The 72,089-nt window shown below is 41.4% G+C and overlaps 2 protein-coding genes across 2 annotated transcripts; both read left to right on the forward strand.

The window, feature by feature from the left end:
• Positions 1 to 22,990: 22,990 nt before the first annotated feature.
• CHRNB4 (cholinergic receptor nicotinic beta 4 subunit) lies at positions 22,991 to 47,661 on the forward strand. The gene is made up of 6 exons (XM_065411519.1): positions 22,991 to 23,045; positions 31,678 to 31,823; positions 40,569 to 40,613; positions 40,714 to 40,823; positions 43,431 to 44,403; positions 47,521 to 47,661. The coding sequence occupies exons 1-6, from the start codon at positions 22,991 to 22,993 to the stop codon at positions 47,659 to 47,661; spliced, it is 1,470 nt and encodes a 489-aa protein (XP_065267591.1).
• Positions 47,662 to 59,076: 11,415 nt separating this feature from the next.
• CHRNA3 (cholinergic receptor nicotinic alpha 3 subunit) lies at positions 59,077 to 67,544 on the forward strand. Its single transcript, XM_065411546.1, has 6 exons — positions 59,077 to 59,131; positions 61,113 to 61,252; positions 61,346 to 61,390; positions 63,837 to 63,946; positions 65,315 to 66,326; positions 67,416 to 67,544. The coding sequence occupies exons 1-6, from the start codon at positions 59,077 to 59,079 to the stop codon at positions 67,542 to 67,544; spliced, it is 1,491 nt and encodes a 496-aa protein (XP_065267618.1).
• The last annotated feature ends 4,545 nt before the right edge of the window (positions 67,545 to 72,089 follow it).

The raw sequence follows: 72,089 nt of genomic DNA on the forward strand, positions 1-72,089 counted from the left end.
ATGCACATACGGTACAGTCTGCAGTACATATTGGATGGGGAGCACATACTACTACTCTCTGGAGCAGCACTAAGATAGGTGCTCACTCTACAGAGTATAGTCCCTCCTGCAAACCTCCCCTGGGCCTTCTTGTGCTGTGTCAGGATGGCAGCTCAGGGACCCCTGGATAGCTGACCCTTTGGGTTTTTGTGCAGCTACTAACATCAAGGACAGGCTTTTTGCCCTGTGTGCATGTGCATATTAGAAATAGCCTCACTGCAGTATGTAGTTTCTTTTAGAAAGCAAAATGGAAAACATAAGGATTCCCTGCTCCCCGATTTAATCAGGGCAAATACCCTCCTGTGTCTAAGCCATGGGTCTGACTTTGTTCTTACTTAAACTGGTGTAAGTCAGGAGTAACTCAGTGAAGTCTGTGGAGTTACACTAGTTTAAAATTGGCATGACAGGAGAGTAAGGGCCAGTATTTATCAGAAGGATGACCCCAACAGACAATCACACTATTGCCTCTGATTTTTCAAGTGTCAATAATTTGTGAGCTCCTTTTTCACTTAAAAAAAAAAATTACTCCTGAGTTCTAATAAGCACAACTGGCATGAAGGAAAATAAAGGGGTTACAGAGCTGAAGTCCTCATAATGATTTCCTTTCAGTCATAACTTATTACATCCACATAATAGAATCCTGAGAAAACTCTAATGATAGCAGATTCTGTCGGCATTCAAGACGCTGTGAAACTTCAGGAATTACACCCCATTATTGTCCTAAATTATAGATAACTTTCTCCCTTTAGTTGCTGATATGGAACATATTTTTTCTGCAAGGCAGTTAGATAATGTCAGCACAAATTACTGCTTTCCACACAGCATAGATGATAGGACCAGAGGCATTAAAGAAGCTTAAGAAAACCAAATCAGAATAGACAGAAGGAACCGCTCTCCTTAACTTGGAAATAACAAATGTTTGTAATAGCATGCTGGATAAGCCAAGACAGAAAAATATCTGGGTCACTCAAGAAACTTTATAAGCTCCATGTAATCAAAAATCAAAACTGAAGTTTAGATACTTGTGCAGGATGAAAGAAGAGCAATTGAAGTCTCTATCTTTATAGATCTCCTCTCTTCAGCTCTACACTGGATATTATACCACTACTATATATCAGTATATAAGCATTTTTATTGGCTAAACACGAAAACTTTATTTCTGGCTTTGTAAATAGATTGTCAAAATAACCAGAATACGAATGCAGGGTTATTTAACGTGCTTGTCTACCTGTCTTCCATTTGTGGGGCCTTTCCCAGTGGGACACAATTGAAGAAAAAGTAGAAGGAATGATAGGGAAGTTACATATCAGTGAAAGACTCACAAATTCCATAGCATTCTTTGTCACTTGATTTACTGATAATTAGTTTGAGTGTCAGAAATTACTCCCTTATCTTTCACAGTTTTCCTTCATTGCCATTTGATTCCTGTACTGTGTTGCATTAAAAGTCAAGCTCTAGGTTGCCACCTGCTGTTTCATTGTTTACATTTCAATCTTTATGATTGAGAGAATGGGCCATAACAAGAAATCTTACAGGGGATTGTTAACTATAGGCACAAATATCCGCTTTGCAGGAAATTCTGCCAGAGAGAGCTATATAGGAGGAAGCCTCTGAGAGATTCTCTTTGTGAAACACTCCCCAATCATTCTCGCCCCAGCCCAACTGCAGAACAAGCCCTGATGTCCACCCACAAACCCTGCAGATCCCCTAGGTTCTCCATGGATCATCTTGTGACTAGGGCACTGGGATGGGATTCAAGAGAGCTGGGTTCAGCTGCTGTGGCTGGTATGGACATTCCTGCACTATCGCAACCTTCTCGTACCTTAAGCCACTGCACCTGGAGTCAGAAGATTAAAAACATGAGCGCTGAGATTTTCATGTAATTAAGATTCTAGGCTTCACAGCTGTGGGGGGGAAAAGTGAAAATGTGACCCAGCGGTACCCTAAAACTCAGAAACCAGAAGACAGATAATAGGAACCTGATGTTTAGTTGTATGTGATTCCACTCACTAACATAGCACCCCCTGGTGTTGGACCATGGCATTGCAGGTATTTTCATCCCTAGCTGCTCCTTGTTTACCACTTCTTTAGTCCTGCAATCTTCCATGGCCCAGCCCGCAAGACAAGTCACCTGTTTCCAGTTCTGTCCCCTTCCAAGGTAGCAACAGTCCAACAAAAGATTCCACAGAAAGATCCAAACAGAAGATGCTTCCACCCCCTCAGGCTGTATTGAAGTCCCCTGCTTTTCATCCCTATTCCCAGGGACTACACAGTTCCATCTTTGCTCCGTTGACTAAGCACTGACTTCCAGAGTTTTTTCCATGGAGACCTGTCTTCTTAGTAGGTTTCCCGACCATCTCCTCTCTACAGGGACCCTGGCAGTGTCTTCCAGGAACCTCCCTGCTTTTTACAGGTCTTATCTCAGGACCTTCCCACCAAAGCCCAACCTGCTCCCTGTGGTTCTCTCCAGCCAGTCTTCATCAGGTCTTTCCCAGAGAGAGGGAACTCCCCTTACTCCTCTCCCTGGGATCTACTCCTTACTGAGTGCTCTTTCCTCTCTATCTACTCCTCCATGAGCTTTTCACCGCTGGGAATACTAATTGTAATTGAGTCACCAGATCAAGATCAGCTGGGGGGGGTTAACTGCTAAACCACAGACAAGGCTGAACCCAACTCCCCTTAAAGGGCCAGCCCGCCTGTCACATTAGTATTTAAAAATCTCAGGATTTTTAAGCAAGTCTCAATGTGGCAGGCATGACTCATGATATTTGGGGTTAGTGATACTGCTGTGTGCAGATGCAATCAGCCCCAAACTTCCAAAAGTACCATTGATTATGAGTGCTCAACCTGAGACCTGGTAAGGTGGCCTCTCTAGTGCAGGGGTTCTCAAACTTCATTTTACCGCGACCCCTTCTGACAACAACTTCAGGACTCTAGGAGGGGAACCGAAGCCTGAGCCTGCCCGAGCCCCACTGCCCCAGGTGGGGGGCCAAAGCTGAAGCTCAAGGGCTTCAGCCCCAGGCAGGGGGCCTGCAACCTGAGTCCTGCCGCCCAGGGCTGAAGCCCTCGGGCTTTGGCTTCAGCCCTGGGCAGTGGGGCTCGGGCTTCAGCCCTGGGTCCCAACAAGTCTAAGCCAGCCCTAGCAACCCCATTCAAAGGGGGTTGCAACCCACTTTGGGGTCCCAACCCACAGTTTGAGAACCACTGCTCTAGTGTGTGCTACAGGCCACAGAATGTGTGCATGGGAGAGGGGGTGTGTGAAGAGGTCAAGGGTCTGACTGCACCTCCAGAATAGCAAATCATGTCCTCTTGAGTCATGGAGCATCAGTGGGCATATTAGCCAGGATTCCATCCTAGGTGTACAGAGTACTAACAGGGTATCCTGTCCTGCTGCTGTTTGAATGTGCTGTGGGGAAAAGCTCCCTGTTCTGTCTGACTCTGCAATGCATCCACACAGCACAGGGCAAGATCTGGCACAGTCCATCAAAGCACAACCATTTCCGTTCTTAGATTTTATCTACACTAGTCACTTCCAGCTCAGGTAGACATACACGTGCTAGCTGTGATAGTACGCTAAAAACAGCAGTGTGGCCGCAGCTACGTGGGTAGCAGGATGGGCTAGGTATGCTGAATACGACCCCATCTGAAACCCTAAGTACATACTCAGGGTGGCTAGTTTGTCCTGCTGTGACTATGCTATTATTTTTTAGTGTGCTAGCTCAGTGAGAGCTAGCGCGGGTGCCTCTACCCAAGGCGGAAATGACCCCCTCCCCCAGCCCCAGTGTAGACATGGCCTTATTATCTTTTTGTTGGCCAAATGTCTGAGTAAAATCAGAGAGTGCAGAGCAGTGTGACTAGAGAATATTTGAAAGAGACAAAAAAGAAGAACACACAAAACTCCTCTTCCTTGCTCTAAATCAGAGGAAAACACAATCCAAAATTGTGATCATTGCTACACATGCCTCACCCTCCTCCTGAGTGTAGTGCATTTCCAGGGAATCTCCATGGGGCTGGGAGAGTCGTCGATTCCAAGACCAAAAGTGATAATCTAGTCTGACCTCCTATATACCACAGGACACAAAACTTCCCCAGGTGGAGGAAATCCATACACACAGTCCCCTCTCTAGGTGGATCTTGGAGTCACAGCCAATGGTAGCTGGGTTCCCAATTCCTTTAGGTCTCTGGAACTCCCATCCCACATCTCCAGGAAGGAAAGAAGAGGCAAAGTGCGTATGTTTGTGGGTGAGGTGGTTGAACTAATTATTCCAGGCACTCCCTTGCTCACTCTTGTAAGCTGTTTACAATAAGATAATTTTCTTCTTTTGGTTACTAGAGGTGGATCTCGATGCTACAACACCCACTCAAAAAATGCTTACATCCCCCTGATGCTGCCCTCACAATGTCTCCGCCATTGTTTTAGAATGAACTTCTAAATGTAACATTTCCTCAGAACTTTTCCAAGGGAAATTTCCTCAGGAACCTTTCCCAATGGTGCATTAAGAGACAGCGACAATACCTTTAACTTGAGTTGTACATGAAACGAGCACCTATGGTGGAATAGTTTGGGAGCACAAAGCACACCATAGAAGATGAGTGTTTCCACCCCACACTGGGTTTTATGACGTGAACCCCTCACTGGTAGCCCCTATTGAATGGCAGGTGGTTTATGGTGCTTGTGAGAAATTAACATGTATTGTAGAAAACCACTACTTTTCTGCGTATGGAAAACTGATTTTATTTGTGCATATAGCAAAGAAAAGGTAACTTGTTCTCCTTCAAGAATTGATCATAAAGGCTTACATTATTGGGACAAATGATCCCCTAGCAAGAGAGCTTGGAATTTTCTAGAAAGGATGGGCAAGGTGACTTTCCCCCACTCGCCCACCACTCAGGGTTCTGAGAGTATAAAAGAGCATCCTCCCCCCCCCCCAAAAATTGCTTTCTGGTTCCTTTTAACTGCTGAAAGTGCAGGGAGCTCAGAGATCACTCATTGTGTTTTAAGAGCCAATGTAGAGAGCTTAACAAAAGGTAGCCATTTGCAGGGCACAACAAGTTTTATACACCCAGGAACTATGCTACGCATTATTGAGAGCCATCTACTCACTCTTCATCGGTCAACAATTTACATATCTATGGCTACAGAGACCTTTCATAACTTCTCTCTTCTTATAATGGAAACCTAGTAATTTTAATTATGTGCATACTCTTTGAAATCACTGGGCAACTTCCATTTTGTGTGGTTCCACTCTGAGTACCTTCCTTCTCCTGTGGTTTCCGCTTGGGAGATTTCTTTGCCGCTAGATTTTCTGGTATCACCTTTGACAACTCCTGAGGGTTACCTATAAATGACCTCCTTTCACAGACCCTGCATCTGCATTAGTGTGAGGGGGACTCACCCCAGGGATGATGAAAGCTGCTCCTTGGTTGCTGTTTTTCCCACTGCATTCTACACATTTACATTTCTACTAACTGCCTGTGTGCAGAAACGGCAGCCATTACGGCTCTCTCCAATACACTTCACTTTTGTACATATTTTTTTTCTCAGTCTAAAATAAATCACTTTAATCTGAAGCACTCTGGTTGCTCTTTGTGTACAGAAAAGCATAACGGAAAATTGTGATATTGAGCTTAATCCTGCTCCTATTAAAATAACTGGCACAAATCTCTTAATTTCAGTGGGAGCAACATCTATCTTCATGATCCCATTTTGTCCTTTTACTGTTAAAGCAAAATAAGAAATTGGATTTTAAAAAAATCCTCCCCAAACACAATAAAAATACAAAGGAAATTCAATAAAAACCTTTTGTGATGCACTTTACAAGACCATTGAGGATCAGCAGCACTCAACACGCAGAAACATGGAAAATGGAAGTTAGAAGCCCTGTGGTCCCTGACTTCATGGGTTTGGGCCAAACCCTTAATGTAATTTTAATGTTGTTCACACTGAATCATTGATGATGCTGGCTATTTCTCAGGGTGTATTTTATCAGGAATTTAGCAGGTTTTAAAACCACATTTTTTTCTCTTAGCCACCAATTAAAAAATAAAAAAATAAAAATGTGAAAAGCACATTTCTGACAATTAGCTCTTATCTAGGACTGATGTCAAACTAGAGTTATGAACTATTATACTGCTTTACATTTTAGAGTGTCTACTGCTCTTACACGGCTGGTTGAATCCCCACAGAGAACTGGAAATCAGGCAGGAAACAATCTGCAAATATCTGAAAGATGTAAACAGAGGGCTAGATTGCGACTGTGCTAATGCCTCCCCCCAACTCCTGTGTGCAAGGAACTGGGCACAGTTTGGCTGGAGAGCAGGGACCTATGAAGACCCACAAGGAAGGAGAGCTCACACCCCTCACTTTCAAACACTGCCAGTCTGGCATGTGAAGTGCCAGGAGGAATTGTGTCCAAGTCAGTCAGAATTCCTCCAAAGGGTCACACTGCAGCACAGCCTTTCCCCTCCACTGAGATCCAAAGGAGATGGAGTAATTCTTTCGGACTCTGTTGTGCCTGTTAGATGCTGTGCTATGCTGTGCTGCAGGATGCATGGAGCTGCACTGGCCAAGGGTGGCCCACTGTGCTATTGGGAGGCATTTGCCTTAGGAAAGCAGAATGGCCCCTGGAGTTCCAAGCCTCTCAGAGGCTGCGTGCCCCCAGTTTGCAGGGTGCATCTTACTTAATCCTGCTCTCTCCTGCAGATGTATGCACTGGGGGGGACTGGAGCCATGTCTGCTCTTCCTCCAGCCAGTGCTCTGAGGGCGTAGTAGACAGGATGCAGCCCCGGCACTTCCCAGAGCACAGGGCTACAATTCTTTCTGGCACTTACATGAGTCTCACATGAGTTGGGAGAAGGGTTGTGCACACCCATCTCTATTTCACATCTACGGGAAGGCTGGGCAAAATCTGTGGTGCATTAGAATTTAACTAAGAGAAATGGGATGAAAATAAGCCAGCAAAATAGAGGTTGAATCTTAGGAAATCTTCCAGGTGCGAGACACTTTGGACAGTGGACCACTCTCCTGTGGTGGGTATTCAGCATTGGCCTAACACTACTCCAGTTACAGTCAATGGGAGTTTTGCCATGGAATTCAATGGGAGCAGAGTTAGACCAGTGCAAAGTGCTTTTGAAAAGCCCATCATGCTGGAAGCACGAGGAGCCTCAATAAAACTAGAATGGACAAAGCCTTTAAGAATGATCTGGCCATGACTGGAGGACCTAACAGGATTTTTCCATTTCCAACTGCTATAATTCTAACATTGCCCAGTAGGTAGAAATACAGTTGTCTATGTATTTATTTCTACATTTCTCTTTCCTCGGTCTAGAAGTATTGGCCTGATATTAAGCAGGATGGGTGTCTACTTCCAGTAGGCCCATTGTACCCTGAGGGTCTTCATTAAAGTTACGAGAGTTAAGTTACGGGACTGAGGAGGAAGAAGCTTTTTACTCCCTCCTCAACACTGTGCAGCCATATAAGGGCCAGGCAGAATTTAGTCTGTAATAATTACTGGAGCAGCTAACTGCAATATCAAAAATGATTCAGTCATGTGAGCTGCTAGAAAGTTTTTATGAATTGCTTTTAGGAAAATCTGCTGTTTGGGCCTGATCTGTTTGACTACAGTGGGTCTTGAGGGCACTCATCACCTTACAGGATCATGCTCAAAACAGCAGACATTTCAGTGAATGCCTCTTTTTCTGTACATATATTAAAAACAGACAACCCCCTTCCCTCTGCTAATAGAAGCAGTGGTATGAATCCCATCATAATATAATTACACTTCATAGTTTGGTAACGGTTTCCATCTCTGGATCCCTAAGCATTTAGAAACATTGGATAAGCCTTTCAAGGTAGGTAAGTCATTATCCTCATTATACAACTGGGGAAACTGAGGCACAGAGCTGGTAAAGGACATGCCCAAAGAGACATATGAAGCCCATGGCAGAGCCGGAAATAGGCCCAAATCTCCTGCCTCCCTGTTTTGTATCCTAACTACAAAACCATCCTTCTCCTCTAGCACTCTGTGCTAGCTGCAATTTTAAAATCTACCACTACATGTGATACTGGAGCTCCAAATGCAAAGGCCAAATGCTCATTTAAAGTAGCACAATTTCTCTGCATTGTCAGCCCAGCACTGTTCTGGTGTGTGTTGAGGAGACTGTAGTAAATATAGTGTTCTCAGTTTCTTCTTTGAGTTGTCAGTGTGGGAGATGAAAACCTTTGAACCTGACTGCAGACAGATTCCATGTTCCAGGCACACTGGTCTTATAAATGATAGAAAAAGAACTAATATATTGCAAGATCTCATTCGACAAGCCTTCTGTGGGCAAAACTGCGGGACTGGGCCCCAAGCAGTGAGACAATTTGTAATGTGCAATCCTGCTTCATTGAAGAACTCTGGTGTGCAAGAACTCAACACAGCTTCTTACAGAACTGCAGGATTTGGCCCTGTATAATTAAAATCCACATACATATTCAGAATTTTCTGTGTGTTTGAATCACAACACATGCTTCTGATGGTCAGTGTAGCTTTTTTCAGAAGATTACTGGTTACAGAATAAATACAGCAGAACATAAATGAAAGTGTATCACCATTTAACTCTGAATTTAAATATCTTATGATGTTTTTGTTTCAGCACAGAGTACTACAACTTTTTTTGTCTATAATATTGACTCATAGACTCATAGACTTTAAGGTCAGAAGGGACCATTATGATCATCTAGTCTGACCTCCCGCATGATGCAGGCCACAAAAGCTGACCCACCCACTCCTGGAATAATTCTCTCCCTTGACTCAGCTGTTGAAGTCCCCAAATCATGATTTAAAGACTTCAAGTCGCAGAGAATCCTCCAGCAAGTGACCCCTGCCCCATGCTGCGGAGGAAGGCGAAAAACCTCCAGGGCCTCTGCCAATCTACCCTGGAGGAAAATTCCTTCCCGACCCCAAATATGGCGATCAGCTGAACCCCGAGCATGCGGGCAAGATTCTTCAGCCAGACCCTCCGGAAAAAGTTCTCTGTAGTAAATTTTAATATCCCATCATTGACCATTGTTACTAATTACCAGCGATGGCACGTTATTGACCTATTGACTAAAATCACCTTATCCCATCAAACCATCCCCTCCATAAACTTATCAAGCTTAATCTTAAAGCCAGAGAGGTCTTTCGCCCCCACTGTTTCCCTCGGAAGGCTGTTCCAGAACTTCACCCCTCTGATGGTTAGAAACCTTGGGATAGGTGTGTTTTATCTCAAGAGGAACTGTAGTACATTTTACTAAAGAGTGCGTAACACATGTATTAAGCAGTGTTCTCTGCAGGATTTCACTCTAGGATACCATGCACATTTTAGTATGCATGGAAAGGGATGAAAATGAAATCTCAGGAGGAAGGGGCTAATTGTTAAAGTGGAATAAAATGGCTATTTTTGGTGAAGCTGGAATGTCTGATATCAGTGCTGAGTATTATCATCAGAGATATATCAAGGCAGATAAGAGGCTATCAGTTGCTCATGAGGTGTTATACAAAAGATGGATACAGGCAGGGCCGATGAGAGGGGGGGGGAAGCCGGTACAAATTACTGGGGCCCAGCGGTCCAGAAGGGGGTCCGGGGCCCGACTATGTTGCATATGTTTTTGTCTTTCTCAGTAGAAAGAATTGAAAAAAGAGAAAATGATGAAGTGAATAAAAACAGCTCTAATAATGAAAGTGGTTCTAGTAATATAACAACTTGTTATTCGAGCACTATACTATCTTCGGAACCACAATACACTTCTGCAGTTAAAACTGATGTTACCATCACCGAGGCTTGTTCCACTTCTTGCTCGACAAAAATAATATTGCCAACTTCTGAAATTGCGCTAAATAACAATGAGAAGCTATTAAATTTTGATATTGGCCTTCTAGAATCAAATTTCACAGTCAATGAAATAGAAGATGCCATTCGACAAGGGCCGGAACCATATCCTAAAATTTTACCACCTGATAAAGATGGCAACCAATTTCCTGTTTATGTATTGAATTTTTGCTTAAGGAATAATGAAGTAGTTCCTCGACACTGGTTGGTGTGGAGTAAAACTAAACAAGCCTTGTTCTGTTTTCCCTATCGTTTATTCTGTAAATATCCAGAAGCTCATCATTCAATTTTCACCACTGAAATTGGCTGGAGACCTTCTAAAGGTTATAAAAAACTTTACAACAGAATACCTGAACATGAAAATAGTAATAATCACCGAGCATGTTATGTAGAGTGGCGAAATTTACAAAATAATCTTAATAAGAATACTACAGTTAATTGTTTATTATTGCAAAAATACAAAGTGAAACACAAGTATGGAAAGACTTATTACGATGATTTCTGGATGTAGTTTTGTTTCTTGCAGAACGTGGATTGGCTTTTAGGGGAAGTAGCCACTTAATTGGAGATTCAAAAAATGGCAATTTCTTAGGAATGTTAGAAATCATAAGCCATTACGACCCTTTACTAGCAGAGCATTTGAAAAGAGTAAAACAGTCGCAATTTGAGAAAAAAAGATTGCCAGTACATTATTTGTCAGCCGAAATCCAAAATGAATTTATTTCATGCTGTGCCGAATATGTATTTAGCTGCATTTTAAAAGAAAGAGAAATTGCAAAGTATTTTTCCATCATTGTAGATGCGGCACCAAACTCGGCACATATGGAGCAAAGTACATTCATTTTGCGTTATGTTCTTGTAAACAAACAAACAAATGAATATGAAGTTTTAGAAAGATTTATAGAATTTGTAAACTGTAATAAAAAAACAGGGGAAGCCATCGCAGATTTAATTCTACAGACGCTTCAAAAACGCAATATTCCAATAAGTGAGTGTCGTGGACAGGGCTACAACAATGGCTCTAATATGAGTGGATCGTACAAGGGTGCTCAAGCTCGAATTTTACAAATCAATCCGCTAGCTATTTTTTCTCCTTGTGCCTGTCACAGTTTGAATCTATGCAGTGTTCATGCGGCAGAATGTTGTCCTGAGGTAATAAAAATTTTTGGAGTCATACAAAAGCTATATAATATATTTAGTGGCAGTCCTCAGAGGTGGGAAATTTTGAAAGAAAACATTGGTAGTTCGCTCCACTCCATGTCAAACACACGCTGGTCTGCTAGAGTTGAGAGTGTTAAACCCTTTGCAAAAAATCTTCCTGCGATTAAGAAGGCAATCGAGTCTGTGTTGGAATTAATACAAATCCCGTGTAAAGATTTTTAGCCGGTCCGCCCTTGCTGGGGGGCCTGAAAATTGTTTTCCACCGGGGCCCGAACCCGCTCTTGGTGGCCCTGGATACAGGGCTCCGTTAGGAGGATTTAGAAGATAAGGGAATGCAGTTCCTCTTGTCAAAAATAAAGTACTTAGGCGTCTAAAGGTAAGAAATGGAGGTCCTTTTTTTAGCATTTATCTTTCATATTCTTGAGGCAAAGAGTAAGCCCCTATAGTACGCTTAAGCCACAAATGAGAAGGCACCTTTACCTGCTAAAATCTAATCCCAACTGTACACATTCATTATTTAGCCCTTCCTTATTAGCAATTGGCCCAAACCATTCTCTGGAATCTCTCTTGAATTGTTCCATTCTGTTGTTGTTGTCTTGTCCCATTATAAAATCACATCAGACCATGATGTTCAAGAATGAATTCAGTGACTCTTATAGGGTCCTTTGAAAGGGCTTGATCCCAGTTGTCAGACCTAAAGAGTGTCATTTTCCCTACAATATTACATTCAAAAGCACAGGCAGGTGTTAAATCCTGCTTCCGACACAATTTGCAGAGTGGATACATCTTGGTCCCATCTCTAATGATTTTCATTCCTGCAGTGCGCCCTGTCCGTAGTCTCACAATAGCGGATATTATTTTCTGAGATGCTTTGATATCAATCAGAGGATACTTTATCTTTTGATCATTTATTTCAGCTAATGCTTTTCTTGACAGGGTGCCAATATTCTCAACTGTCATCATTCCTACTTGAATTTCTGATCTTCCAACTTTGGCCCGATCATCATCTACCTCACTTCCATATATACCAACCTGTGATGGAATCCATAGAAAAGTCAATTTTATTGCCTTGCTCCCTGATTCTCCAAGCCTTCTTATGAATTGCATATATGATAGCATTCTAGTTTCTTCAAAAAGGAACTGAGGATCACCACTTGCAAGTCCTGTGGTTCCATTATTTCCTTTTGGAGAGATATAATCCAATCCAGACAGGGTCTGCAGGTGGGCCAACAAAAACTTGTGGCCGACACTAGTAAAGGCTGTTGACAGATCTGCATGAATGAGCATAGACACTACCTTTATCTATTCCTAGGAAGAGATAATGTATCTGAGGTTTTTCTATAGCACTTAACTTCATAGAAGCGAATATCAGTAAGAAGACTAATGTTTCTGTGCTATATGCAAGCAAAAAGCCAGACTGATGAGAATGTGAAGACTCCATATGATGACAACTTTCACCACATCCTTCTTGATAACAATCCCTAAGAAGAGAAAGTCAGAGACAGAATAATTGGTGAGATCACTAATGTTACAAGAGAAGTGTTAATAAAACTTCACCTTGTTCAGATGAAGCAGCTTGGCTACATAGTTACACAAGCTGCTGAGAACTTTGGTAGCAGCTCCCACTGAATACTAAGGCATGTTCAGGTTTTTAGTCCTTCAGAATGCCCCCAAGGGCACTCTTGGATCATGAAATTCCACTACAGTTATACTTCTCTGGAACACTGGACATATCAACTTCAAGAATAATACACATGGGTAAAGGGAACAGAGCCTTCTCAGCAACAGGCCCACATCTGAGGACCTCACGGCCTAAGGAAATCAGACTGATCATTAATCTCACTACCTTCAGAATAAAATGTAAAACTTATACCCACAGTGTAGCATTCTCACAATAAATGAACTACTAATGGGGGGAGGAAGGGCAGTAGGGAGATAGACTCACTGATCCGTACTCCATAGGTGAATATTTGACAGGTGAATTTGTAAAATACACAAATACTATAGTGATAGGTGTGAGACCATTCTAATCTGCAATCTTATTGTGCCTGTCATTGTAGGATAAAAGTGCCACATCAATGGGCCTTGCATTGATTCCACCTATAAAGGACCCAAACTCTCCACTCTTCTTGATTTATAGTGGTCATGTTTAAAAACCTTACAGTTTTCCATTTGCAACTAAGCAACATTGCCACAGCATTTGTGGCATCCCCTATACTTAGTATGGGGGATACTGTGATGTCATCATTTAATTACAAAGATAATTGAATAACATCTGCTATAAAGACTGGCCTCATCCCTGGTGGTTTTCTTCCAGAAAGGTATTACGAAGTCATTCAGGGCAGTCCTCTGCAATGAGATAAGTGTTGCATTGTGTCCTAAAAGTAGCAAGACTTAGGCTCATCCTTGAACTGTAGTGCTAAGGAACTCCTCTGCCTACAGCCCTCCACCTAGAATAGCCCTCGTCCTGGACCCCAAGAGATGTAGCCTGGGGCTCTCAGATTGTCCAGGTAGCTGCAGCCATTGTGGTGGGGTGCAGAGGGAGAAGTGGTCACTGAGGTAGCTTGATCCAAGCCCAGTAAGGACTTTGAAGATCAGGATCAGCATCTTGAAGTGTATCTGGAGTTGGACACGGAATCTGTACAGAATATGGATCCTTGTTGAGATGTGGTCTTCTGAGTTTATCTTGCTTAGGATAATCTCCTACTGTATATTTTCCATTGCTGAGAATACATTCACCTTTTAAGGCTTTAAAAGTTTTTGCCCAGCAGGGAATTTTAGTTAATCTCCTTGTCACGGGACACACCACTCACTGCTGGACTGGCGCCTCCTCTTCTGGTCACTCTGCGGATTAGCTCAAGGACGACACTCCCACATCCATGGTTTGCACCCCGTCATTCTGCCTCCGTGTCTGCCAGCAGCCTCTCCAGGAACTGCCGTGCCCTCTTCATCACTGGGTCCTCCAGCCATGTCACCAGCTCTGTTCGTCACCCTTACTTCGGGGCCTCAGCATGCCAGTCCTAGCAGCCAGCCAGGAGCTTCCTCTTGCTCCCTGCCAGCAACTTCTCTGTCCATGGTGCTAGATTCCATCCACCTGCTAGGAACCCAGTCCTCCCTTCTTGAGCTCCAGGCAGTGACTAAACTCTGGTCCAGCAGCTTCTTTTATGTAAGCCTGCTTGGCCCTGATTGATTGCTCCCTACAGCCTTTCCCTGATTGGCTGCGCCCAATGCAGCCTCTCTAGGCTACTTGGAGGACTCCCCTCCACTGCTCACTCCCGGGGTTAACCCCTTCTACATCTGTGTGGGGTGGACACCCCTTCACACTCCTCCTTGTGCATCTTGGCTCCACATTTTTAAAGAAATCAATAAGGTCTCCTTGTGAAAACACCAAAGCTTTATCAAGCTGGAGTGCACCACCTAGTTTTTCCTTTTATGCCATGTTGTTCTGGAGTGGCAATTTCATAGTTCACCTCTCCTGGCCTTCTACCGATGTTATAGGAACTTGGCCACACTAGTACAACAGAAGTTTATTTTCACAACTAAGAAAATAGCCTCTGTGTTTTAAAACCTCTTGCAAAAGTTTTGTACTTTTCTGACAGCCCTCTGGATGAAATTCACCTCAGGAACAACCCATTGAAATTCTACATATAATTTTGGGGAACAATAATTTCTTCCCAAGACATCAATACTAAGTTCTCAAGAAATTGACTCTTGTTATTCAGTGAACTTTAGTGTTCAGGAACCCAGCACAGAATTTAGGGCCAAATCCTGAGTTCCTCACTCAGTTTTTATTCAGTCCTAAACAGTGGCAGCATTGCCTGAGTAAAGACTGAGTTACAAGTCAGTAAGAACCTTCAGGGTTGGCTGTTAGGCACAATGTTGTGAGATTCCACAAAGACCCTCTCTCTGGTGAGTGCTACGAGCCATCTCTGTTTGTTTTCTCATATCACATTAGATTTTCTGTTTGTGATTAGAAAACCAAATATCAAATTGGCAAAAAGAGTAAATGGCCCATCAGTGTTTATGCCTGCAATCCTCAGAAATCAGCCTGTATCCTAGCTTTAGATTCCTCAAATCCAGCTAGCAAATGGCTCCACTGGATATTTGCATCTTCAAACATTTCTTAAAGTGTTCACCACATCTTGTTCTTGCTGATGTTGTCAATTTGATCCATAGTTAAATGTTTGCGTAAAGAAATTCTGCCTGAATTATTTACTAGCCATTCGTCTTTTTAACTTTGATGCATGACCTCTTCATTTTAAATTAAATATTCTTTCAAACAATTTCTTGGCATCAACTCAGTCCTGTCCTTTAAAGGTTGTACACAGAGTTTTAATAGAATTGTCCCTTTGAGCTCTAATTCACCAGTTGGGCTGGATTCTTCACTCAGTGTGGGGTAAATAAGGAGTAATTTCAAGGAGGTCATTGGTGCTGCACCAATGTAAAACTGATGCAAATGAGAGCAGAATCAGGTCCAGTGTCCTCATACATGGATTGCTTCTTCAGGATATAAAGATTGCTTTTGTGGTACTTAAAACTGCCAAAACAGCACTGCCTGCTACTGGGATGAAGCATTGTGGATGAAATTGGTCCCCATCCAGACAGCTAACACAATGCCTATGCACCACTTAACTCCCTACGAAGCCTTATTTTGAAGGCTTAAGTGGTGCATAGGCCTCGTGTTAGCTGTCTGGATGGGGACCAATTTTATCCACAATGCTTCATTTGAGAGAGCAGCATTCTAGTTAAGTCTGTTGCTGTGAAATAAAAAGATGGGTCTTGCTGCTGGTGCATCTGCTTTGGATATACAAGTGCTAGCTTTAGGGTCCAACAGATGAAAGACAGTTATTCTGCCATAGGAACATAATGGCATGAAATATTAGCGTGTTCTCTACCGATCTGGATTATTAAAAGGGGATCGTTCACAAGGTGATATATTGGTATGAAACATCATCCTGAAAACTCTAAACTCACTTAATTCACTATATGGGATGATCACTCAAACTTATCTGGACAGACCCTCAAATGCTAGTGAAGAGAAAGAAGGATACAGATGTGCAGTACAGGCAGTAGGAGGAAAAGCAACCTGTCTGACAGTTTTCATTCTTATCAAGGACAATATGCTAGGGACAAAACTCTGTGCCTGATCCTGAGATGTGGTAAATTCCCTCAAATCCCATTGTTGAAGGTAAATCAGTATCTCGCAGGGTCAGTCCATTTATTAGGACATCTCTAGGTCTTTTACTGTTTCTAGCTTCACAACACGTTTTCTTTGAAAAAACCTCAAGGACTTTAATTAGACTGGGTCACATGACAGAACTCTGAACAAGGAGCTCTAATCTAGTGCTAGAGTCATTGTAACAGATCTTTATAGTGGAGGAACTTTTAGCTCTGACTTGCATAAGGACCATTAACTAAAGACTCTCAAATGATATAGGATTCAGCTATCTTGCACCCAGACAAGAAACCTAACTTGACTAAATCATCAGGTCCCTTTTCAACCATTTTCCCAAACAAAGCTCCTCCAGTTGCAAAGCCCTTTCAGGCATCATATAAACCGATATGCCTAGTTGCATATTCAAGAAATGCTGCATATCCTGAGCCATCCTTTTGACTCAATCTGTGGTTCATCTCAGCCTTCAACACTCTGGAATCCCAACAAATGTGTATCTCAAACATAGTTCTGTACACAGATCTTTTTTGCTTGATTACGTGCATTTTTGAGGGCATGTTGGAAGCCAGTTTCATGCATTCTTTAGCTCCACGCTGGTGATGTTCAGCCAGTGACTGCAACTACTGGCTGTATTTGAGGGCTGTGCTACAGGTTACTTCATCTCATTGACCCGAATCAAAAACCTTGAACCATACAACTGAATCTAGCAAGAACTGATCTTAATAAAATCTTCAGCCTCCATACAGTACATCTGCTTCTTCTCTAGTATTTGAGAGCTGTCAGTGCCTGTTACACTTCTATAATTTGAAGGCTCAAAGCTTTGACAGTGGAAAATATCAAGTGTCAGAGACTTCACAATCATATTTTCACAACCATATTTTCACATACCATGGAAACATATAAACCTGATATTCATTTTTGACTAGCAGGTGGGATGACATTCCAAAAATCTAACCAGCAAAAGAATTTGTTGTTCCAGAAGAGTGGGCTGCTTTGTATACTCCCAGATTCAAACTGTGACTGCTTCCTAATAGACAGAATGCTTTCTGATTTAGCACATCCATTCATATTTCGATAGCTGGGACAAATTCAGACCAGGTGCAACTCTACTTGTCTGTGGTCTTTCACATGGCTGTCATATTCCTGTCTGTGGCGGTTCTTTAGATCATTTTGTGGGTTTGGAGCATATCCATGATGTGATATGTCAGGTTTCTACTCATAGGCATCACCATAATTCAGACCCACAAAAAAGTGTTATCTATCTAAACATTTGGCAGCATCAAGAAATCTACTTGCCACTGCCATTTGCAGAAGTGTGATATCATAATACCTTGCCTGAATCATAGAACTGGAATGGACCTCGAGAGATCATCTAGTCCAGTCCCCTGCACTCAAGGCACGACTAAGTATTATCTAGACAATCCCTGACAGATGTTTGTCCAACCTGTTCTTAAAAATCCCCAATGATGGAGATTCCACAACCTCCCTAGGCAATTTATTCCAGTGCTTAACCACCCTGACAGTTAGGAAGTTTTTCCTAATGTCCAACCTAGACCGCCCTTGAGGCAATTTAAGCCCATTGCTTCTTGTCCTATCCTCAGAGGTTAAGAAGAACAATTTTTCTCCCTCCTCCTTGTAACAACCTTTTATGTACTTGAAAACTGTTATGTCCCCTCTCATGTCCCCTTCTCTTCTCCAGACTAAACAAACCCAATTTTTTCAATCTTCCCTCATAGATCATGTTTTCTAGACCTTTAATCATTTTTGTTGCTCTTCTTTGGACATTCTCCAATTTGTCCACATCTTTCCTGAAATGTGGCACCCAGAAGTGGACACAATACTCCAGTTGAGGCCTAATCAGTGTGGAGTAGAGCAGAAGAATTACTTCTCGTGTCTTGCTTATAATACTCCTGCTAATACATCCCAGAATGATGTTTGCTTTTTTTTGCAACAGTGTTACATGACTTATATTTAGCTTGTGATCCACTATGACCCCCAGATCCCTTTCTGCAGTACTCCTTCCTAGGCAGTCATTTCCTATTTTGTATGTGTGCAACTGATTGTTCCTTCCTAAGTGGAGTACTTTGCATTTGTCCTTATTGAATTTCATCCTATTTACTTCAGACCATTTCTCCAGTTTGCCCATATCATTTTGAATTTTAATCCTATTCTCCAAAGCACTTGCAACCCCTCCCAGCTTGGTATCATCTGCAAACTTTATAAGTATACTCTCTATGCCATTATCTAAATCACTGATGCAGATATCGAACAGAACTGGACCCAGAACCGATCCCTGCGGGACCCCACTCGTTATGCCCTTCCAGCATGACTGTGAACCACTGATAACTACTCTCTGGGAACAATTTTCCAACCAGTTATGCACCCACCTTATAGTAGCTCCATCTAGGTTGTATTTCCCTAATTCGTTATGAGAAGGTCAGGCAAGACAGTATCAAAAACCTTAGTAAAGTCAAAATATACCACATCCATCGCTTCCCCCCATCCACAAGGCTTGTTACCCTGTCAAAGAAAGCTATCAGGTTGGTTTGACATGATCTGTTCTTGACAAATCCATGCTGACTGTTACTTATCACCTCATTATCTTCTAGGTGTTTGCAAATTGGTTTCTTAATTATTTGCTCCATTATCTTTCCGGGTACAGAAGTTAAGCTGACTGGTCTGTAATTCCCCGGGTTGTCCTTATTTCCCTTTTTATAGATGGGCACTATATTTGCCTTTTTCCAGTCTTCTGGAGTGTCTGAAGAAAGCTTATTGTAATTATCTAAACATTTTAGTCAGACACCATTTGGATTAATAATGTGATCCAAACACATTTACAGAGATGTCACAAGAGGTAGATTCACGGTGTCTGATTTTACACACAGACAAGGTCCAGCATTACAGATGAAAAACGTTAGCATCAGGTTAGTCTGTCAATACAAATTGCTACTGCTAATCAGAAAAAGTGTTTTCAGTTCCACACCATGCCAGATTACTCTGCACCAGATTCCAGAAGACTATACCAATCCTATTATTTCCTGTTAATGACCTGTATTGTATGAGGGCTTCTCTAGACTAGGGAAACTTCACCAATGAAGTTCCACCCAGGCAAACCCCACATGTAGACACATTGCACCAATGCAAAATGCAGCTTACACCAGTGCAATTTACTCCAGTAATTTACAAAATGAGTTGCTCAAGTGCAAGGCCTGCCTTATACTAGTACAGCACATCTTTAATAGGGATTTGCACCAGAGTAGCTACATTTGTGCAAAAAAAACCTTCCAGACTCGAAGAGCCTTTGTCTCAATGGTCTTTTTATAATAAGCTCATTTATATCATTTTATCCAGTCATCATCATGCTTATTGCATGTTTGCAGAAGATGAGTCACTTGTGAGTGATTCCATTCTCCACTGGAACACAGAGCTGAGGAAAACATCCCTTGACTTTGATTAGATGAGCCATGACCCCGGTTTAATTAATTAATTAATGTTCACTCAGATGGAAGGTGCTACAGAAATGCAAATATTGATATATTTACTTTCCCATTAGACATTTTTCTGTAGCAATTTTCAGCAGTAAAGTGATAGCCATTTTGCTAGTTCAATATTTACCAAGCCGATCTGAAGTTTCTCTTCAATTCACTTTAACCACACACTAAAACCTAAATTTCAGTTCAACATTATGACTACTTGAGGGAAATGGCGGTTTTTTTCACTTGGAAGCAATTTCTTTTTGCAGTGTTCTTCTTGTACCTGTACCCAGGGCTTTGGAGTGGAGCCCGGAGCTGGAGCGCGGAGCAGCTCCAGAGCAGTGGAGCTGCAGATTTTTTTTGGAGCCAGAGCACAGCTCCAAAGCCCTGCCTGTACCAGTGTCATTAGTCTAGCTTCAGTATCTGTGGCTGGTTCTTAAGTAATGCAAGTGGCAGCCTGAAAACACAGTGCTAAATCTGCCAAGGTCACCTGCTCATTTCTTGGGCACATTGTGATCCTGAATTCCTTATGTACTCAAACTGCCCACTGAAATCAAAAGAAGTTTTGGGGGTGGAAAGAATGCAGGTCCGATCTCTGGAGTTAGGCCAATTAAATGGATAGATTTGTTCCCTCACATCTTCACTGCTTGTGCAGAACATTAGTATGTGACTCCACAATACTGGATACTAAAATGTCTGGTAGAAAAGCCTTTCATCTCAGGATCTCAAGGCTCAATACACACTACTAAAGCCCCACAACATCCCGGTGGGGAATCAACGTACATGTGGCTAAAATGATGCACAGAGAGTTTAAATGACTTGTCCTCAGGGTCACACAAGATGTTAATGGCAAAGTAAGGAACAAAACACAACAGAAGAGAATCTGTCTGCCTGTTCTCTGCTTTCCTTATCTGATTCCAGCTCCGCCAGCTATGGAGCAGTAGCACAGTCAGTGAGAGACTAGGAATCCTTCGGCTACTCTGGACCACTCACATTCACCCTATTCTGGCCCACCCACTCTGAAGTATTCGAGCTAGCATGGCCATATCTACTCTCTGTTTGTTCTGATATGTCCTCTGCCTTCTCATGGCTTTAGACTGTAAGCTCTTCACAACATGGACCTGTTAATTGTTCAGCACAGATTGCCCATTCTGTGGTACCACATAAACCAATGAAGTAATATAATATTCTGAGTGAACTGTCTGCAGGAAGGATATAGGTGCAGAGATTGTGCAAGATGACTCCAGGCTCCATAAATCCATTACTAATACGACTGCTGCCAAAGCCCAGAGCTATATTCAGTTGGCAGATGGAGGTCTTTCCTTTAGGGAGAAGAGGGCCAGAAGCAGAGAGGATAAAAATAAAACAAACATTTGCGTTTTTCTCCCAGCAGAGTGACACTTTGCTCCACTACAACCTCAAAAGCTGAAGAGAATGGCAAGGGTGACAGCTGTCCTGAGCACAGTTTCCTAAATATTACTAAAGCCATGATTGCCAGATAAGATCAGAGATGTAGAAACCTCTGTGGCCATATGATTCACAGGCCTCTAACACAGAACAATAAAATATACCAGTCTGAATGCATGTTTTGATAGGTAGTGTGAAGTGGAGGGGTACAGTATGAGAAATCCATTTGGGACACATGGTATGGGATACAACTTGCACAAAGGGCTGGTCTTCTGGTGGAAATAACATCTAGAACTGTAAGGAAGAGCTTAATTGAAGGCTGCAGGAAAGGGGCAAGGACAGTGTTATATTTTGATTGCAATAAGTAGGATTAAAATGCAATCACTTGGCTTGCAGTGGCTTTTTTATCCACTCAGACATAGATAAATTCACAGATCCTCCATCCTGTCTCTCTCTTCTCAGTCTCCTTCTCTAAAATTCCTACACTGTTTTTGAAGCACAAATTGCATTTAGTAACTCCTGCTCAAATCAGTTAAACTTAGATACAACGTACAGGGAACAAAAAGGAGAGAGAAAGTAACGAGAGTGATATAATAACTTATTACAGTGCACAGCACATAGCGTAATGTGATCCCTGATTTGGCCTCTTGACATTACCGTAATATAAATAACAACAGATTACCAAGGCATAGGTGAGGATCTAGATAAGAGGAAACACACATTACAAGTGACTACTTTTGGAGGATATGGACATTAACACAACAGTAATTCTTGGTACATACATAGAGCTTTTTATCCTCAAAGCTCCTTATACAAACTTTAAGATATCAATAAAGAAGACAGTAAAAATCAGACTGTGCACAGAGTTACCTTCTATACATGTAAGAAGTTTAGCAATTAAAATAGATTAAGAGGCACAGTGATTGGGCAATACATTTGGCCTTCTGGGCAGTAATTAGAGAGCAATAATCTATCATTCATTCTCTCTGTCCTTAAAGGGTAGGCGAGCTCTCCTTCCCCCACTCCCTGATTCATGACTCTTCACTGTATATCCCACAATACATAACATTTTCTACCCTTCATATACTGTTACCGGATGTGAACTCTCCAAACAGTAACAATGACAGGCACAGAGTTCTCTGACTTCCCCTACTACCTCTCAACAGTGTCTTTATTATTGGTACTATTATTTCTCACTGGGCTGATTTAGCCTCCCTTTTAAAATCCTATTAATGTTAATCACAATGAATTCACCATGCTCCTCCTGCAACTTCCTTGGGCTTTCAGAGATCTACCTGAAAACAGACCACATACAGTCTGGGTTTTGGAGAGGAAATAGTGGAAAATTTGTTCATCCACCACCAACCTTTCCACTAATACAAAAAGTGATCCTAATATTTGGACCATAATTTACTTATGTGAGTTTCATTAGCTGGGCTTCTGGAACACAAACAGTTATCGCTAGCTCTTTCCCAGCCAGCCATCCCTGCCAGCTCCAATGCATCCACTAATGAGAAAGCCATTTAAATGTTAGACAAATGCATAATTCTTGCTCTTATATATTACAGACCTTGTTTATTTACTGGCTTTTATACTCCCCTCTTGCGTATTTCATATTAGCACATTATGTTTCTTTTCACATGCTTTTACTCTTGCTCTGGTTCTTTAAACAACTGCAAAGGGGGAGGGATCCCCATGCTCATGAAAACTCCACTTTGCAGGTCAGATCTGCTGGGTCCTACTGTCTGTCTCTTTCCAGCAATTTAATATCTCCAAGGCTCAGGTTTGCTTTTATCTCTCATGCCTGTGCAACACGGACAGCTGCGCCTATCCTCAGCAGTCTCGACTGAAGAATAGTAATTCACATCCTCTTGTTATTGCCATGAGGAATACACACAGGTTCTTTCTCTTTGTAGTGGTTTCTTTTTCTTTTAACGGTGAGTGTCTTTTTGGATAGAGTTTGTAGAACAATTGTGACATTCAGGGAAGAGGAGGGAGCAATGGGGTTATTGATTTCAGAATGTCTCTAACTTCCAGGGGGATAGTTTACAGTCTTTAGAAAGATGCATTAAATCTGTTATTTTAGTGCTGTTTTTATCTTGTGTGGTATTAATGAAACCAGGATGTAGCAATGGTAACCTGGATTTAACATAACTCAATAAAAGCCAAAGTCAGTAGGAAACTATGATCACGGAAGAATATTCCTGTAGATGCTGCCTGGATCATCTGTGATAGTGATGGGGATGTGTTTAGAGTGACTGCGAATAGCAAGGAGAGAAGCGTGGCTTAAAATAATGTATCCCACACCTGATTCTACAATTACAAGGCAAATATTTCCTTATGCTTTCTGATTAGTTTTTTCCCCAAAGTACTTGATTAATAGTATTTAAATACTGTTTCAATTAAGTTTATGTAAATATATGTTAACACGTTCAATCTTATATTAAGAACATTTACTATAGCCTACCAATATTTTTATATACAGCATTTAGCCAACACACAGACATACACAAAAATCAGGCAAGAGCATTAGTTTAGTGGTGGTGGTAGATATGAAAGTCTGCTTCCCAAATGACTAACCTTCCCTTATGATCATTGTTATTTCTGCACCCAGCATTTTCTTACTTTATTCATAAAATGTAGTTTTAAAAAAAAATCTGTTTTGAAACATAATATTTGAAGAGGCCTAGTTTAGATTTAACAAAAAAAGAAATTAAGACAAGCTTTGATCCCTGTAAATGTTTGCTATTGCTTTGCATTAATTTTTTATTGGAAATTAAAACAAACTTTAAAATGAGGCTCCATTAGATGCTACTCTGTATTGGAACAACCAGCATTAATACTATACCACACTATAATTCAGCATATTGCAACAGCAATGGCTTTTACATAAATAAATAATTTTACATAGAATATTTTGAGAAGTAATAACAATGTCAGTAAATAATGTACGAGGAGACAATGGAAAATTCTTATTTCTCTTCCCTGACAGTAGGAGAGAATCTGGCAAGTTACCATGGTCCATTTAGTCATTTTGCAGGGGGAAGGCAAGAAAAACAAAAGAAGTTACTCTACACGTGGAACAACATGCCATTTCTAAACACGACTCAACATTTGTTAAAAGGTCTTAAAAGTCAGGAAAACAAAGGAAATGTGATTTATGTTTAGTTTTGAAGTTTAGAAGGTGTTCACAGAGCACTCAACTGTAGCTGCCAACTTTACTCCTTACTTCATTCTGTGGAAATCGATCTGACATGTTTGTTGTCATGTTCTCAAAGTGACCAGCTGTTGAAGGTGGTGAGTAGCTATTTCAATCTAATTTTGCATTATTAATTACTAGATTGTGTAAAAGAGAAACTTTACACTGATGCTTTAATAAAACGTATGATTTTGTTTCTTTTAGTATGAAATGCAAAATATCATGGAAGGAATTTGTCGTAGCAAATGAGCTGTGGGAAAAAACGTTGCAGCTGAAAGGTATATTGTAAATTACATACCAGTTTGGGTTTTCTTTCATTGTACTGTTGCGTGTCCACTGCTGTTATGACAATTTACACCAGCTGAGGATCTGGTCCTAGCTGTTTTTCCCATTTCTGTTTTCAGTATGTGAAAAAAATATGTCCACCTCCTAATTAAAGCTACTTGATTATTCTTGTTACAGTCGTTTGTCCAAAAGCATCTGTCTACTCAAATGCAACATTTTTGTTGGTTACTGCCATTTGGAAAACATTTTGTCAAGGAAAGAAGCACTTAAAAAAAACAAGGTTTGAAATACATTGTCACGGACATTGTGAAATATATAGGACCTTGTCCACTTGGCTACTTTGTTTTCATTAGGCGCCATCTAATTAATATGTAGTTTGGCAAACAGAAAGTAGATTATAAAAACAGCTCAGGAACAAAAATAATTTTTAGACACTATTTGCAGACAGTTTGATCCTGGAATCTTTAAGTCAATGCACTGGTGACATCTAGTGGCATCCTATCTGTGCATCTGAATGATGATGAATTGTCATTTAAAGCTAGACGTGAACGGATAATTCATAAGAATCATTTATTCAAAAAGTTCCTTCTTGTTACTTGCTTGTGACTTGCCCAGGAGCAGCTGATAGTTTCTTAAACATACTCATTATTTGAAAATATTTGCATAAGAATTTCTCAAAATAATTCTTAGCCTGTAACTTATTTGTGAACAATTCATTGCAAATATTTGATATTCCAAATATGAGCTGTTCTGATTGGACTCAAGTCCCATGGGATGTTTTGATTTCCTACTTGGAAGCAGATGAGGTTTAGAATCAGATTTCCAATGGAGAATACTCATGAACACAAATTCAAAATTCACCTTCTGCAAATATTCTGCAGTATTCATTTACCATTGGCCATTCGAGCAGATATTGCAGGGAGTAAACTCATTTGCTAGAATAATCTCAGACGGGTGTAAACACTAATATCGTGAATTAACAAAGATATAAGCACTGAAATTTGTTAGCAGAGGTCACTCAGCTCCATTTAATTCATACCAAACTGCACTCCATTTCTATCTGGCTTTCTTATGCAAAGAAGCTAGAGCACTGGGTTTGTTGCTGAGACTATTTATACATCGAAGTTACCTCACTGATTTTAAAACATTATCTTTGTGTTTAAACAAAGATACTCTTTTCAACCACCTCAAGACATCACCTCTAATAAACACACAATTAAAATTAATCACTGGGTCTGTAGTATTTCTCAGTTTCTTCACTATGTAGATATTTTTACTCTACATTAGTGAGAAGATATAATAGAAAAGAAAAGAAAGCAAGCCCAGAGTTCAGCATGGATCAGCACAATTCTATCTTGTTAGGCCTTTGATGAGACAGATTTGGATTTAGAAATGCCACAGCTAGTATGAATATGCTATTAAAATCTCATATGGTACTATGGTTTTTGACTGAAAACAGAACAAAAACAGCCACCCAGAAGCATTGGTCTGAAAAACTTTTCAAATAGTTTGGAACATTTTTGTGGAGTCTGTTCTGATGTGCAGAGCTACAGTTACTTATTTTTTCTGGTGGTTCATCACATAAGAACCATTATTAAGTAGATCCCCCACATGGGAGAAAGAAAACACAGGTTTCAAGATATTCTAACTGAAGATTGTCTAAAATCAATGCTCACAGAAAGGCTTGTGAGAAGGAAGTGATCAGGAGTGTTATATCTGAATAGTGATTTCAAATGTGGACATTACAATTCTCTTTCTGGAGCATATGAGGAAATAACAAAAGTTGCAACATAAAACATCCACTTTGTACAGTATTCTGGTGCAATCCTGCACCACTGACGTCAACGGGAGAAGGTCATCTGGCACAAAGAGACAGCCTCCACTGTAACATATTAGAGTTGCTTGGATTCATAGGAAATAGAACAGCCTCATTATAATCTATCCATGCTGCCCTGCTGCTTCTGATGGACCAAAAGCCCACAGTCTTTATGGCTGATGCCAATACACGTTAGCATCGGTAGGTTAGTGTATTTCAGGAATAGAGCCCTGTATTCAAGCCATGACTGTTCAAAATAAATGTGGCAGTCTTCTCCTACCATGTATCCACCACACAATTGACAGTCTTTGATTAAGAGAGGCCCTGGACAGAGGCAGCAAGGGTGCTGTAGGTCAGGATTGAGATGCTGATTCAGCAAAACACTCAAATGCATGCTTAGTTTAAATATGCACTTAACTCCCACTGATGTATTTGAACTGATTTTCACCAACTTCATAGAATATAAAAAAAGAAAAGCTACCTAAATGCTTTGTGACTCTCAAATGAGTCTCAGGGTGGAGAAATCTGAATGGTGTCACTGAAAGAGCTTCCCTTTCTGAACTTGTAGTAACACAGTTGGTTTTCTGTCTCATTACAAAACCTCACTGAGTGGCAATTCTAGGCATAAGGTAGTAGAGAATGCTATATTCTTTGGGTTAGATCCTCAGCAGCTCCAGAGCAGAGGATGAGGAGAGGGAGCAAGGTGGCTTAAAGCCACTTTTGTGCTTACCAATTGCTAGGACAGCTAGGGACCAGTCTGGCCCTGGTGTAGCTTAGAGCAGTCTAAATTACACTGGCTGGGGATCACTGGAGAATCGGCACTCTAGCCACATATTCTCAGCCCACCCCATACACCAGCTGACAGTCTGGGGGGGCGGGGCAGATGCAAAGGCAGTTACACCAGCTGAGGACTCTTCTATTTCAGAGAAATTTCAGCTGCCAGTTTAGTGCAGCTTTACAGCTCTGTTGTAGTGTCAGAGAAGATCAGGGGCCTTACTGAAGGGCACAATCTGGCCTTTCATGTCCATAACATATTAGAAAAAACACCAAACACAACATTTGCATAACAGAAAAATTACCCTAAAAGCATCCCAGCAGTGAAATTAATCACAGTACAATAAACTTGGTGGAATTTTTCACTGCAGGGCTTTGTGAATATCAGCAGCTAGGAACAGGCAGCTATTAATAATGAGGAAAGGAGGCAAACTGAACAAACTTTTTGACATTCAAAAGAAGAAAATGATACTTTTCTGTACCATTCCCAAGCTGGAGCATGAGCTAGGGGTTAGAGTTGACATGGGTAAGAGTGGGTGGAAGGAGTGTCAAGGATCATGCGCCTAATTCCAGATAGTATGTTGGCTTTTGTTCTGTTACTGACTCACTCTTTGACCTTGAGTGTGTCATTTCAGTGCAATTCTCACTGAAATCAATGGGAGTTTCACTCAACTGAAACGTGCTGTAGAAAGGCTAGGTATGATCATCATCTTCTTCTTCATTAACTTTATTATTCTGTGTCTACCCAGAGAGCAGTCAATTGCCAGAATATGTAACTCAGCCCTAGGGAAGAGAAACACCAGTGGTACCAGCCCATCACTTCCACAAGAAGAAAGGAGAGAATTGTGGTTTGTTGCCAAAGAGGTGATGTTATATGTAATAGTTCATTAATAGTAATGAACAAGAAAAAACGGCTTTACTATTGCATGTTATAATCTGAGTTCCTTAAGAACAGCAGTGGAACATCAAGGCTCTTCTGGATGAGAACAAGTCACACCTTTTCCCTACCCATTTGAAGCTGTCCCAGCATGCACTGGAGTAACGGATGAAAGGGCAGCATGCTAACGATTTTGATGTATGTTTCCAATTTTCCATTTTGGTGAAATAGTATTGGGCTTGCATTTGTTACTGTTACTGCTGTGACTGAGACTAAAGAGACAGACACAGGAATGAACTGCTAACTCAGCTTTTTGCCATCTGCATTAGATAATGAGGTCTTGTGAAACATTTTGAATGACTGTTACTCTTATCCTATACATTTCTGTAGAAATGGATACCATGACATACAGAGTAATAACTCAACAGTAAATAAAAATCTTTTCCCACCTGGCTGCTACTTGTCTGGAAGTTCTTGACCTGAGCAATTCAGTCTGAATTATTTTGATCACATTTGGTAACTGATCGCATGGTTGTCTCTTGTTATGACAGTATTTTCAGAGCTGGAGAGCTACAGAACACACACTGAGTGGTCACTGCAACAGACATCATCTCAAAGCGGCACTTCTAGTTCATAAAGTAAGCAAGATGTTAAATGACAAGCAGAGCTTTTTCTAAAGGGTAGGGGAAATCTCCACTTTTTTTCAATGATCTTGAAGATCCTATGCAGTATATTGCATCTGCCTTGAATTCAGGTCTAAGCTGGTTCTCCTAACCAAATGGACATGTTCAAAAGTGTTCTTATATGGAATTCCTAGTTCAGGCATACTGTGAGCCCAATATAAAGATTAATAAATTGTCCACATTGTTAACACGCTGCATATGGGATACTCAAGTTGGCTCTTGAACGCCCCATCACCCGATTGTAGTGACTACTGTGTCAAATCCATGGCCCATATGTGAGCCCTAACTTACATACCCACATGTCCCATGAGCCAAACTGTCCTCTCACTTACAATGGTACATCCTCAATGTGGTAGAAACAACATAAATGTGAAGATAATTTAGCATCTTGTCTTTTTATAGCTATTACACCTTTAAATCACCAGAGGCTACACAAATCACCAAAGGAGGTATAATTTCTTTTTCTTAGGGCTCTGTGGAAAAAAAATCCTACTTGATGAAGGCACCAACTTTTCACTGGATTTTTAGAGAGTGAAAAATGTAGTGCCTGTATGAAACACCTTGTTGCTGTCAACACCATTGACTGTTGGGAATTCCAATGTTTGAGACTGCAATGTCATCTTAGGCAGTCCGCTGGCTGAAAAGACATCATACACCACTCTACCAACCCCATTTGGGTGTCAGTGACCCACCAGACTGGCAAAGTAGGATCTGAGGCATGGAAAGAACACTGCCCTAGAAGACTCATGGCTTACCAGAGATTTTTCCTCTTTGGGTCAATGCTAATCAGGTTGGATCTGAATAATTTTTTTTTTAACTGGCAAAAAGAATGTTGTGAGCATAGGATGTTGACATTTCTGCAGTTTTTGCTTTTGTAAAATTTCACAAATCTCTCTCTTTTCACAGTGGAAAATATGCAAAGCGAATACTTTGCGTTTTGCTTAGCTTCATCTTTTCAAACACAGGCACTGATCACTGCTTGTTCTATATCACATCTTCTCCCATGGAAACATCAGTAAACTAATTAAAGGTGTGAGGTTAAGCTAGTGACTGTGCACCATGGACATATTTGCAGAGAGAGATGGTATACATTTCTGTCATGCATTGTGTACATTTGCTACGTTATCAATGCCTTGCTAGATGCTGGTTCTTAAGGGAATGAGCAACGCTAATATTCACCTCAACCTCTCCTGAAAGCTTTAATAGATCCTGCTCTTAGATGTGAAAGTGTTTGGTTGACTATATCCTACATTTTCCTCATTTAAATCAGAAGCAGAAATGCTGAAAGGCTCTTCTTGTAGCATTTCTAACCTCGGTATAATCCAAACGTACCAGGATTCTCAAGAGAAAGCCTGTTCTCAAGAGATTTTAGCCCAATTCTAGGTCAAATTAAGCAACTCTTCAGATATAAGCAACTCAACCACTTAGAAGATTATTGGATACAAGCTTTCTGATGTCTGGTCCTCTTTGGGTTTTACTGACATGCTACTGTGTATTGAACATGCTACCCTAATGTATTATAAATGTGAAATATTTGTAATGCTTAATGGTTTTTACTGCACATAACTGCTTTGCAATGACAATGTTTTTAGGAATATTGGGAATGGGGGTGAAGAGGGAGTAAGTGGGAGAAATATTACTCAGGGTCAGATTATCTCCCCCTCTCCCCAGATTTTTTTGGGGATAGAGTTACTTGCTTATTTGGAAGGGGAGAAGATATTTACATTACTGATATTTGTATCCCCTGGACCAGAATGTCTTCTCATTCACACCAGTATAAATTAGAAAGTAACTCCATTTACGTCAGTCAGTGGAGTCACACCAGTTCAACAGAGTTACTCTACATTTACCATTGTAATTAGGAAAAGAATCTAGCCCTTATATAAATTGCCTGCTTCCTGTAGAGGATGTGTATCCCTATGGGAAGCTGCTGGGGTCTATAACAGCAACAGTGTTGATCTTTTAGGTCCAAATTCTGCTCAGAGTTATACCACTGAAGTCAATGGAATTTCTCCAGATTTACACTTGTGTAACTAAAAGCAGAATTTGCCTCTTAATCTATTATGTTGTCAATAGTAGTTTGCAGAGGACAACACTGGGAGCTTGGAGAACATAAGCAAGAGCCTAATAACAGATTTCATTATCTCTGGAGTTGTGCCATAGACTACGTCAACTAATAGAAAATGTTCTGGGTTGCTTGATAACCTGGAATCCCTAGGATGTTATATTTTACAGTCACTTAAATAATTGGTCACCTAGAATTTTAAAGTGTTAATACTATGGCTACTCCATAGCTCAGTTTTTGTTTCCAAGTGTCCAAAGGCCCAAGTCTAGGATAGTGCTTTTGGTTCTGCTATACTTCAGCAAAATAGTCTAGAACCAGAGATATATAGTGCTCTTTAATCATTTGAAAACCTTTCTACAGTTTATCTCCAGACTCTTCCCTATACATAGCACTCTCTTTTCCTACCATACATGTGCCTGGGATTCCTCCCCTTTATCTGCTAGGACAGTCAAAGGGGAGATTTTCAAGTCACAAATGGGATTGGAGATCTGTCTTCTGTGTCTTCAAAAATCTCTTCCTAAAACATGAAAAAGGACTTCCAATTTCTATTTCACACCATACCACAGAGAGTACCTATTGATTTGGTGCTGCACTGATGAAGAAACAGTTTCCAGTTTTAACATGAAAAGCAAAGGAGTAAATTCTGCCTTGATTTATGCCTTGTCCAAGAAAGCCGACTTCAGTAGAGCAGAATTTGTCCCAAAGGGCTTTCATAATAAACCCAGATCTTTCTGTTTCACATTCAATTAGAGTCTTTCAAAAATCTAGAGCTTTTCTTATTTCATTTGAATGAGGATTCTGTGCTGCAATGCTCGCTTCATAATGTAATCTCTTCTTCATTCTGGGATCTTGTTCTGTGCTGTTTTACAGGAAGCGACGCGGCAGATGCTGAGGAGAAGCTAATGAACCACCTACTGAGCCCTGCCAGGTATAATAAGTTAATTCGCCCTGCTGTCAACTCCTCGCAGTTGGTATCTATAGAATTGCAGGTTTCCCTGGCACAGCTAATCAGTGTGGTAAGTTTGAATAAGATGTGCCTTTTCATTCATTACTATTTGTACAGAACTTTGAAGAGGTAGCTCACTCTGTAGGTGACAGACTGTATTAGCATGACTGTCTCTCTGTTGTTATATGGTTTATATAATCGTAAGTGATATGGGCAGATACATATATTTTATTATCTATTTGTCCCTCAGGCAATATTCAGAATGTATAAGTATAACCTTTATTCGAGCAAAAGGAGATCTATTTATTCCTAAACTATAAAATACTGAAAAATACAGAGCCAGATCCTTAGCTGACACAATCTGGCATAGTTCCATCAACTTCAATAGAGCTACACCAATTTACATCAGATGAGGATCTTCTCCGTAATGTGTATAATGATAAATTATCTTTTGCTGTGTACAGTGAAAAAATGTGGTATGGTCTGAGCACAGAAGTGAGGGCCAGGAACTCCTGTCCAAGAGCTCTGAATCTCTGTGGGGTCTAGACCAAATCACTTAGGAAAGGACTTACCCAATCCCTATTTAGGACAGCAGTTAGATATATGCTTAACTTTTGCATTAGCTTAAGTCCTATTAACTTAATAGTTCAAGCACATTCTTAAAATTAAATATGTGCCTATAATGGTCCTCACTCAGGGGTTGGTTGGTCAGGTAGTGTCACCTAGTGGTCAGGGCTAAGGCCCATGACCTGCAGAGGGGTTCTTTGTAGGGGAGCCCGGGCCCTCCCACTTCACTGGGCTCTGACCTAAGGCCCTTTGAGGGCTATCAGTGATCTGACAGCAGAGGCTGCTTAAGGCTGCCCTCCCTGGGCCACTTCCTGTCTCCCCACCCCCCACCCCACCGCGATTGTCCCAAGTCACCGTCTGGGCTAAGGCGGCATGAAGGCTGCCAGTTCACCACAAAGCACCTTCTGGTGGTGGCATGCAGCATGGTATCTCCCTTTCTCAGGTGGTAACTGCCTTCTCCCATGGTATGGCCCACCCTCCTGGGCCAGCTCAGTCCAAGGGGCTTTAGTTTCCCTGCTGGGGTAGCCCAAACAAAAAAACTAAGGGAATTACCAAAGTCCAGAGCTCATATGAGGGGGAGAGTGAAATGCTTCCCTCTCAGGCTGTCTCTGTGGCAGGTCCTCCCTTCCCTCAGGGAGGGACCTTTGGGAAGCTGTCTTAGGGAGAAATTTCTGCCTTCCTTCTGCTCTCTGCTGGGGAGTCTGCTCTCTTCCTTGGTCTGCCCCAAATTAGCTGATCCCCAGCCTTTTAACTCTTCCTCCAGTTGGAGCATATCCTAGAGGTATGGCAGGGTAGGGCTGTCTAGGTCCAACGTAGGAACTTAATCCCTTGTTGCCCAGGTGGGTTTGTACACAATGCCTAAGAGCTATTCTAGGGCGGGATGCTGTACCAATAAAGGCAATGGAGCTTTTGTTATTGACTGCAGTGGGAAGAGCATCTGGCCCATAAATAGGGATGATGTCTTGAACTCTGCCTCAGTCTCCCGAGCTGTAAAATGGGATAGGAGTGACCTGCCATGGTTTTTGTAATGATGAACTAGTGATTAATTATAAAGTACTCTGAAGTTGGAAAGTGACATATATTTCTAATTTTGATATAAGAGAGGAAGGGGAAAGACACCGATGGAAGTGACAGGAAGCTGCATGAATGGATGTGCTTGAATATACAGCATTCCTTACCCAACAGATATTGTAATATAAACAAAGGGATTGTAGGTCCGATGTTCCCCTCTGCTGGGAGATTCCATCTGGACATATTGAGAGATTTCCCTTCCAGAGTGTCCCCATGGTCCTCCCACAAGGAATAAAGGGTGCAGGCTCACAGAGTAGGGGAAGCATGGTCTGCAAACCCCACAGAACCCAGGAGCAACAGGGTAAACAGTAAGTGCACAGATCCCAGACCATCATTTGAGTTAGCCAGCTCCTCCAGAGCCTTCCTCCCACATGGCAGCAAGAATTGATTAGGCATAGCATTGCCATTTGCCACTTCTTCTATAGGGACAGATGCTTCCTAAGAGAGTTAATGGTGCTTTCTAGGAGCATTAGCTCCACCTTCAGGGATTTCCTAGCAGAAGTCCTCCCATCTTTAGAGGCCCAGCCATTCCAGGGAGACTTCCACACACTCGAACAGAGGGAAGATATGTGCAGCAATGCCATCGAGTCTTCACTGCCATCATTACCCATGCTATCAAGATTAAATCTAGTTTGGGTATGCCTACCTACCCACAATTATACCTTAATTTGCACTGTAGACATACCCTATAGGGAGTAGAGTGCAGGGAATGTACTATTGCTCATGCATAGCCTCCACTCACATTGTCACAGTAACACAACAACCCTACAACCCTGCTTCCTATCCTGACAGGACTTCCAGGATCCAGGCCCATACAGGGCCTCACGTGATTTAATCTAGAGCATCTTTATGATAAATCTTCCTGTAAAATGAGAGATCAAGAGTCTCACTGACCAACTAGTATGGCATCAGACGAATAGTGAAGGAAGGAATGGATTTATTGAATCCAACTGAGTCCCAAGCAGAATAGACAATAAAATAAACAGAAGATCAAGAAAGAAAATAAAAACAAATAATAATCTAGCTATTACTTATATGTATTCTATTTACCTAACATTGTTAATTTGAAGACACAGACTCAATTTCTAGAGATAAATATGACATTGAGATTAGTGAGACAAGGCTAACCCAGGACAATGGCTGGGAACTTAAAGACAGTTAGCAATATTGCTAAGGGACAATATTGAGTCTTAACTTATTTAGTTTATCTTTGTATTTTTGGCCCTTTTCACTGGCGTCTCTTATCTGAAAAGCCACTCCAGCTCCACTTTCTGCTGTTGCCCTGCAGGTCTGCAGCAACATCTAAGGATAGCTTGATTACCTTTTTGTCCTTATCTTCCATCCAAATTGCTTTTATGCTGGATGCCAAGCTACTTAATTTAAAGGGCCCCTTTGTGTTTACAGCCAACTAACACGAAAAAGAGAGTCAATGAGATTTGGTCAATTTAGTTGCCAGGTAGCTCACCTGTTTCTAGAGAGTATGTGCCCGTGAATTTAATGCTGGAGAAAGGTGCAGAATTGAGGAAACTTCTGTTTATCCACAGAATGGGTAGAGCATAAGAAGCAGCAAGGGAGGCTTCCACTAATGAGCCTCTTCCCACAGCTAGAGTAACCACCTTTACAGACAAGAAACCAGAGAGGTCTCCATATCCATTCAGTCTTTGACATCTTGTTGAGACTTCCTACCAGGGTACACATTAGAATCATAGAATATCAGGAGGTCATCTAGTCCAACCCCCTGCTCAAAGCAGGACCAATCCCCGACTAAATCATCCCAGCCAGGGCTTTGTCAAGCCTGACCTTAAAAACCTCTAAGGAAGGAGATTCCACCACCTCCCTAGGTAACCCATTCCAGTGCTTCACCACCCTCCTAGTGAAATAGTGTTTCCTAATATCCAACCTAGACCTCCCCCACTGCAACTTGAGACCATTACTCCTTGTTCTGTCACCTGGTACCACTGAGAACAGTCTAGATCCATCCTCTTTAGAACACCCTTTCAGGTAGTTGAAAGCAGCTATCAAATCCCCCATCATTCTTCTCTTCTGCAGACTAAATAAGCCCAGTTCCCTCAGCCTCTCCTCAAAAGTCATGTGCTCCAGCCCCCAATCATTTTTGTTGCCCTCCGCTGGACTCTTTCCAGTTTTTCCACATCCTTCTTCTAGTGTGGGGCCCAAAACTGGACACAGTACTCCAGATGAGGCCTCACCAATGTCGAATAGAGGGGAATGATCACGTCCCTCGATCTGCTGGAAATGCTCCTACTTTTACAGCCCAAAATGCCGTTAGCTTTCTTGGCAACAAGGGCACACTGTTGACTCATATCCAGCTTCTCGTCCACTGTAACCCCTAGGTCCTTTCCTGCTAGGGTTACCAGATGTCCCAATTTTATAGGGACAGTCCCGATTTTTGGGTCTTTTTCTTATATAGGCTCCTATTATCCCCCACCCCGTCCCGATTTTTCACATTTGCTGTCTGGTCACCCTATTTTCTGCAGAACTGCTGCCTAGCCACTCGGTCCCCAATCTGTAGCAGTGCATGGGATTCTTCCATCCTAAGTGCAGGACTCTGCACTTGTCCTTGTTGAACCTCATCAGATTTCCTTTGGCCCAATCCTCTAATTTGTCTAGGTCCCTCTGTATCCTATCCCTACCCTCCAGCGTATCTACTCCTCCTCCCAGTTTAGTGTCATCTGCAAACTTGCTGAGGGTGCAATCCACATCATCCTCCAGATCATTAATGAAGATATTGAACAAAACCAGCCACAGGACTGCCCCTTGGGGCACTCCGCTTGATACCAGCTGCCAATTAGACATGGAGCCATTGATCACTACCCGTTGAGCCCGATGATCTAGCCAGCTTTCTATCCACCTTATAGTCCATTCATCCAGCCCATACTTCTTTAACTTGCCGGCAAGAATACCGTGGGAGACGGTATCAAAAGCTTTGCTAAAGTCAAGGAATAACACATCCACTGCTTTCCCCTCATCCACAGAGCCAGTTATCTCGTCATAGAAGGCAATTAGGTTAGTCAGCCATGACTTGCCCTTGGTGAATTCATGCTGACTGTTCCTGATCACTTTCCTCTCCTCTGAGTGTTTCAGAATTGATTCCTTGAGGACCTGCTCCATGATTTTTCCAGGGACTGAGGTGAGGCTGACTGGCCTGTAGTTCCCCAGATCCTCCTTCTTCCCTTTTTTAAAGATGGGCACTACATTAGCCTTTTTCCAGTCATCTGGGACCTCCCCCAATCGCCATGAGTTTTCAAAGATAATGGCCAATGGCTCTGCAATCACATCCGCCAACTCCTTTAGCGCCCTCGAATGCAGTGCATCCGACCACATGGACTTGTGCTCGTCCAGCTTTTCTAAATAGTCCTGAACCACTTCTTTCTCCACAGAGGGCTGGTCACCTCCTCCCCATACTGTGCTGCCCAGTCCAGCAGTCTGGGAGCTGACCTTGTTCGTGAAGACAGAGGCAAAAAAAGCATTGAGTACATTAGCTTTTTCCACATCCTCTGTCACTAGTTGCCTCCCTCATTCACTAAGGGGCCCACACTTTCCTTGACCTTCTTCTTGTTGCTAACATACCTGAAGAAACCCTTCTTGTTACTCTTAACATGTGACGGTTATGTTGGCTTTTTGTGATGTGTCCACCATGAATTGGACTGAGACCATCTACCACTTCACAGCAGAGGATGTGGGGGAGATCCTCACACCTAAGCCATTCTTTTTAGGTGACAAATCTGAGGAACTGTCCCAGACTGAGGTGTCAATACAAGACATTTTGGAACAACTGATAAATTAAATAGTAATAAGTCGCTAGGACCAGATGGTGTTCACCCCAGAGTTCTGAAGGAACTCACATATGAAGTCACAGAACTACTTACTGTGGTATGTAACCTATCACTTAAATCAGCTTCCATACCAGATGACTGGAAGATAGTTAATGTAATGCCTATTTTTAAAAAAGGCTCCTGAGGCGATCCTGGCAATTACAGGCTGGTAAGCCTAACTACGGTATCAGGCAAATTGTTTGAAAGTACAGTAAAGAAAAAAATTATTACATGCACAGATAAACATGATATGTTGGGGAAGAGTCAACATGGCTTTACTAAATGGAAATTATGCCTCACCAATCTAGCAGAATTCTTTGGGGAAGTCAACAAGCATGTAGACAAGAGTGATCCAATCTATACAGAGTACTTTGACTTTCAGAAAGCCTTCAACAAGGTCCCTCACCAAAGATTTTAAAGCAAACTAAGCAGTCATGGGATAAGAGAGAAGGTCCTTCCATGGCTCAATAACTGGTTAAAAGATAGGAAACAAAGGGTAGGAATAAATGGTCAGTTTTCACAAAGGAAAGAGGTAAATAGCAGGGTCCCACAAGGATCTGTACTGGGACCTGTGCTGTTCAACATATTCATAAGTGATCTGGAAAAGGGAGTGAACAGTGCGTGGCAAAATTTTCAGAAGATACAAAATTACTTGACAGTTAAGTCCAAAGCAGACTGCAAAGGGATCTCACTAAACTGACTGGGCAAAAAAATGGCAGATGACATTCAGTGTTGATAAATGCAAAGTAATGCATATTGGAAAAAATAATCCCAACTATACATACAAAATGATGGGATCTAATTTAGCTGTTACCACTCAAGAAAGAGATCTTGGAGTCATCATAGATCGTTCTCTGAAAACTTCAATGTGCGGCAGCATTCAAAAAAGCTAACAATGTTAGGAACCATTAGGAAAGAGATAGATAATAAAACGGGAAATATCACACCTTGAATAATTTGTGCAGTTCTGGTCACCCCATCTTTAAAAAGATATATTAGAGTTGGAAAAGGTGCAGAGAAGGGCAACAAAAATTATTAAGGGTGTGGAACAACTTCCATACGAGAGATTAAAAAGACTACTATTGTTCATTTTAGGAAACAGACAACTAAGGGGGGATAGGATAGCAATCTATAAAATCATGAATGGCATGGAGAAAGTGACTAGGGAAGTGTTATTTACCCCTTCACATAAATACAACAACTAGAGGTCACCTGATTAAATTAATAAACTATGGTTTAAAACAAACAAGAGGAAGTACTTCTTCACACAACACACACTCAACCTGTGGAACTCATTGCCATGGGATGTTGCATAGGCCAAGTATAACTGGGTTCAAAAAAGATTTACATAAGTTAATGGCGGACTGGTCCATCAATTACTATTAGCCAGGATGATCAGTGATGCTCTGGGTGTTCCTAAACAGAGATCACCCCATGCTCTGGGTGTTCCTAAACTTCCAACTGGCAGAAGCTGGGACTGGATGGATTACTCGAAATTGCTCTGTTTTGTTCATTCCCTCTGAAGCATTTGGTACTGGCAATTGTCAGAGATAGGATACTGGGCTAGGTGGATCATTGGTCTGACCCAATATCGCCATTCTTATGTAATAATTTTAGATAGAACACTGAGTGACCATCAGATGTTAACAGCTTCTTGCAGTCATTATTTACCTGGTCTAGATGTAAATCAGTAACCCAGTAGTGAAAGGGTCTATTACCCATTACCAGTCTCCCAAGACATCAAAGCCTCTTGGAATAGTGGAGGGAGAAGTTTACTACTGTTTATTGTTTGGAATACCCCTTCAACAGTTTGAAAATAGAGTATCTTCAATGGCGTGATAGATTTTTAAGATAAATATATTTAGAATCTGAATACTTCTCGCCGTTTTCGTGTAGGACAATATTTGGGGTCTCAGCTATTTGACAGTGTCCACTCCCTGCCAGCCTCACTCAGACATTAGTAACTGTCACAGGTCACTCTGCTTTACACTCCTTTGTTCTTCTCTCAGCCTTATTGTTTTTCATCATCCGTGTCATTAAGGCTGCTGCTGCTCTTGGATCACTGGTAGAATTATTTACATTGTTGAATCAACACAAAACTGCAGTGAGAATAAGCCTTCGTTCTATTGCTGGGATCTTACTGGTTCTTATGGTAATGTCAAAGCTGGTGTGGCTTCAGGAATCTCAGCTTTATAGAAATCTTTCTTTATAATTTATCTATCCTCATTTTATTTACCACTCCACTAATTTTTATGTCATCTGTAAATTTTATCTGCAATGACTTTATATTTTCTTCCAAATCATCATTCGGCCAAGAACAGATTCCCCTGAAATCCCACTAGAAACATCCCCACAGAATCATAATTCTCTATTTACAATTAGTTTTGGCAATCTATCAGTTAACCAGTTTTTAATCCATTTAATATGGGCCTCATTGATTCTGCATATTGCTAGGATCACTGTTTATTTTTATCAGAATGACATGTGGGACTAAGTCAAATGCCTTGCAGAATTTTAAGTATATTACGTCAACAGTTATTTTTATCAACCAAACATGTAATCTCATCAAAAAAATCTATGTCAAGTTCTCTTGACAAGACCTATTACCCATAAAATCATGTTGACTGACATTAATTATGCTACCATCCATTAATTCTGTACTGACTGAGTTCTATATCCGCCTTTCTATGATTTTGTCTAGGATCATTTTCAGGCTAACTGACCTGCACTCATCCAGGTCATCCCATTTATCCTTTTCAAATATTGGTACAGCATTAGGTTTTCTCCAGTCCTCTGGAACTTTCTCAGTATTCCAAGATTTGTTAAAAATCAACAGTAGTCGTTCAGAGAGCTCCTTGCCAATTCTTTTAATACTCCTAGGTGCAGGTCGTCCAGTTCAGCGTGGATGAGAGCCCCCACCTGTACTAGCCCCAATAGTGATCTAATCCAAAATGACAATTCCATTGGCCTGATGAATAGAAAAAGATTGCCAGAAGACTATTACTTTACCCATTACTTGTTCTTGGGTTTTTAAAACAGATTCTTAAATCTGCACATACCCAAGTCAATCTTAGTTAATAGTTATAATGAATTACATAATTGCATGAAATACTGTACCATGTCATATTTTATGTGATTATTAATATAGTCAGAATTGTGCATTTTAGTGATAGACCAGTAGACACAGAAAGATTCCTAATGTTATAAAAGGTAGATTTTACATTATATGCGATGGTTTTAGGCAGCCAGGAGTTTGAGGTATTCCTGAAAGATTAATGAATAAATCCTAATAATAGGACTAACTTTGTACAGTATAGATTTATAAATGTTTTTTCCTTCTTTAGAATGAACGTGAACAGATCATGACCACAAATGTCTGGCTAAACCAGGTAACCATCCCCTGCGGATGCTATCGCAACACATTGCTTTCTTGTTGTCCGTATGACTTCAAAAATAACTTACATCACTGCTGTACAATTCTTTCTCTAGGAATGGGCTGACTATCGTTTGGCTTGGCAGCCCTCTGACTATGAAGGCATAAATAAGCTGAGAATCCCTTCTAAGCACATCTGGCTGCCAGACATTGTGCTTTACAATAAGTAAGTCTTGATACAAAAAATGTTGCAAAGATTTTAAACAGAAACAAAAATCCTATTGATTTAACAAGAAAAAACCCCAAATATTTTTCTTTTGCAGGGAAAATAAGCTTACAGTAAACTTAGTATATTATTTAAATGAATAATATTGTATACTGCACAATGAAAAATCTCTCCAAGGAAAGGTGGTAGATCCCTGTTCAAATCCCTTCTCATCAGGAAGAGGGGGAACTAGAACCAGTTGTCTCCCACATCCCAGGTGATTACCCAAACCATTGGGCTAAAGGTTATAATATAGCATTCTTCTTCACTTCCTGCTCAAAACTGTTTAAAAGTGTTGCCATGTGCTGTTAATGGCTCTGTTCCAAAGCAAAGGTGGTCTTTCTCCTCCATCCTCCCAGCTGTTTTTGTGTGGAATTAGGTGGCCCCTGAGCCCACATATTGGATCAGCCCCTGCAATCAATTTAGATGCCAGAACATGTCTCACAGTTCATGGATCACTAGAACAGATAGGCAGCTCCCTGCAGCCCAGACTTAAGAACCTATCTCTGAGAGCAGAGCAGGGTGGAGGACACACTTCTTTGGTCAGCATCTCCCAGTGCCTAGTATAGGTGGCTTCCCACCTAGCACGCTGGCTTTTGTGGATTGTATTCTAAGGAGCAGCTCTCTCCCCATTCATTGTATAGGGTGCCAGGTGCCTAACTCAGGTTTTGTGGGTCACAGTGTTGTTTCTGTGATTTTCTAGACACCTAAAAGTTCTGCGTTGTGATGCTTAGCATCACACCTGGGTTCCTTTGTAGATCCACGCTGATAGAACTAGCATGAAGAGATAAAATGAATAAGGCAAAGAGATTCTATGTTGCTCAGTACCAGATGACTGGCAATGGATTAAAGAGCCTTATACTTCGATGTTGCTAGTTGTAATTGCCCCAAGCTGTCAGTGATTCAAACATGCTTGCCTCTGGTGGCTGTTAATTACCTACATGAAATGGCTTTGATGGTCTCAGTTGACTTTTATTCTCTGGGGTTGTCAGACTGGCACCTTTAAACTGTAACGGATTAGGAGAATTTTATATATATATAATTATATATATATTCTGCACATCAGTACTCACACACAGTATTGATGTGCAGTCACACACACAGAATTTATTTGGCTGTTTATTTGTTTCACACTTTACTTAGAAGAAAAATGTTAATACTTACATGGGTCTTTTCCTCTTCAAGGAGCTTTCTTAACAGTAAATAATTACTTATGCCTATTTCTAAATATTATGGCATATAATTTCTGCTTCAGTAAGTAGGTGCAACTCAGTTGAAGTCAATGGAGCTATTTATATCAGTGGTGAATTTGATCTGATTTTTTTGCTCAAGATAGATTGCTTCTAAATTATATATTTTCCCCCTTATTTTCTTTAATAAAAATGAAAAGGAAAAATATAAAAAGTACTGTAGTTCAGACAATTTCTCTCTTACTATATTTTCTCTCATCTAACTTTAAAAACTGACTAACCCAGTTTTATTAAAAATGACGGTCCTACTCAAGGTTTTATTAATTTGTTTGTTAATTTACAGAGAAATAAAGTGATGAATAGTTACTCTTTTCTAGTCTCACGGTGTCCTTCAATAACAGGATCCGTTAAGTTTATCAACAAATACGTATTTGGGAAATAGTGCTGCTTGAGTGGATGACATATTTAAGCAAAATAATCTTGGGATCATTTTAACAGCCTTTTCCGTTAAACCTATCTCAGATTGATTATACTTTCAGGAATATTTATTTGCAGTCATGCCATTTTGCATTGCTGCCCTAACAAATATCATAAGCTAAGTGGCATCAAGCTGTTAGTCCAAGGAACCTGCAAGAAGCACTAAAGTATGTCTGGAAGTGGTGTTCACCATTACTTAGGGCACACTTTTCCCGTGTGACCCACCTCGGTGATGGAGGACACTCTTCTGGGACAGTTTTAGTCTTTTGGATGAGACACAAAACCAAGAGAATTTGTGGGCACTAAAAATCCCATGGCACTTTTAGTAAGAGCAGGAGCTTTAATCACAATTATCCTGCCTAAATTACAACTCATGTAATTGCATTCATTCTGCCTATGTTCCCCCTGTATTCCCAACTGAATATAGCATTCTTCTTCACTTCCTGCTCAAAACTGTTTAAAAGTGTTGCCATGTGCTGTTAATGGCTCTGTTCCAAAGCAAAGGTGGCTGCATTTTGGTGATGGGTGATCTTATCTTTACATCTCTTTACACATCCCAATGGGGTGTAATAATGCGTAATTAATTGTTTATAAAATACTTTGTGATTATTGGATGAAACAGGCTCTAGACATACATGTTATCATTAATAAATGACATTGTCTAAATATTGGCAAAAGTGTTAATTCCCAGGTTGAAAAATGTATACATAGTTTTCATTGTCAAGTTATAAATACCTGAGGATTGGGTTTTATCGCTGAAAGGGTACAGAAGTTTAATTCTAGCAGAGATAGTGGGACCTCTTTTGGATTCAGTAGAGGGGGCTGAGAATGTACTTTTCTGTATTTTGAACCCATATTCTGTCTCTTCACCGTTTCTTTATTTTTTCTCCCATTTCCTCAGTGCGGATGGTACATATGAAGTTTCCTTGTATACAAATGTGATTGTAAAGAACAATGGAAGCATTTTCTGGTTGCCTCCAGCCATCTACAAGAGTGCCTGCAAGATTGAGGTGAAGCATTTCCCATTTGATCAACAAAACTGCACACTGAAGTTCCGCTCTTGGACATATGATCACACAGAAATTGATATGGTACTTAAAACTCCCATGGCAAGCATGGATGACTTCACACCAAGCGGAGAATGGGATATTGTAGCACTTCCAGGAAGAAGGACTGTAAACCCCTTAGACCCAAAGTATGTTGATGTGACATACGACTTTATTATTAAAAGGAAACCTCTTTTTTATACCATCAATCTTATAATTCCCTGTGTGCTTATTACATCATTGGCTATCCTCGTGTTCTACTTGCCTTCAGACTGTGGTGAAAAGATGACCTTATGCATATCTGTACTGCTTGCCTTGACTGTGTTCTTATTGCTGATCTCCAAAATTGTCCCTCCAACATCACTGGATGTTCCACTGATTGGGAAGTATCTGATGTTTACAATGGTATTAGTAACATTCTCAATAGTTACCAGTGTCTGTGTACTGAATGTTCATCACAGATCTCCCAGCACCCACACTATGCCCCCATGGGTAAAGGTGGTTTTCCTTCAGAAACTTCCAACTTTTCTGTTCATGAAACGCCCAGAGAATAACTCTGCATGGCAAAGGTTAAGCAAGCGCAGAAAGAATAAATCTGATCATCTATGCACTGATCCAGCCGACCTGTACAAAAACTCCACCTACTTTGTGAACACAGCTTTTGCCAAAAAATACGATTTGAAAGTTACTGAGAATCCGGATAACATCAGTGGCCATCAAGATTTTAGGTTAAGATCTTCAATGAAGTTTTCTCCAGAAGTCCAAGAAGCAATTGATGGAGTCAGTTTTATAGCAGATCACATGAAAAATGAGGACAACGACCAGAGTGTAAGTAACAGGAGAAATCATTCCCATCTTTCCAAACCCCAGTTTTCTTTCTTTTGATGTCTCAAATAAGTGTATTGTTCTTCAGAAGGGAAATAAGAACCCAACCATCTTCCTTAGTGTTAATTTTTATAGCATCCTAGCTATAATTTTCATAGTTAATCACTGTTTAGTAATAAGTTTCTTTTCCTATAAATTTCCTATGAATAACAATTTGATAAAGCTGATATTGTTCTAAAAAGCAGTGTGCTAGGCAAGAATCTCAGACCCACAAACAGAACACATTTCTTGCTTTGGGACGGAGGGAGATGGAGATGAGTTAATGTTAAACAAACTGTGTTTTCACATCAGGAAGGTAACGGGGTGTAGAGACCCCAGCTAGTGTGTGGCAGGGAGAGGGTTAACATTCAATACCTGTTCAGAGGAAACACCATATAATTGGGCCCACAATGAAGGGACTGCAGGTAAGCCAGCCATGAGCATGGCTGGGTTCTGCTAAAGCAAAGGTGGGCAAACTATGTGGCCCACGGGACCCTCCTGCCCGGCCCTTGAGCTCCCGGCCGGGGAGGCTAGACCCTGGCCCTTTCCCTGCTGTTCCCCCTTCCCCGCAACCTCAGCTCACTGCAGCAATGCTCTGGGCGACGGGGCTGCGAGCTCCTGCTGGGCAGTGCAGCTGCAGAGCCACGGCCTGACCCGGTGCTCTGTGCTGCGTGGCAGCGTGGCTGGCTCCAGCCGGGCAGCGCAGCTGCCTGTCCTGTGCTCTGGGCGGTGCGGCTGTAGCGCCGCCAGCCACCAGTGCTCCAGGCAGCGCAGTAAGGGGGCAGGGAGCAGGGGGGGATTGAATAGAGGGCAGGGGTGTTTGGGGGGTGGTCAGGGGCGGGGGAGTGGATAGGGGTCGGGGCGGTCAGAGGGCGGGGAACAGGGAGGTTGAATGGGAGCAGGGGTCCCGGGGGGGCAGGAAGGAGAGGGGGGGTTGGATGGGGTGGTGGGGGACAGTCAGGGCAGGAGTTCCGGGGGCCGTCAGGGGACAGGGAACAGAGGGAATTGGATGGGGCAGGAGTCGGGGGGGCCGTCAGGGGATGAGAAGCGGGGGGGGGGGTTGGATAGGGGGCGGGGGCTGGGACACACCTGGCTATTTGGGGAGGCACAGCCTCCCCTAACTGGCCCTCCAAACAATTTCGGAAACCCGATGTGGCCCTCAGGCCAAAAAGTTTGCCCACCCCTGTGCTAGAGTAAGTTACTTAGGGCTGGGCTACACAAAGTAGTTTAACTAAATGGATTTAGTTAGATTGGCACAAACCCTTTCTAGGAACACTATTATTTTGGACTAAAAGTGCCCTCTATCCATTAGCTCTCCATACCCTGTTTGGGTGGTTGACACATGGTGGTCATTATGCTGCCTCCCAAGACCATTCAGAACTTTCTGGCAAGAGTGTGGATAGAACCACGATATTCATATTGCAAAAGCTGAGGCTTCTTCCACCTGAGCAAAAGGAGACTCTCCATCAGCTATTAGCAGTATAAGACCTATGACACACATTTGAGCAGTTCCGCTGCCATCCTGTAGTGGTACATAGAGACACATTCCACTAGCTAGTACATTAAAATTCATATAAGTATCCATTGAATAATATTCAGCAAATCTCAGAAGGCACAGATGAAAACCCATGAATTTCCGCAACACCCACCCCGCATCCATGAAAAATTTCCTACCCTCCTCTTCCCCAACTCCCAATCTAGCCTTAGGTTCTCCATTACTGCTCTGTCTTCCTCCTCTCCTTTTAATATACAGGTTAAGTAGTCTGAAAGCCTGGCTCCTTTTTAACCTCAGATCTTGCAGGAGTCCCTCATAAAGCCACACTGGTGACTTTCTTGCATTTTCAAGGAGCTAATTACTGGTCAACAGAAAAAAGAAAGACCAGGTGCTATATCTGTAAATATAGCCTTACGTTTAAACAAATTGAAATGGACTTGATGTGAGCATAGGCCTCACAATGCTGAAAAAGTGTTTCAATACTATCTGTGCTTTTGTAAAGAACTTGTACTGGATATTAAAAAATGAGTGCCGGGTACTGGACTATATGACCTCTCAAGGTCCCTTCCAGTCCTATGATTCACAAACTCCCTGTCCTCACCCTAGACTAAAGAGCAATTATCCAAGGTATTGTAAGTTAAACATTAATTAAATGCTTTCTGTACACAGGTCCTCTGACATTAACTTCAAGTGCCTAGCTACAAACCATTGTTTTCTAGATTCATAATTCTAATCTCTGCTTTTTCCATTAGTATCATGGTCTGATAACAACTGTTCATGTACTTACAGTATATTCTCTTCTCAGAAGCATGTAACACCCATTAATGGCAATAGGAGGTACATGTGTGCATTGAGGGGGAAAATATGTAATGGTCTAGTACAAGGCAGGAGTCAATTGGGAAGTACTATAAAGTTGTTAAGAGGAAGAGTTCCCATGTGTAACTAGAGTCAATTATAAAGGAAAAAATAAAAGTGATAAAAAAAGATTAACACTTTCCCTTTACAACTCACTAGTATGCCTGCAGTCACTGTAGTGTAAGAACTGAATGTAAGGATAGGGGGTAAAATCCTGGCCCCATTAAAGTCAATGGCACACCTCCCATTGTGACTTCAATGGGTCCAGGATCTCATCCACACTGGACAGGGATTTGAGTACAACCAGCAGTGCTAACATGTATTAAAACACTTGCATACTGAGAATCAAGATCAACTACAGAATTCTTTTCTTAAAAGCAGTAAATATTGTTCATTCCTGTTAATTGGGATGAATAGTATCAGCAAATCAAAATTCACACACAGGAGCTTAACTGGATTATGCTGACGGTCCATCCAGTCTGGCACCAAGCATTCAGTAGTGATCAATATCTGATGCTTCAGAGCAGGGTGTAAACTATTTCTAGTGTCATTCACCAACTGTCCAGGACTGTATGAGGGAAAATTCCTTCCTGACCCCTGTGGTGATCCTGAACCTTATGATTTGTTTTCTCTTATTTTCATATACAAACTACAAATATTGAGCATCAACAAAAGAGATGGAGATGAACATGGTAAATTGCTATGCATCTTTAACTGGCTTTTTCTTCCAGGTCATTGAAGATTGGAAGTATGTTGCCATGGTAGTGGACAGACTGTTTCTCTGGATATTCATCTTTGTTTGTGTCCTTGGGACTCTTGGGCTATTTCTCCAGCCACTTTTTCAAAACCACTCTGCTGCTGCAAGCCCTTAACTCTCATTTAAAACTGTAAAATGCTTACACAGATGCTGAACCTGATTCTGCTCCCAGTTCCACTGGGTGTAAATCCAAAGCGATAGCATTGAAGTCAGTTGAGTTAGTCTGGATATACACTGGTGAACTGAGAGCAGAATTTGGCTTGCTGTGTTATCATGATGTTAGGAATTTTCTAGAAGACATTCTTTTCTTTTTTAATTTCATTACTTTTGATGAAATATTGGCTCTTTTTTCAATATGTTTAAACATTTTACAGAGAAATTTATTTATTTCTACAACTTGCCAGTTTTCCTCAGAGTGCACCAGGATTATTATTAAAATGGTATTTACTTATGCCACCTTGGGAAAGACTGTGTTTCCATAAGATCCTGCAGTTCACATTGCACAATTTTGCTCTTTCAAGAGAAACAATTGCTACAGTATTTATTTCCTTAAAATGCATCAAAACTCTGTGTTTGGTTTATGGAGCCCAAATCAATATATGATAAACATATTTATACACTCTGTTCATTGGTGAAATCTAAATAAAATGTGAAAAACTCTCCTTTAAATAGCCTTACTTCCAAAATGTTCCAGTAGCCTTTATAACTCAGAAAAGGGGAATTGGTATACAGCACCATGAATCTGAAGCTCAACAGGGAAGTGTATAAGGAGCAGAGGCAAATGGTACTCAAGAGAGGTTGGACTGCAAGCTCAGTCTATGGAAAGGAGAGCAGTGCTAAAATGAGGAAGAAACAGCAAAGAAGAATCAATCCAGATTGACCATCCTGTTTTACTGGAGTAAATTATTTTTGGGCATGAGTGTGGATTAAGGTATTTTACAACGCAATCCTCAGAAAATAGCTGAGAAAGTACATAAACATGTCTTAGGGACTGGATATTTGGGGGCCTGATTCTCCTACTATAGGATAGGACTTAACACCTTACTGTCTTTATTAGCTGTTACTCATACCCTGCTGCAAGAGAACTGCATTTTTTGTGATGGAGCAGTCTCACCTTCATCTGTCAATATCATATATAGTCACTTGAGCACCAGTAAGCAACACCACTGAAACAAATCACTAAGGTGCATCAGTATTTCCACAGGAGCTCTAAACTGTTGTTTCTATATGAGTTTAACAGAATACAGTAGAACTTCAGAGTTATGCACTGACCACTCAACCACACACCTCATTTGGAACCAGAAGTACACAATCAGGCAGCAGCAGAGACAAAAAAAATAGCAAATACAGTACAGTACAGTGTTAAACGTAAACTACTAAAAAATAAAGGGAAAGCAGCATTTTTCTTTTGCATAGAAGAGTTTCAAAGCTGTATTGAGGCAATGTTCAGCTGTAAACTTTTGAAAGAACCACCATAATGTTTTGTTCAAGTTACGAACATTTCAGAGTTACAAACAACCTCCATTCCTGAGGTGTTCGTTAGTCTATGGTTCTACTGTAAAAGTTTAAACCTAGTAGATAATTCACAGATGAAGACACCATTAGTTTTACCAGACTTGGTTTCTGTATCAAAAACCAATTACCTCACTACATGCAACCTACTAAATAAAGTACTTTCAGGAAACCACTGTGAGTGGTGTATAGAAGTAGGGTGAAGGCAGCTATATTCAATATGAATTGCAATGTTCTCCTTTTTCTGAGTGTGGTAGTACCTCAGGTTTCCCAACAGGAGATGTTGTGGCCATGTCCTTGTGACAATTTGTGGTCAGGACAATTTGTGAAAGGATCAGGCCTGCTTACACCACCTGGAGAGAATGCATACGTACAGTAAGACAGGCAGGCCTCCTTGTACTCCAGGATTCTGCAGCTGCAGGGTTTTCACAGAACTGTGCTCTACAATCCAAGCTTTCATATAAAAAATGTTATTCTAGCCCTTATGGTTGTGGAAAAACCTTATGAGTGTAACCAGATGTCATGATGTTTGCCTAGCTCTGCTGACAACCCAAACCAAAAGCTGTGAAGTGTCAACAGCCCCCAACCATCTCAATAGGGGCTAATGCTGAAACCTAACAATGACAGTATAAATGTCAACATTAACTATCAAATTCTTTCAATCATTTTAGCAAAAACATTCAGCTAATCTGCTTATCCCACAATCCGAAACCACTTCCCATGCTTTTCTGGGTCCCAAAAGCCCTAACTGTCCCCTACCCAGCAGCCAAAACCTCCAGTTTCTCCCCTTACATTCTCTCTAATGCAGTGAAGTGTTTTCAGTAAAAATTCTGCAGTACAATGGAGATCCAGGGACAGACTCAGGGCTTAATTTATGCCAGGGCTTGGCAGTTCATAGCCCCGGCACCTCTAGGTTTAGCAGTTCATAGCCCCAGCACCTCTAGGTTTAGCAGTTCATAGCCCCGGCACCTCTAGGGCTTGCTGCACCAGTTATGAATGTAAAAAAAATTGCTTGAGTCCCAGCACCTCTTTCATTACAAATTAAGTACTGGACAGACGCCATCTGTTTTGCACCACTCTGGCAGTGTAAAGGGGACAGAGAGCTATACCCTCATAGGGCAGCAGAGAAGAAGAACCCCCAACAAAGCCTGACCAGACCCAGGGATCTGGCCTTGACAGCTTAAGAGCAGAATAAAATCAAATTAATTTAGTATAAAAAACAAACAACACAAGGGATGCCACGCTAGATTTGCCTCAGACTCTCCAGTCTGCCCTCTAGAAGGGCACAGAAACTAAGGAGCCTTTCCTGCAGAATCCAGCTCCAGCCTCCCCCAGCATACACCGGGACACACAGCATGAAACCTAAGAACAGCAATATAGGCACCATAGGAAATATGTTCCCCATCTGATCCTGTTGCCGGCACAGAGTGCCTGAGGACAGCAACAGCGGGGTTCGTTGCCCGGTGTGCTTCACGCCAATAAACACACCGGGGTGGAGAAACAAACAAAGTTTATTTGGGATCCCAAAGCGGTGCTAGGAGACAGGCACATCTCAAATCAAGCACACCAACAGAAACAGTTTTTCTTCATTTATACATTTTGCAGTTAAGCCTCACCCCCCCCCCCTTCTCCTCCCTTCCTCCCCCTCTATCTCTCCCTTCCCTGGTAACAGTTACTAAGCAAATAACGATTACATTTAAGCAGTTAAGTCATTCTTGGCAGCTATAAGCCTAGCTTGTTAGTAACTTCTTTAAACCGTTATCTTGTCCTTTTCCCCTTCAGCCAGAAACATGCAGGCCTCATTATTACCGCTTGATACCGGTGTGAGCAGGGGGTTGCACACAGATAACTGGTTGCTTACATATTCCAATTGCACCTGGCTTTTGAGGTTGATTAGAGTTTAAACATGGAAGAAGTTTGGTTCATATAGGCCTAGTGCAGGAAGGCTTCATTGACACTTTGTGGCCTTCCACCCTCCCGAGTTACGTAGGGTTATGCCTAGTGACGTCAACAATCCCATCACCCCTACACAGCCTGTCTATACCGCCGTCCTGCCCCTGCAGTCTACAGCCAGTCTCTATCCCATTGCCCCTAAAGCCAGTGCCGGTGCTTGCCCACCGGGGGCCCTAAGTAGGAATATTTTTGCCTTCTCCCCCCCCACCCAACACATAAGTAATGGGTGGGGGCTCAGGGCCCTAAGCAATTGCTTAGTCTGTTTATGCCTAGCACCAGCTCTGCCTACGCCTGTCTCTGCTCACACACAACACACACCGCTCCTCACCTCTCTGCCTCCACATCAGACTGCTTCCTCCTTTCCCGCCATGCTGCTGGGTGCCAACATAGGGGTGGGTCACTGAGAGGGCAGGAGAGTCTCTTTGCTCTCAGTTCTGGCACCTGGTGCCACCATAGCCCTCACCCCCATCTAGAAGTTGCAGGGAAAGGCCTGCTCAGTCCCCCTAAGGCCTGAGCTGGAGCATGCTCCGGGCAGATAAAATCTTCAGCAAACTTAAAAGCCAAACTAACAGTCACTACTGAGCATGTGCAAACTGCAATTTCACAGAGGTTTATAATTTGGCCAGATTTTGGTGGATTTTCACAGGGATGGTACAAAGTATATCTCTGGCACCAGATGACTTCCCTGCTCCAAAAAATGAAGGCACTAGAGATTCGCAATTTAACAGCTGTAAGAATTTTTTGTCATGGACAAAACAATGTACTTTCCCCTAATCTTATTCTCAGAAATGGCTGACCCATTTTTGCTGAAACTTTCAAAAGTAATTCAGCTTGTGATAAGACCTAGCACAGAAAATTTCAGCCCAAACAGTTAAAGTCTGGCAAAGTTTTAAGCAGGATGTTATAAAAGAATGTTAGGCAATGCTACTAGCTATTCCCATTAGAGCTGGTCAGAAAATATTGCCTCCCCTGCTCCCCCATGGAAAGTGTCAATAAAAAATTTAATTTTAATTTTTAATGGAAAATGTTGACTTTTCTTCAAAAATCAAAATATTTCCACAGACAATTGAAATAATCTGATTTAAACTGGCACTACAGTGCCTTATGCTCCCATTCTTCTCTATGGATTGGACTTGGTTTTTCTGGGGGGTGTTTTTTCAACGAAATACAGAAATTTTACATGGAAAGCAGACACCTCTCACAAAAATTTGTTTACTCAAAAATTCTGTCAAAAAACAGTTTCAATAGAAAATTTTCAACCAGTCCTTGCTCCCATCCTAGTGGGGCAAGTCCCTGCCCAGGAGACTGTTCCCTTTTCTTTTCAGAGCTACTTCAGCCCGGATTGACCAGGACTGGTCCAAGGCCCCCTATTAGGAAATCACATGTAACATTTTTAGGAGGTGCTGCACACACGACACAGCTCCTGATCAATTTGTTTGGGACTGTGGTAGCAAAAGGCAAACAAGCAAGATGAGCAAGAGCAGTGGACAACAGCTGAATGTTGGCTTGTTGCAGGAGTAGCACCAGAGGTGAAAGTAAGCCGGTACGGTCTGGTACGGTGTACCGGCAAGAGCTAGCACGACATGCCGGACTGGACCGGCTTCCCTGGCGGTGATTAAAAGGGCCCAGGGCTCCAGCTGCTGCGGGGAGCCTCGGGCCCTTTAAATCACTGCCGGAGCCCTGCCGCTCCGGGGTAGCAGCAGCAGGGCTCCCGCAGTGATTTAAAAGGCCCGGAGCTCCACGGCGGCCGAAGCCCTAGGCCCTTTAATTCACCCCTGAGCCCCGGGGCTCCCAGCCACCTCTGCAGCTAGTAGCTCCGGGGTTATTTAAAGGCCCTGGGGCTCCCAGCCACAGCCGGAGCCCCAGGGCCTTTAAATATTGAAAGGCCACGCCCCAGTTGAGGCCACGCCCCTGCTCAGGACTCCGGTGTACCGGTAAGTCCTTTAAATTACTTTCACCCCTGAGTAGCACCAATATCATGGTGTGGGGCAGAAGAATCCCTTTTCCCCTGCCTCATAATCTGAGCTGGATAGCGCTTGATTTCGAGAAGCATTTTTATAAAACACTTTGTTATGAAGAGCAAATGCTGTGCGGTTCTGTATAACTGCAGCTTCTGTGTTACTGCAGATATTCGTGGTTGGATGAGCTTTTCCCCTGTCTGCACAAACCCTTCTTCTACATAGTCCTTCAGTTGTCATAATCACATGTTTATATCACATCACCATCTGTTGCCATGAAAATAACCTTATCACTGATCCAGCTGATTTCATCATGAGCTCCAGCAAGTGGATCAGAAAGAAGATCTTGCCTTGGAATACAAATAGCACTGAGAATTTGCAACAACAAGCCAAATTAAGGCAAAACATCTGAAGTTTAGAATGATTTATAGTTGCTATTAGACAAACACCCCTTGAGCTTTGGGGGAATCTGGATCCAGATCTGAGCTTTGAAGCTTTAGCTCATGTCTAGCTGCTATAATTTATTTGTTCGTAGTGGAAAAGCTGCTCATTCATGAAAATGAAGAGGAAGGAGGGTGGGGAGAAAAGCCTAGTCAGAAAATCCTAGAAAGGCTGAGAAACAAACACATCCACAAAGAGTTACGCTGCAGGACTAAAAAGGCTGAGATCCTACTGAAAAATCAAAGGGACATACAGCCCATTTCCTCCAGCCTAATAGAATTATACAAATTATCAGAAGAGTGTGTGTCTGGGATGGATTGAATGATGCTCTGAGACAGATAAGCAGAGTAAATAAACTCCATGCTGAGAGCATAGAAAAGGGATTCCTTGACATTTGGCAGCAAACCAGCAAGATAGCAACTTGGGTGTATATCTACACTGCAATAAAAGACCCGCAGCACAGTTGAGGCTGGCCCGGTGAGCTGATTCGAGCTCACAAGGCTTGGGCTGCAGGGCTAAAAATGGCAGTGTAGACGTTTGGGCTTTGGCTGGACTCCAGAACCCTGTGAGGGGGGGAGGATCTCAGAGCCCGGGCCCAAGCATCTGCACTGCTATTTTAGCCCCACAACTTAAGCCCCATGAGCCCAAGTCATCTGACCTGGGCTCTGAGACGTGGTGCTGTGGGTTTTTTATTGCAATATAGACACACACCCTCAAATAAAATCTTGGTGGCTTTCATCAGCAAACATCACCATTGCAGTTTTTTCAGTCCCCACTTCTTTAGGCAGCCTAATTGTCTTACTACGTAGGGTGACTTGGCCAGAGTCATACAGGAAGTCACTGGTACAGCAGGGAATTGAATCACAGTCTCCTGAGTCCCAGGCTAGGCCCTACCCACTGATCCATCTTGCCTCTACAAATAGCCTTTTCTAAAATCCACATAGAATGAAAAGCCAGTTTCAAGAATCCCTCAAAACACTTAACTCAGATATTTATGAGCATTTCTATTCCAATTTACTCGGCTGCAAATCAGTATGGTACTTTGCAGGGCAGTTAGGATTCTCAATACCTTAAAAGTGACCTGGAAAGAGAGTTCTTAAATTGGCCATGTACCCCTTTTTTGTTTCATTATAATGTATGTAAGATGATGGCTTAGAAGGATTTTTTTTTCTCCGCTTGGCTTTTACTTTAGGGACATATCAGGCATGTAAAGAGACCTTCCCTGTCTTTGTTGGAGAACCTTTGGGAGGTCTCAGAGATGTTTATTCGTAAACTTCATTGGTAGGAATTGAGATTCATTCCAGGGTGAATTGTCACAACCCACCAAAAAGAAAGTCACAGTGCTCCAGGGAGGTGTGGCATCTCTTTGAGAAGAGTCTCCTCTGCACCACAAGTCTACAGTCCCTAACATGTTTTAGGCTTTTCTTTAGGTGCATAAGGCACCTCAGACACTGACCTTATATTTCTGGGTTATTTTAAGAATTCCTTCTACACAGCTTTATCTCCAATCAGTTTTTCAATTTATCCTGGAAATATGATCTAACACAGGCTCATTGGGTCAAATACATGCCTGGTATAATTCTACTGGGCCAAATTCTGTTCTCAGATATGTGTGTAAATATGGAATAAAGACACTGACTTCAATGTAACTGAGATCAGAATCTGGACTACTCAAAATTGCCAAGCTCAAGAGATAAAAAATCCTGAGTAGCCCACCACCCAAAAAAATTCATGAGATTGCCCCCCCAAAACCATGTCTTTTTTTAAAAAGGATTATATTGTGTTCTTTTGGTCATTCTTGATTTTTGAACTCTCCCTTCCCATCCCCTGCATCTCTGAGTGACAGTTCATGCCCCCTACTCTACCATATGTATTGAGTAAGAGGATTTTGGCCCCTGCTACAGGAGCTTTCACTGCCTCATCTCCCGTCCCCTGCCCAGCAATTAATGCTGCCCCAAACTTCCAAATCAATACTGTCCTGTCTCCACATCAATTCAGTGCCCACCAAGTCTCACCTCCATTCCTCCTGGTGTTCTTCACCCCCACCCCCCCCACCAAGTGTAAGGGGGCTGCAACAGGGCCCCATCTCTCACTTCCAGGCTGAGTGGGGCAGCTCCAGGGGCTCTTCACCACCACCCCTTTACCCCTTCTGAGTCTTTCCAAGCCAGGTATTGTGGAGGGGAGGGGGAGCAGAATGACTCATTGCTCACAGCAGAGCAGGAAGCAGGGAGCAAACGGAGCCATTGCTCACAGGAGGGGAAGAGGGATGATGGAACAGAGCCACCCTGAGCTGTTGGACTCCTTTGCCCTCCTCCCCTCCTATGTGAATGACTTTCAGTTGCTAAAGGTAGAGAGCTATGCCTGAAGCAGCTCTGATTGGTTACTCATCCCTGTGACACAGGCAAATGGGACAACTAGCCAATCAGAGGGAGTTTTCCCTCAGGCAAGGCTCAAATTTGGTAGACAGCTGGAACTTCTCCCTTTATGGCCCAACTGGCTTCAGCGCCAGGCAAACTGTCACAACAAGATCATGAGAGCTGGCAACAATGAGTCTACTGTCTATGGGTCCCACTGGTGAACATCTGTCACTATTAATGCCATCTCAGCAGGAAATGATGGCATTGCCATCTCATTTCCTGTTCCATTTGGGGTTAAACTCTGTGATTCAATACAATCTTGTCTGTCTAGGTACTAACATGGCCGCCACCCCTGCATCCAAGCACTTCAAACACAAAGAAGGTCTCCCCACTACCCTTGTGAGGGAAGCATTGTTTGTCCCAGTTACAGATGGGAAATTGAGGCTGTCAGGGTTCCCTCCCCACTCTGAACTCTGCAGTACAGATGTGGGGACCTGCATGAAAGACCCCCTAAGCTTATTTCTACCCGCTTAGGTTAAAAACTTCCCCAAGGCACAAATCCTTTCCTTGTCCTTGGACGGTATTGCTGCCACCACCAAGTGATTTAGCCAAACATTCAGGAAGAAGGGTCACTTGGAGTCCCTGTTTCCCCAAAATATTCCCCCAAGTCCCTTCCTTTCCTGGGAAGGCTTGAGAATAATATACTAACCAATCGGTTACAATGTGAGCACAGACCAAACCCCTGTTTTTATAGGACACTGAAAATCAATCAGGTTCTTAAAAGAAGAATTTTATTAAAAAAAATAAATAAAAGAATCACACCTGCAAAATTAGGATGGAAGGTAACTTTACAGGGTGAATAAAAAGATTTAAACCACAGAGGATTCCCCTCTGACTCTGCTCTGGTCCCCACATCAGTACCCCAGAGTTCAGAGTGGGGAGGGAACCCTGACAGAGACGCTTTTCCCAAGTCACACAGGGAGTCTGTGACGGAGCTGGGAATTGACCCAGGTCTCTTGTGTCATTCCACTGGACTGCGACACAAGACCATCCTGCCCTTCCCTACCATTTCCAGATGCTCACTGTTAATATGGGTTGGTGGTTCCCTAAATAGGAAGGAGATTAACACCAGCTGGACTGGGCCTCACTTACTTCCCTTTGGACTGCCCTCCCACCATTGCCTAGCAGGCAGAATTTTGCCTCTTCCTTACCCTCCCTCTGTCCCTGCTGCCCTCTCTTATGTGTCCAGCACACAGTTACTCCATAAATTCTTCTCAGTATCACTCAGCATTACTTTTACCTTTGCAAAGCAAAATCTGCATTGAAAAATTGCTTTGGCCCCTATAGATTAGCTTCTTTGAGCATCACTGTCCTGTGCTTAAAGAAAAAAGAATTGATGTCCACAGAAATTAGGGATTTCAGAAAAGAAGAAACAGAACAGGTATTTACCAGTTGGAAGAGAGGGGGATACAGCCAACTACTAACTACTGACATTAGAGTGGCAGCTGCTTGGCTCAGCCAAATTTAAAGAACCAGCCTGAGAAAGTCATGCAGAGGAAAAAGCTTTGGTAAGAGCCCCCACCCCCATCCCCACCCTGCACTGAGGAGAGCTGACAGTCACGAGGAAGGCACTCCATTGGTGTGCTCCCCTCTCTGCCTGGAGAGAGAGTCCTTTGCTGGAGCAAGATCCTAGGCCTGAGAATTATTCCTGAAATTAAAAAGAAAAGCTCTCAACAAACAAGCCCTTAAACTTCATCCGCCCCCAGCTGCTTCCCACCTCCCTTCATTTCTTCCCTATGACTGGAGGGGTGTTAATGGACCACTTCACCTTGAATCGTCCCTTGAAATATGTGGTAACTACTTACACCAAACAATCTGTTCCACCTTGTATTTAGCTGTCACATTCTGAGTTAGTGTCCCAGACCTGAAGAAGAGCTTGGTATAAGCTTGAAAGCTTGTCTCTCTCATGAAGAGAAGTTGATCCAATAAAAGACATTACCTCAACCACCTTGTCTCTCTAATATCCTGGGACCAACACAGTTGTTACAACACTGCATAAAAGAAAAACCCTGGCAATTTAAAAAAAAATCAGAACATTTTATGCCCCATAGGAATTTGCAACAGTCTCTTTTTAAATTCCAAGGAGAGGCGCCAGTGAGCTTTCAAGCCACTATCATTGCTAGAGATGGGCCTCAGCCAGAACCTCAAACCCAACCCCTCTCCCTCAATGTCAGGTTTCAGAGGAATCAGTCTGGAATCGCTGCATCCTTCCCTTCCCTTTTGAATTTGGTACCAACATTTGATTTTCCTGACCCAAGATGGCAGGATTCTTGCAAGCACAGCTGTTCTCAGGAGATTTCAGTGCTGTTAAACCCAAACTAGTTTAACCTCAAACTTGAGCTCTTGACCTAACTGTGGTCACTGTACCTTATGTCAATCTCTGGGCCCCAATCTTGCAAACACTTATGCATTTGCTTAATTTTCCTACTGTGAGTAGTCCCATTGATTTCAAAGTAGGGGAACAAGTCTACTACTGCATTCACAGAGCACCCCCATCAGTAAGATGAAAGTGAAGCTAAAGTAGATGAAATGCAAAATCAGGATGAAGAAGTAAATACTTTCACACATGCCTGCAGGATTGGGGCTCTCCTCACTACAAAGCCTCAAATGGGTACAAATTTTTACCAGTGTCAACCTGAAGAAGAGTTTTGTGTAAGCTTGAAAGCTTGTCTCTCTCACCCAATAAAAGATATTACCTCACCCACCTTTTGGCAGTTTTGGTCTCTTGGGCTCAGTTTACTGCTAATTTGAGTGTCTCTAATGTCAATATCTATTTCAGCACAGTTCAGTTATAAGATTTTTATTAATTAAACCTGTTCTAATAGCTTGGCACAAAGTTCCTATAAAGATTAATCTCCTGTACAGGAGCTGATTGGAAAAACTCTTAGCATTATCCAATTACTGGGCTCATTTATGCATCCACTAATGTCCTCTTGCCTACCCTTGTTGCCCAATGAATCGATGATTACTTCTTGCCTCCAGTAACTACATCTATTTTGTCTACAATTTATTTTGTGTTTCCAGTGCTCTCTGTTTATGACAATATGAACAACTGAAAAGGAGGCAGCACAGTGTTGCTAATGGGATTTCCATGGTGCAGAACTGCTCTCCAGGGTCCTGCAGTCTGCCTTATACAAGGATTTTATACATTGGAAGATTGGAGCTGTCTGCATTTCCCATGCTTGTGCAATCCTAGCAGCTGAGCTTGTCGCCAGCAGTCTCTGTTGATGAGCAGTAATTCATAACGCCATGGGGAGCACATTTGCTCTATTTCTAGCTGCTGCTGTTTTCTTTTTCTTTAAAGGTGAGTGGTCCTTGACTTTTTTTTAAAAGAAGGGGGTAGAAGGAGGACGGGATATGGCTTTGTACAATTGTTTTTAATTGGTCTGGACTTAGGTTCAGCACTAATAAGTGGCATGCTGCAGGATTCGTATGAATCCCAGCTTCTTTTGTTAAACAATTTTTAAATCTTGCCTTATGAACTCGTGACAAATAGCAGCCCTGATTTGGCATGCCAAATGGGTCCCAGATCCCACAAAGCCATTTAAATGTTAACCAAAGAGTTGGAAAACTTCAAAATGGTTTTAAGGTTTAGCTCACAGTAGATATATGCTCTAAAGTGCTGGGGCATCAGCAGAAATAGGTGATGCCAAACAGCTGCTTGAAATAGCCTTAAAGGTGGCTCTGAACAGTGCACCTTATCTCTGCAGAGCAAAGATCTCCTTCTTGCTATTACTGGTGCTCTGGGATGACAGCAACTTTAACCAGAATGTTGAAACACTGATTTATATATATGTAGTTATTGTCTACAATGTGATGGATGCTGGATGTGTGGTAAACACAGAGGTTTAATTCACACGTTGTGGAAATGTAAATTGGTCAACAGCATTTGGGAAGGATCTGGCAAAAGGCTGAACATGAATCTTAAAACCCACCTATATAAAGGACTCAGGTGTATTTAATCCAGGGGAATCTTTACTTGCTAATAATTATAGATGAGATATCACTAAATGATTAGAGCAAGTTTACTGGCTAAAAAGTTAATTTTCCAGAAATAGGAAGGTATAAAGCTATCTATTTTAATCTGGTGTGTTGGTTTGAGTGACTTTACTACCCTTGAAAAAAATAGTATTCAAAATGAATAGAGAGTGGGGATGTTTAACTGTATGTGGTCTGACATTGTGCCACTCTCAGACTAGATGTCAGCAGAACTTCTAGAATAGGTCAGAAGGTAGATATTTTGTTTGTGAAACTTTATAGATCAGTTATTGTGCATATGGGTATTTCTGCTTCCCTTCTGTTTGCTGGAAAATACTAACCTAGTACGACTGGGGGAACAAACCCTCAAACATATCCTAGCAACTGCATGTAAATCTATATTCAGTCATACTGTCATATTTTAAAAGATCGACAGACTCTGTGTAGCTATTCCAGATTTACACAAGTGTTGCTGAAAGCAGAATTTAGTCCTAACTGTTAGTTTGTCTCACCAGCCATGTTGAAATATAACATTATCCATAAATGGAGAAGAGATCTAATTTTTTTAAATGAAAGGATTTGGGCATATCACATCCAAGTACCACTAGTGAGTCTCTTTAGGACAAGGCCACTAAATTTCAGGAAGAGTCTGCCTCCCACTGTGTTTATCTGTTGCCTATAAGAATGAAAGCATAATTTAGGGGACAGAAGATTCCCAGTTGTGCTTTGAGACCTTCAGTTTATAGCCATAAGGTACCACAGATAGCAAAACCAGCATCAAAAAGGGACAATTGCAAATAGAATATACTCCCTCTGAAATGGTGAATCAATTTTTAATCCTTGTTTCCTTATTTATAATGAACAAGCTGTTAGCATCATTGCAACCATCCTATAATGAGCCTCAGTCTCCTGGGACAGTAAAATTTCCCAGGAGCTTGTCATATTAGAAAATGTAGTTTTAACTCCTCATGGGCCTAAGTTTGTCAGAAAAATTTTTTCCTCTGACCCCACTCAACCCCAACTCCTTTTTGTAGTGTTGAGGGACAAGGTGAGCTAGGGAAAAGGGCTTTTTCAGCTCCAGTTTCTATGATTTTATTAAATTATCCTTTAAACTCCACCGGCAGAGACATATGAAAATCTCCATCTACCATTACATTTTATTCTTCTATTTTCACCTTAAATGAATGCCAAATTAACATCATGCAGATTTAATGGCTGGTTATTTAATTTTCAAAGGAAATAGCATTTGGCCACATGAAGCTTCCTGGGTTGTTTCAAAATCAGAAGCCAACATGATCTCTTTTCAGGTTGCAGTTGTTCAGAAGCGGAGCACAGGCTGTTTGCAGCCTTGTTTGCCAACTACAATCAGTTTATCAGACCAGTGGCGAATGTGTCAGACGCTGCCATCATTCAGTTTGAGGTATCCATGTCACAGCTAGTGAAGGTGGTGAGTACTGGCTTCTTTCTGAACCTAGTAAGTGTTACATTATTAGCCCAAAGAAAGGCCCACTCCTTTTTTCAACATGGCTGTGTTTTTCAGGATGAAGTGAACCAGATAATGGAGACCAATTTGTGGCTGAAACATGTAAGTAAATATAATTCCAGCACTGATAATATCAGCTCAGTTAATTTTTCTTTTAATGTCAATATGTGAGGTTTCTTGCTGCGTCCTCCACCCACAATTTGAGAAGCAATATGTTCTACTGACCATGGTTTGCGTAATGTTCATTAGTATCAGCATTTAGCTAACTAGTATAAACGTGACATTGCACGTTATATTTATATAGCACTTTTCATCCAGACATCTCACAGCACTTTGGATAGGTGGGCCAAAAAACAGGATCCAGATCTGCTGATTCCATGCTCTAGCCATTCAACTACAGTGGGTTCTTCCCTGTAACCATTAGGTCCCATGCTAGAGCTCTAACCATTAGGTCATCCTGAATTCCCATATTTCCATTCAATCTCGTTAATTAAAAATGTAAACTGCTAACATTAAAGATTTGTAAACAGGAATATTTAGGTCAAAAGAAGGAACACCAGCTAAATAAACTGGCCTAGGAATATTTTGGGAGGAACAGAGGAGGAAAATGGTAAACATTTTGCTAAATACAAACTGTTTCTACTATGGAAGTGTAACTATTATGTAAATAAAACGTCCCTCCAGTCATGAAAAACAGCCCAACACCAAAATGCCTCAGCATTAGTAAACAAAAACTTAAATAAGCCAATGCTCAAAGATACTGGGACATTCTTTCTAGCCAGCATTTGTATTGATTTGACTTGCATTTAAGGAAAGGAAAGATCACAGCATCAGAGATGCTGGTCTGGTAGGGTACTATGCTGCTTTGGTGCAGAGATCTGGGTTGGCCACACTTACCTTAATCCATTGCTGACACCTAGTGGTAGGCTATTTATTTGCATTGAATAATTATGGAGCCTCCCGTGGTAAAACCCACTGGAGCAGCGCAGGAGGCCTAGGAAACTCTGTGAAGCTCATCTTGTGGAGAGTAATTACACTGGCTACAGGGAACTTCATGTAGAGACAATGTAATTACCTATACAACAGCTTGTCCCAGACAACAGCATTAACACCCTGACTCTGAAAAAGAACCATGGCATTTTAATGACCAAATTGGCCAAGATTTTAGTTTTTGAGTCTCACCAAAACAATGGTACCTGCCACTCTCCTTAAAATATGTTGGATTCTTTGTTCAATACTGACTCGGCATGCAGTATGCAGTGTTGCAGTAGCCATGTCGGTCCCAGGATATTGGAGACAAAAGGTGGGTGAGGTAATATCTTTTATTGGCCCACTTCTGTTGGTGAGAAAGACAAGCTTTTGAGCTTACACAGAGCTCTTCTTCAGCTCTGGGAAATTTACTCAGACTACATCTACACTAGCACTTTTGTTGGTAAAACTTATGTCACTCGGGGGGGTGAATAAAAAACACCCCTGACTGACATAAGTTTCACCGACAGAAGTTCTGGTGTGGACAGCGCTATGTTGGCAGGAGAGAAGAGAACTCTCCTGACAACAAAATAAAACCACACCCAATGAGGGGCAGTAGCTTTGTCCATGGGAGACGCTCTCCTGCCAACAAAGCAATGTCCACACCGGCGCTTTTCATTGGTAAAACTTTTGTCGGTCAGGGTGTGGGTTGTTTTCACAGCACCAACTGGCAAAAGTTTTACCAACGAAAGTGCAGTGTAGACATAGCCTTAGTTTCCCAGAGATGAAGAAGAGTTCTGTGTAAACTTAAAAGTTTCTCTCTCACCAACAGAAGTTGGTCCAATAAAAGATATTACTACATCCACATTGTGTCTCAGAGGGAACTGTGTCACCTATTGAACTATCATCACTGTTTCTTATAGTACTTAGGCATTCCTTTGATATCTCCTATTCAAACATTAACCACGCCCTCCCCTCCTGTGCTGCCTTAGCTGGAGGGATCTGGCAGGGAGCTAGTTTACGATCTCAGAAATCTCTCTGGTTGCTCTAGAGATATTGTAAGATTGTTTTACCTTATGAGTTGGGATCATAGCATGAAAATATCAGGAGCAATCACATTCTAATATAATTGGAGGCTGAGAGGAAGAGGAGGCAGCCTGGTCTAGTGTAAAGGGAACTGGGATTGGGCATCAGGAGACCTGAGATGTATTCCTAGCTCTGCAACTGACCTGCTGTGTGACTTTGGTCAAGTCACTTCACCTAATTGAGTCTGTTTCCCATGTCACCCTCTGTCTGTCTTGTCTATTTAAAACATATGCTCTTTGGGGTAGGAGATTCTCTTGTGTGTATACAGCACCTGGCACAATGGGTTCCCAATGTATGTGCTAATGAATACAAATAAATAACATGTTCTTAAAAGGTGATACATCTAGTCATTAGAGCTTCTGAAAAAACAAACACCAACTTTATAAAAGTGACATCACAGCAATTTGTTTTAATGGAAAGAATAGGCAGTAGTCCACAATTTCAGATGGGTCTTTTTGTAATTCTAATGCACTTTGGTTTCTTCCATGATTAGATCTGGAACGATTACAAACTTAAGTGGAATCCAGAGGAATATGGAGGTGCTGAGTTTATTCGAGTCCCATCTGATAGGATCTGGAAGCCAGACATTGTCTTATATAACAAGTAAGAATATGCCATATCAAGTGCCTTAACTCTTAATTTGTTTTGGTTTTGTATCATGAACTTTTAAAAAATTGAACATTCACATGAATATTACAAAAGACCTAAGATTTTTATCAAACCCAGGTACTAATACACAGCAACTATGGTATGTGTTGCAAACTGTTACTTCTCTAGTAGTAGAATTACCCCCAATCACTGCTTCTTTTGAACATCAATACTTTTGGAGTCTGTTGAGCTAATAAGTATTAAAAATTCAAAACACACACATTTTAATAAGAGAAACAGACAGGAAACTTCAGACTCTGCATCCCTGTGCTCCTTCTGCTTCCCACTCTTTCTATAAATGTTTTCTGCACTATATGCAAGGCTGGCAGTAAGAAGGAGTACATAGTTCTGCTACACAACTTTCCTCTCATTTACAGATGAGAAACTCTTCAGTAATTCTGACCTTTAGTTGAAAGGGACTACTAGATCCAGACATTTTTTCAGTTAAAATTGCTACCCGTCTGACATCAACACAGCATTAAGTATAACTATATAAAAGCCCCAGGGTTGGTACACTCCTAGGACTTTTGCTTCCAATGAGTCGATAGGAGACCAAATGTGTTACTGAGATGATATGTTGACTATACACTATATAAGGAAGCTGGCCTCAATGAAACATGCTTGAAATACTCTCCAATACAGGAGTTCCCAAACTGTGGTCTGTAGAGCACGTGCTGTTGGTCCATGAAGAGCTGGCTAGTCATGTGGTGCTGGCTCCTTCTCTTCTGCAGTTTGCTAATCACATAAATAGCTAAAAATGCTTTCCCAGTCTTACTTTTCCATGTAAACAACAGCTGAAATTGTGATTGTGAACAGGGTGGGGAGATGGCCCTGCTCTGATCCATGCATCTGCAGTGACAAGCTGTGGCAGGAGCCCTGAATTTCTGCTTTCATAGAGGAGCGATACTGCAAGCTACTGTGGGGATGGAGAGAAGAGAGAGAGTGGACCAAGCACAGTAAGGAAGATCAGCTTGTCCATCACTTTGTTCTGACACAAAGGAGCTCATGTTTGCTGCCTTGGGTATGGATCACATTTAGCCAGGTTACAGGATTAGAAAATACTACCATTTCCATCTTCAGCAGTTGTAAGTCCATGTAGCTCCACTGATGTCAATGGAACTACGTTTATTTACGCCAGTCATGCAATTCAGCACAATTAATGTTACTGCTGGAATGCTGAAGTGTGCATTTGCTGACTTACAGTGCATGAATCCAGAGTCACTGTATATAAGTATACCTATGTTCTTAACCTCTTATTATATGAAAGTAATTTAATTAGTTGAACTGCCTATCTTTTTTTTCCACCCTGGTTTATTTTTGCAGTGCAGTTGGGGACTTCCAAGTTGATGACAAGACAAAGGCCTTATTGAAATACACAGGAGAAGTGACCTGGATACCTCCAGCTATTTTTAAAAGTTCATGTAAAATAGATGTAACCTACTTTCCATTTGACTACCAAAACTGCACCATGAAGTTTGGTTCCTGGTCTTACGATAAAGCTAAAATTGACTTAGTTTTAATTGGCTCTACAATGAACCTCAAAGACTACTGGGAGAGTGGAGAATGGGCTATTATTAAAGCTCCTGGATATAAACATGACATTAAGTACAACTGTTGTGAAGAGATATATCCAGATATCACCTATTCTCTTTATATTAGGCGCCTGCCTTTATTTTATACCATCAACATGATTATCCCATGTCTGTTGATTTCTTTCTTAACTGTTTTGGTGTTCTACTTGCCTTCAGACTGTGGTGAGAAGGTGACACTATGCATATCAGTCCTTTTATCCTTAACTGTATTTCTCCTAGTGATCACAGAGACCATCCCTTCTACCTCTTTGGTGATCCCACTTATTGGAGAATACCTCCTCTTCACCATGATATTTGTAACTCTTTCCATTGTCATTACTGTGTTTGTACTTAATGTACACTATAGAACACCGAAGACACACACAATGCCTGAGTGGGTGAAGACCATTTTCTTGAACTTACTTCCCAAGATCATGTTTATGACCAGGCCTGCCAGTGATGAAGAGAATAATCAGAAGCCAAAGCCACTTTACAGTGCTGAGCTCTCAGACTTAAATTGCTTCAGCAGCTCTGAAACCAAATGCTGCAAAGATGGCTTTATATGTCAAGATATAACATGCAGCTGTTGTCAGTATCAACGAATAAAGTTTTCTGACTTCAGTGGCAATCTTACAAGGAGTACAAGCTATGACTCGGTAGATGCTCTGCTTTCATTTTCAGTTTTGTCACCAGAAATGAGAGATGCCATTGAAAGTGTCAAATACATTGCAGAGAATATGAAAATGCAGAATGAAGCCAAAGAGGTAAGAACAATTTTCAGCATTAGTTACTGAGGCTACAGGCACTATTTACCATGAGTGTTGGAGTGTGTTTTTTGTTTGTAGGAATAAACATCCCAGATGCCTTTCATAAAAACATTGCAGAACAATTCACAATTTCTTGATACAAATAACCCACATTGTTTACATTACAGGTGTATGGGGCCATGAATCACCCAGTGGATTGAAATTCATACTGGGGAAACACGGTGTTGCACTGAACTCCTTTTACTGCCAAATGCCAACCCATCTGCTAAAGTGGAATCTATTATATTAACTCTTTTGGAGGGAGGAACAAGCACAAGATTTGCCGTCAGAATGAGAGCTTGGGAAATCCTAGCACCGCAGTTAGCTCACTGTGTGCCCTTGGGCAAGTCACCACTGCCATAAAATGCATATTTACTTACCTGGCTCACAGAAGTAGTGAGGCTTTCCCAGGGGTGAAAGTAACTTAAAGGATTTACCGGTACGCCGGAGTCCTCAGCGGGGGGTGTGGCCTCAACCAGAAGAGGTGGGGCCTTTAAATCACCCCTGAGCTACCAGCTGCAGAGGCGGCTGGGAGCCCTGGGGCTCAGGGGCAAATGTGCCCAAGTGACTTTTGAAAGTGCTCCCTCTATAGAGTCTCTTTCACCTTCAAATTTCTGTGCCCACGGAAGAGGGGCCATATGTCCCCTGTGTGTTTAGTGAAAGGGACAGTTCTATTATCTTAAAATAGTGTTACAAAGTTGGGATTAATTTAGAAAGATAGCTTCTGCAACTCATGCAAAGCAAGTTTCAGCCATAATGAATCAAACCATTGGGGGGATGAAGAGATAGTAGTTAATTCTGCACTGTTTTTGGCCTTACTACAGATGGATGAATGATGGATGAATTTCTGCTACCTTAAAAGCCAGGTTGGAAGTTGTGTTCATATGAAAGAAGAAACATTCTGTACATGGAAGAGCTCCCATGTACATTTTTGCTGAACACCTAAAAGAGTTCTGATATTACCAAACAATTTACTGATCAGTAAACTTTACCTTTATCAGAACATGCCTGCTTCATGTCTTATTTGTCTGTGTTTATATTTTTCAGATTCAGGATGATTGGAAGTATGTTGCCATGGTAATTGATCGCATTTTTCTGTGGGTTTTTATTCTGGTATGTATTCTAGGAACAGCGGGATTGTTCTTACAACCATTGATGGCTGGAGATGAAATGTAGACATTCAAAATACTCTGTTGTAAAAGAAATTTGTTTGCTGACCAAACATTTTATGCTCTTTTAGTTACTTTAGCTGCTTCTGTATATACTGTTTTATTAGTAGAATAAAAGATGTCTCTAGGCTTATTAAGCTTCACCCAGCAAAGCTTCATTATAAATGTGAAAAGCTTTAACTGATATTAAAATGTCATGACAGCCAATCTGAAGGTAATATTCTCCAGGCTATTGCCAGATATCCCTTACAAGAGCTGGAGAAAATGCAAGTAGCATATAAAAATTCACAGAAGTGTTTGTTAAACAGCATTTATGATATAGACATGTCCAACAGAAATTGGAAATCACAGCATTTCCACAGGAATGTTTAGAGGACTGACAGAAGGCTGAAGAATTTGGGTTACCTGACCTACTTCCAACACTCATGTCCAATGCTACATCCTCCAGGATGCGACATGCTTCAGTACAATTCTTCTGGGAGCAAGATCACAACTAGTGCCATAAAGCCACTCCAGTATACAGCCATTTAGAAACTGTAGCTCTTGAATTGCTGTACTAATATGTAACTTGTTGGTATATGATGTACCCATTATTATGCCAGGTTTTGAGGGGAACAATTAGTGGGTAAGTTACTTTAGAACAAGGCCAACTCATTTATAGCTGGATAATATGTTAAGGTAGCAAAGTGGCCATCACATGATTCTGCTCACCTCCCATTTTGGAAATTGAACAAAATTGCTAGCAAAATGTCAAGTTATTCAAATCTAATAATATCATTACACACACACACACACACACACACACACTTCAGAGGAGACAAACAGCTCACATGAAGGAATTAAGATACTACAGGATAGTTTTGTTTCATATGCTATAGACAAGTACTTTAATAAAAGGTAGGTAGATATAAAAATTTCCTGTAAAGTGCAATAGAACTGCTTCTCATACATACATCCCATATGTTTTTACCAATAACTGTAGAGATACTTAAACAGGAGCATGAAGATAAATATAGTACACTAAAAGGGTTGGGGAAGGTGCTTGGTAAAAATGTGAATTGTTCTCTCTGTGCAAAATTGGAAATTTTATGGAAATGTGAAAGTAGTTATATAAATTTTTTGAAAAATAAAGAGAATTATGTAGTTGCAAAACATATTTGTTATTCTGGTTGCATGACTCTCTGTATAGGATAACATTAGCTACTGTTTGGTGCACTCAGACCCCAATAATTCACAGAAGCACAGACCCAGGAATAGGGGATCTATCAGAAATTATTTGGTTTTAAAACACTTAGAGCAGCAATTTGAGGATGAACTGTAGAGCCCAATAATTGTGGTGTGAGCAATTTTGTCTTTATGTAATACGTAAAAATTATGGAAGTGACTGAAAGCTTTCCCCCATTTTGAAAAAAATGTTACTTAAATCAGGATTGGGGTTGGGGCCCTGTTGTATTAGAACCTGTCAATCAGCTCAAATGTAAATACAGCATAATTTTCATTTTTGTACTGAAGCAAGAGGGGGAATAAACATTAGCAGCAAGGTTCGAACCAGGTATCTAGTCCATACTGTTGCTCTCATTTTCATATAACATGACTACAGTAACTAAACATGTGCCCACTGCAACTGTAAGCAGAAGCAATGAAGAAAATATGAATGTGAGAGGAGATCCAAAACAAGTTCTGTGTCACCACTCACAGGCAATGGACTAGGGTGCTGATGGACTAGGGTGCTGATGCACCTTAATACTAAGAAAGATAAAAGTTGAGTCATACCACAGGTCAAATCAGATACCTTATTAGACGTCAACTTTTCAAATGAACTATAACAACAAAGTAAGACAAGTTAATGTCTGATTACATGTAACTATATACATAAAGTAGATAAGCTAGAATCTTTTCAATCACATGTACCTGTAAATTGAAGGCCAGAAAATGGCAATGTGCGTTTTTTTCTCCTGATCGTGAGCGTAATTTATACACTCTGTAAAGCCTAGAAAGTTACTCCACAGATGACATAGGATGTGAAGTAATGAGCAACTATATTGAAAATGTTCACAAAATAACTTTTATAAATACTAAATATGAAGTAATTCCAGACAGTATGAAAATCAGCATGACACCAGATCCAAACAGAAAAAAAAATGAGAAAAATCTAATTCCCCAACACTGCAGCCACTACCATGTACCATTAACATCAAAGGACAGAATGTTGTAATTTTCACAAAAGAAACCTTCACAGTAGCTAAATAGCAAAATCAGTATTTTTTCTAGCTATTTAAACAAGTATTAAAGAAAGTTATTTTCTAAAATGTTCTTGTTTGGCTTACTGAATTAAACCTGCATGTGGGGGTGCTGCTATAGTGTGACATACTCATGTTAAAAACAGCAGTGTAGAATACACAGGGAGATCTTAGATTCCAGGGCACAGTATGAGCATAAATTCAATCTAGTTGGTGTTACTGAAACCTGATGGGATGGGTTGTAAGATTGGAATGTGACAATCAATGGTTATAACCTCTTAGAAAGAACTGAGTGGGCAAAAGAGGAAAGGTAGTAGCACTCTTTCTCAAAAATGGCATTACCTTGTTTCCAAGTCATTGATCATTCAGAAGAAAATGATTTCGAATGCGTAAGGATCAATGTCCTAACAGATAAAGCACAAGATGAAGTATTAGTTGGTGTCTGCTACAGACCACCCAATCACATGAGGGAACAGGATTACCGTCTCCTTTTGCACCTATTTTTAATGTGCAGAGGGAAAAGCTGCATGATCATGGTGGACTTCAGTTTGAGTGACACATGCTGGAAGTCTCATGCTGCTGGTACTCAAACATCCTTGGAATTTCTAAATATTATAGATAATAATTTCCTAACTCAATAAGTGTTGCATCCACCATGGGGGAATTCTATTTAGACCGCATTTTGACTGATAAAGAGGAAGTGATCATAGAACGTGATCACACTCATAATGTGTAAACAGAATAAAGTCCAGACCAGTAATATTTATTCTCAGTGCTTTAAAGGGGCAATTTCACAAAGCTGAAAACAATTATGAGCCAAATCAGCTGGATGAATTTAATCAGAAAAACATGAATGATAATTGGGAATCATTTAAGGACACTTTACTAGATGCCCCAAAAGCCACAATTCCACAATCGAGGAAGAAGAACATACTGGCAAAAACTGACCTGAAATTGAGAGGGGAAGTGAAGGGAGCTATACAAAAATAATATATAACAAATGGAAGAAAGGGGAAGTTGACAGTAATGAATATAAATCAAGAGCTAGGAATTGTAGAAGGATTGATAAGCGAAGCAAAGGGACACAAGGCGCAATCCATGGACAGCGGAGTTAAGGACAACAGTTTTGTTTACAAAAAGAATCCTGACAATGATATTGGTCCATTACTAGATGGAAATGGTAGAATCATTAATAATAACGCAGAAAAGGCAGAAGAGTTCAATAAACATTTCTGTTTTATATTTGGAGAAAAAACAGATGATGTAGTCATATCATATGATAACATTCTTTCCATTCCCCTAGTATTTCAGGAGGATGTTAAACAGCAGCTACTAACGTTAGACATTTTTAAATCAGCAGGTCTAGATAACTTGCATCTAAGAGTTTTTAAAGAACTAGCTTGACCATTAATACTGATTTTTAATAAGTCTTGAAACTTCAGGAAAGCTCCAGAAGACTGGAAGAAAGCTAATGTTGTGCCAGTATTTAAAAGGGGCAGACTGGATGACCCCAGTAATTATATACTTTTCAGTCTGACAATGATCCCAGGCAGAATAATGGAGCAGCTGATTCGGGAGTCTATTAATATAGAATTAAAAGAGGATAATATAATTAATATCAATCATCCCGGGTTTATGGAAAATAGATCCTGTCAAACTAACTTGATATTTTTTGGATGAAATTACAAGTTCAGTTGATAAAGGCAATAGTATTGAAGTAATAGACTTAGACTTTTGTAAGATGTTTGTCTTGGAATCACACATTATGATTACAAAACTCGATCTATATAAAACTAACATGGCACACATTAAAAGGATTTAAAACTGGCTAACTAATAGGTCTCCAGATGTAGTTGTAAACAGGGAATCATTGAGAAGGTGTGTTTCTACTGGTGTCCTGCACAGATCTGTTCTTGTCCCTACACTATTTAACATTTTTATCAATGACCTGGAATAAAACATAAAATCATCACTGAAAGTTTGTAAAAGACAAAAATTGGAGGAGTGATAAATAATGTAAAGGACAAGTCACTGATGCAGTTATCTGGATCACTTGATAAAAGCTGGGTACGTGGGAACAATATATATTTTAATATGGCTAAATGTAAATGAATCTATCTAGGAACAAAGAATGTAAGCCATACTTACCTGATGGGAAACTCTATCCTGGGGAACAGGATCTCTGAAGATTTGGGGGAAGGGGGATGGATAATCTGCTGAACATGAGCTCCCAGTGTGACGCTATGGCCAAAAAGGCTAATCCGATCAGTGGAGGCATAAATAGGGGAAGCTCAGAAGATGATGGGTGCCCT

Source organism: Emys orbicularis, chromosome 10, assembly GCF_028017835.1.
Source record: "Emys orbicularis isolate rEmyOrb1 chromosome 10, rEmyOrb1.hap1, whole genome shotgun sequence".
NCBI classification, from domain to species: Eukaryota; Metazoa; Chordata; order Testudines; family Emydidae; genus Emys; species Emys orbicularis.

What these genes read in the sequence shown, in the direction of transcription:
- CHRNB4 (XM_065411519.1), top strand. Translation starts at nt 22,991, where the DNA reads ATGAGGAATACACACAGGTTCTTTCTCTTTGTAGTGGTTTCTTTTTCT. An exon ending in TGGCACAGCTAATCAGTGTG is followed by an intron (nt 31,824 to 40,568) that starts GTAAGTTTGAAT and finishes TTCCTTCTTTAG; the next exon opens with AATGAACGTGAACAGATCAT. An exon ending in GACATTGTGCTTTACAATAA is followed by an intron (nt 40,824 to 43,430) that starts GTAAGTCTTGAT and finishes CCATTTCCTCAG; the next exon opens with TGCGGATGGTACATATGAAG.
- CHRNA3 (XM_065411546.1), top strand. Translation starts at nt 59,077, where the DNA reads ATGGGGAGCACATTTGCTCTATTTCTAGCTGCTGCTGTTTTCTTTTTC. An exon ending in TGTTTTCTTTTTCTTTAAAG is followed by an intron (nt 59,132 to 61,112) that starts GTGAGTGGTCCT and finishes ATCTCTTTTCAG; the next exon opens with GTTGCAGTTGTTCAGAAGCG. An exon ending in TGTCACAGCTAGTGAAGGTG is followed by an intron (nt 61,253 to 61,345) that starts GTGAGTACTGGC and finishes TGTGTTTTTCAG; the next exon opens with GATGAAGTGAACCAGATAAT.